At 55.4% G+C, this 69,058-nt stretch overlaps 3 protein-coding genes and 1 long non-coding RNA gene across 5 annotated transcripts in view; all 4 read right to left on the bottom strand.

The window, feature by feature from the left end:
- Window positions 1–9,106, bottom strand: part of SUMO3 (small ubiquitin like modifier 3) — a 10,722-nt gene extending 1,616 nt beyond the window's left edge. Inside the window, exons 1-3 of the mRNA XM_019715746.2 lie at window positions 8,948–9,106; window positions 3,407–3,535; window positions 1,118–1,189 (exon numbers count right to left, since the gene is read on the bottom strand). Coding sequence (XP_019571305.1) covers window positions 1,118–1,189; window positions 3,407–3,535; window positions 8,948–8,968 — 222 coding nt within the window. The 5' untranslated portion in view covers window positions 8,969–9,106. The remainder of the gene's footprint in view (window positions 1–1,117; window positions 1,190–3,406; window positions 3,536–8,947) is intronic.
- Window positions 6,631–7,776, bottom strand: LOC141569724 (uncharacterized). The gene is made up of 2 exons (XR_012493487.1): window positions 7,580–7,776; window positions 6,631–7,448 (listed from the first exon to the last, which is right to left on the bottom strand). It is a non-coding gene; the product is annotated as an uncharacterized LOC141569724 (long non-coding RNA).
- A 10,534-nt stretch (window positions 9,107–19,640) lies between the features above and the next one.
- On the bottom strand, window positions 19,641–39,607 carry PTTG1IP (PTTG1 interacting protein). Its single transcript, XM_074323988.1, has 6 exons — window positions 39,426–39,607; window positions 32,571–32,623; window positions 28,856–28,964; window positions 24,894–25,071; window positions 23,937–23,983; window positions 19,641–21,422 (listed from the first exon to the last, which is right to left on the bottom strand). The coding sequence occupies exons 1-6, from the start codon at window positions 39,544–39,546 to the stop codon at window positions 21,376–21,378; spliced, it is 555 nt and encodes a 184-aa protein (XP_074180089.1). The 5' UTR covers window positions 39,547–39,607; the 3' UTR covers window positions 19,641–21,375.
- Window positions 39,608–45,788: 6,181 nt separating this feature from the next.
- ITGB2 (integrin subunit beta 2) lies at window positions 45,789–68,823 on the bottom strand. 2 transcript variants are annotated; one of them, XM_019715734.2, is made up of 16 exons: window positions 68,685–68,823; window positions 59,741–59,801; window positions 59,414–59,502; window positions 56,225–56,405; window positions 55,812–55,982; window positions 54,922–55,163; window positions 53,812–53,967; window positions 52,836–52,931; window positions 52,369–52,458; window positions 51,320–51,460; window positions 49,529–49,716; window positions 49,213–49,457; window positions 48,846–49,065; window positions 48,225–48,454; window positions 46,468–46,634; window positions 45,789–46,274 (listed from the first exon to the last, which is right to left on the bottom strand). In XM_019715734.2, the coding sequence occupies exons 2-16, from the start codon at window positions 59,796–59,798 to the stop codon at window positions 46,212–46,214; spliced, it is 2,337 nt and encodes a 778-aa protein (XP_019571293.2). In that variant the 5' UTR covers window positions 59,799–59,801; window positions 68,685–68,823; the 3' UTR covers window positions 45,789–46,211. The 2 variants fall into 2 exon arrangements, with proteins under 2 accessions (XP_019571293.2, XP_019571294.2); XM_019715735.2 differs by having other exon boundaries at window positions 68,722–68,816.
- Window positions 68,824–69,058: the final 235 nt, after the last annotated feature.

Below are 69,058 nucleotides of genomic sequence, written 5' to 3'. Positions count from 1 at the left end.
AGCAAGGAAAACTAAGCCTCATTAAAAAATGAACAAATATCTCAAATTCTTCCTGAAAATTAGACAAAGATTTCAATAAGGAACATCCAGTGAGCGGGGAAACTTCACAACCAGGGAAGTGGGCGGTGCCTGCAGGTTCCAAAGCAAAGCCAATCAGGAAAGGACCCGTTGGCAGGGGCCGCTGCTGCCCCCACCCGGGCCCTCCCCTTCATGACCAGGCCCTACCTGGGGCAAAGGCTCCCCACCTTCGCCTTCTGACAGCACGGGCACAGACATCTACCTGATGACTGTCTATTCACGAAACTGAAGGAAGCTGCTACCAGTTTGTACAGAGACCAACCGGGCAGTAATGTTTCCTAGAAACGTTCTCAGAAATGCAGAGAAGTACTGTCCAGGCTGGTGGGTGCCCCCAGACACCACGTGGACGGGAGCCAGAGTGACAAGCGGGAGGAGAGCTTTCCAGCCCCCCCAGTGCAAGCTCCCCAGGAATCCTCACAGAGCCAAACTGTCTTAGCAGCAGCAGAGTCCCTCAAGGGGGTGGGAACACGTCGCCTGCACATAGCTACTCAGATTGATGGGGACTCTGAAGGACCAGACACTCCAACAGAGTCTGGCTCTGGACTACGATGCCGTCGGGCCGTCGGGCTGGCGAAGGACAAGAGCACAGCTTGAACCTCGGCCTCCACCTGCGACTGAAGCCTGAGACGCGCTGGACCAACACTTACAGTCGGGGTGGGAAGGGCAGGCGCTTACAAACACTAAGCGTGCCATGGATGAGGGTGTGCACACGTCTTTCCACCCACACCCCTTGTGCGTAAATGCTCAGGGCAGGAGGAGCAAGCCGAGGGGAGGGACAGAGTGAGTAATGCAAATTCCACGTGTAAGTACGTTGGCCCCGCCCACCCACCTGCCGCCTTGCCTGACAGGGAGGACATGTCTGACAAAGGGCATCGTTCTCATATGAAACACTGAGCTTCCAAATGAAAACTTAAACAATCTAGTAAGTAAGACCATTAAGAAAGTGTGAGGTAGACCACGTGAGGACCAGTCAGTAGCGCTCTAATTGCTCCCAAGTGGCAGGCGGCCAAATGCAGCCTCAGTCGCCCCACTTTCATACCTGGGCCGGGGTGTCTGCTTCATTAATTGGCTGCCCATCAAACCGAAATCTAATCTGTCTCATCGACAAGCCCTGAAAAGAAAAGGCAAATATCATTAAATATTTCCAGGTAAGGCATTAATTCAAAAAAGTCAAAAGTCCAGGTAAGGCATTAATTCAAAAAAGTCAGAACGCACACCAAACACCGAGTTCTGAATGTGCAGCTTGATGGTCCAGTTGACTATAAACCTCCCGTGGCCTGTAGTCAATTTCATTGATACCAACACCTGCAGGAACCACAGCTCCAGCGACTTCCAGCTGGGCACCCGCCCTCACTCAACCCTCTCACTTCCCTCCAGAAGCCAAACAGGATTTCTATACTGCTGGCACCGCCACTTCCAGACACAAACAGGTCAGGTGACAAGGAGGTGTGTGACAAGAAGAATACATGACACTGGGAAGCAGTTCTACTAGCTGTGGCCTTGAGAAAGGCCACTGAACTTTTCACACCAACACTGGAAGCCAGAAGAAAATGATGCAATAACTCCAAAAAAGTAAAATGAATTTCGACCCAGAAATTTACGTGCACCCAAATATTCAAGTGTGAAGGTTTATAAAAAGTCAGTCATTTCCAGACTGCAGTGTCTCAGAGATGCAGCATTTTATACAGTCATTCTGAGCAAGAGCCTGGAAGATACACTCCATCAAAACGGGGAAAAGATTCATCCAGAAAATGCACAGGAGTGAAAGAATTTCCAGTGACTCTACGGAGACTCTGCGATGACAGCCGTGGAGCTGGCCTCAAAAGCAACTTGTCCAGTGGCAGCTGGACGGCTCAGTTGGTTAGAGTGTGAGCTCAGAGAAGTAGGGTTGCTGGTTCAATTCCCACATGGGCCAGTGAGCTGCACCCTCCACAACGAGACTGAAGACAACAACGTGAGCTGAGCTGCTGCTGAGCTGCCAAGGGGTGGCCGGATGGCTCAGTTGGTTAGAGCGCCAGCTCTCAACGAGGTTGCCGGTTCAATTCCCGCATGGGATGGTGGGCTGCACCCTCTGTAACTAGACTGAAGGACAACAACTGGAGCTGATGGGTGCTGGGGAAACACACTGTTCCCCAATAAAGTCCTAGAAATACACATTGTTCCCATTCTCCAATAAAATCTTTAAAAAATAAAAAAAAAGGCAACCTGTGCAGGTAGGGCTAGACTGGACCGAAGGGTCTCCTGGAGGGATGGTGGGAGAAGCCAGGACACAAAGAAGTGGTGGTAACTACCCGCCTACATGGGAGACTGGGGCCATGCCATGCGTTAGTGATGGACGCACGACCAACACCAGACCAGGAAAAACAAGACTTGGGTGAAAGGCAGGTGTGAGCACAGCCCGCGGTACGACCAGTGGGCAGCAGTCCCAGTGTCACAACAGAACCAGTGGGTCCCAGAGCAATCTGCTGCCAAGGACAAGGGACGCAGCGTCGTGTGGCAACGCAGAGTCGTGTGGCAACGTCAGAGCTGAGCCCCGCCTTTTCACAGGTGAAAATAACCTCTGAAATCAGAAAACAGTAAGTACATTTACCAAGAAAAAGTGAAAGGAAGAGCCGAGGAGGGCAGGGCTTCTCTGGGTTATTTTCACAACAACCAAAGCCAAGGTCAGAGACTGACCAGGGCGTGGACTTCCACGGCTTCCAGAGGGAAGCCGCCTCCCACTCAAAGGGACGGGGCTCCTGGTGGAAGAGACTGAGCCCCACACCCCATCACACGAGAGCTCTGTGCAGGCAGAGCCACCCAGTGCAGGGCCAGAGGGGACTGTAGGGGCCCCAGAACCAGAGGTGAGTCCACAGGGGCATCTACGAGAACAAGAACAAAGTAGACCGTGGGACGAAGCACAAATGCGCTGGAGCCACGAGCTCACAATGACACTACTAACAAGTGACAACTCAAAATGTTCGGCCCACTCGTCACTGTGGGAGGACGCTAGTGAAAACTGGTGAACAAAGGGAAAGAATCAGGCATTTTCTGGAAACCAAACTGTGACGAGGGCTGTGTCCCACAGACGTGTTCAGGCTACAGTATGAAGGAGAAATGGAACCGTTCCGCAGCCCTGAGGAGGGAAGCCGTCATGCACTGACCCCATGGCAGGGACCACCGCCTCCCGAGGAGGACAGTGGACAGGCTGTTGTAGCAAGAGCTAATGGCACAACCTGGAGACACGGGGCAGAACACATCCCCCCGCTCCCCACGCACACGGGCCCTGCCGGGACCATGGCGCCCTGGACCCCGGGGACACCAGGAGTGGCACCAGCCGCACGCGCACCTGCCTCTCGCAGTACGCCTTCATCAGCTTGCTCAGCGGGGTGTGTCTCTTGATTTTGAACTGGACCACGGAGCCGTCCTGCCCGGCCACCTTCAGGTTGATGTGGTCGTTCTCCGTCTTCACGCCCTCCTGCAAAAGACGCAAAACGGGGTCTCAACACTGTGTCTCAAATAACCACAAGACTTTAGCTGGTTGCTGGGCTTTTTGTCAAGTCATTCAAAGCAACCCAATTCTTAAAATTCTCCAGCAATCCAGTCACTCGTGTGACTGTTTCATTATTACAAAGAATTTATTTCTAACTTCTATTGATATTTATCAGGCATCCACATGAAGGAATGCAAACTACAGAGTTTACAGTTAACTCAAAGAAAAAATTCTTCTTAATAAATCTAGGAAAAAGCTGAAAGCCCATGTCTGTCACAAGATGATGCCTGCGCAGCGAGGCCACCATGCTGTGTGGCAGACCTGCCCAGTCAGGTTTCACACACCGGCTCCCACCTTCCCTCTGCACACGCAACAGCCGTGGGAGGGAAGCCAGGTCTCGCCTGTGCAGGTTCCCGTTCCATCAGTCCCATCTGAGCTGAACGGGGACATGTTATCTTTACATGATCCCTGATACATGCACGCTCCTCAACAATCACACACGGGTTTCCTGTCTCCTGGAAACACACGTGTCCTGGGGCAGGGGCTTAGCCTCAGGCATTTCCTAGGAACTAGAGTGATGCACCAGCGTGTGACGCGCCTGCATGTGACGCGCCCACAAGGGTTTTGCAGCATAGCCGCCTCATCTATCTGGCTATTTCGGAATAAAGGAGTCCTTTATTTTTGAACAAAATGATGACGCTGACCCCGAGTCAATTTGTTAATAAAGTTCTGATGAAAATCAAAGTGTATTCTGCACTTTCTCCAGCTGACACACATGCTCATCTTTTCCCTGATGTGTCACTTGTCAGTGCAGCCCCGGAGGACCTGACCCCCCACATTGGGGGCGCAGGGCCAGGGCTACAAGAGGGGCCCTGCGGACCACACCTGCTCCCCTGCCCACCCTGCTGGGACAACTGGGTCCCTTGTTCCCCTCCCTGTGTGCCCAGCCATCCTAACAGAAGGGGACAGGGGGTGATGGGGTGGAGTGGGGGCAGGCAGCTGCATCCTGCATGCTGGCTCCAGGACTTCCCGAGTGGGGGCACAGCTCTGTCCAGGGAGCTCGGAGTCGCCCCAGAAGTGGTCCCAGGAGGCGAGACCCCAGCAAGGAGCCTAAAGGAAGACACCTGGGGTGGCACTTACTGGCCACACCACAGCCCACCCGGCACCTGGGCACAGGCACCACTTACGCCCTCCCTCTCCACAAGTGGGGAGCACTCAGTGACCCGAGGCGAAATGGGCTGGGGGGACCCTCTAGGAGCACCCACTTCATTCCCTAGAAACTAAGGACGCATTTGCTTTTTATTCCAATAAATGTTTTATTTTAGAATTTTACATTTACAGAAAAGTTGCACAACAGAGGTGGAGAGAGATCCTGTGTGCCCCTCACACGCTTTCCCTTATGTGAACATCTCACACAGGCGTGCGGGACATGTCACATCTAAGAAACCAACACTGCCCGTCACTAGCAATGAAACCTCAAGCTTTTCTGGTATCCGCCAGTTTTTTCATTGTCCTGTTTCCTTTTCATTTTCTGTTCCAGGATCCAATCCAGGGGACTACATTGCACATAGAGATAGGATTTCCTCCAGAAGTCTTTTCATCCTATAAAACTGAAACTCTGTTGCCATTAAACACTAACTCCCCTCCTCCAGCTCCTGGCACCAACATCCTACCTTTTCTCTCTCACTTTGACTATTCTAAGATCTCACATGAGGGGATTATACGGAATCCATCTTTCTTTGCCTGGCTTATTGAACGTAGCATCACGTGCTCCGGGTTCATCCATGTCGTAGCCGGTGTCAGAAGTTCCTTCCTTTCTAAGGCTGAATAATACACTCTGTTGTGTGTATAGACCGTAGTATGCTTATCCGTCGATAGTCACCTGGGTTGCTTCCACATTTTAGCTCTTGTGAAAAATGCTGCAATGAACATGGGGGTGCAAATATCTCAAGACCCTGCTTTCAATTATTTTGGATCTATACCCAGAAGTGGGGTTGCTGGGTTCGATGGTAAAGCCCTTTAATGTTTTGAGGACCTGCCATGCTGCTTTTCATAGCTGCTGCACCTTTTTATGTTCCCGCCAACAGTGCACAATGGCTCCCTTTTCCCTACGTCCTGGCCAACACTTGTTTTCTGTTTTTCTGATAGTGTTCATCCGGATGGGTGTGAGGTCTTGATTTGTATTTCCTCAGTGACTGGTGATGGTGAGCATCTTTTCATGTCCTTATTGGCCATTTGCATGTCTTCTTTTGGGAAATGTCTATTCAAGTCCTTTGCTCATTTTTGAATGGGGTTGTTTCTTAGTTGTTGGGTTTTAGGAGTTCTCTATATATTCCCGATATCTCCTTATCAGACATACGATTTGCAAGTATCTTCTCTCCTTCTCCAGGTTGCCTTTTTACTTTGTTGCTAGTGTCCTTTGATGCACAGATTTTTTTTAATTTTCACGAAGTCCAGTTTGTCTATTTTTTCTCGTATCACCTGTGCCTTTGGCGTCACTTCCAAGAAAGCATGGCCAAGTCCAATGTTGTAAAGCTTTTGTCCTGTTTTATCCTAAGAGTGTTACTGGTTTAGGGCTTACATTTAGGTCCTTAATTTTTGTACATGGTATTAAGAAAGATCCAACTTCATTCTTTTGCATGTGGACAGAGGATGCATTTGCTTTTATAATGAAAAAATACAGAAGTATTCAAACAAACAGGTGCAGGGAACAGAACACAAAACAAAGAGAAACATGGGGAAGAGGGCCCCCAGGGATGATGGCAGCACCAGCTCCCTCAAGGGGTGGGTGTAGCCAGGAAAGGTCCCAGGTACCTTTCCCCAAACCTCTAGTGACTTACTAATAAACAAGGAGTAAAGGAAAAAACCGTAACCCTAACAACAACAACCACAATTCACTGTGGTCTGTCCCTTGTCTCAGCCACCCAGGGGAGAGAATCTGCTTTCCCATCTGACCCCCAAGGGTTTCCTCCCGCCAGCATGATGGTCTAGGAGCACACCTCCTACCATCCTCGCCTGGCACAGAGCACAGTGCTCCCAGCATGCACCCAGGGCACCGCAAACCACTCAGTTGTCTTGGACACAGTTAAAACACGTTTATTCAACTTAAAGGACCATGGAAGTGGACCACATGGGAGGGCTACATTTAAATACACTGAAGAAATGAGGAACAGGCAGAAGCCACCCAGAAAACCATAGAGGCATTTATATTTGACAGAACAAATGATCTGGGCTGGGAGGAGTGATTAAAAAAAAGGCTTAGGGGCTGGCCCGGTGGCTCAGGTGGTTAGAGCTCCGTGCTCCTAACTCCGAAGGCTGCCGGTTCGATTCCCACATGGGCCAGTGGGCTCTCAACCACAAGGTTGCCAGTTCAATTCCTCGAGTCCCGCAAGGGATGGTGGGCTCTGCCCCCTGCAACTAAGATTGAGCACGGCACCTTGAGCTGAGCTGCCTCCCGGATGGCTCAGTTGGTTGGAGCCTGTCCTCTCAACCACATGGTTGCCGGTTCGACTCCCGGTGGGCTGTGCCCCCTGCAACTAGCAACGGCAACTGGACCTGGAGCTGAGCTGCGCCCTCCACAACTAAGACTGAAAGAACAACAACTTGAAGCTGAACAGAACCCCCCACAACTAAGATTGAAAGGACAACAATTTGACCATTGTTCCCCTTCCCCAATAAAATCTTTAAAAAAAAAAAAAAAAGGCTTAGAACCAAAATGTACTAAGTGAAGGCCGCTCCAACCACATCTGGAGAGAGGTTTGCCTGGAGTGTAACCCTTTCTCAAGCAGGGCAGAGGAGTGCAGGCTTCCACAGCCTCTGTGCTGTTGGGAACGTGCTGCGCTCCAGTCTGGGCTGCAGAAGGTGCAATCTCCAGTTCCAGGCTGGTATCAGAGAAAGCCTGTGTGCAAGGCATTCAACTCAACGGCAGATCTTCCTCTTAGTGAAAAAAAAACAGGCCCTAACAGTGCAGACGCAAAGCTTTGGACACATGTTTTGAATAATAGTAGTTAAACCCAAGTGCCCGCTTACCTTCGCAAGGACTGGGGCCAACGCCTGGGAGGCGCGCACACTAGAGGGCGCCATGGGGACCGGTGGGTGCACACCAGAGGACGCGACGGGGAGGGTGGGCGCACACCGGAGGACGCGACGGGGAGGGTGGGCGCACACCAGAGGACGCGACGGGGAGGGTGGGCGCACACCAGAGGACGCGACGGGGAGGGTGGGCGCACACCAGAGGACGCGACGGGGTGGGTGGGCGCACACCGGAGGACGCGACGGGGAGGGTGGGCGCACACCGGAGGACGCGACGGGGAGGGTGGGCGCACACCGGAGGACGCGACGGGGAGGGTGGGCGCACACCGGAGGACGCGACGGGGAGGGTGGGCGCACACCGGAGGACGCGACGGGGAGGGTGGGCGCACACCGGAGGACGCGACGGGGAGGGTGGGCGCACCGGAGGACGCAGCAGGAGGGGCTGTCCGGTTAAGATGGGCAAGGCGCGCAGACAGGCCAGGCCTCTCGGGGCCCCTCGGGAGTGGCCTGCAGTGAGGACTTAAGCGGGGGCCTCAGCAGACAGCGCCGGGCCGATCCGAGGACGTGGGTCCCTGAGCGAGGGTGTACCAGGGGAAGGCCTCCACGACGAAGGAGGTCCCCGGGGACGGGTGTTCCCGGGGAGGGATCCCCGCGGGGGACGGAGGAAAGAAAGCGTTTCTCCGTGAAGGGGGTGGCCGCGTCCGAGATTCCCGCTACTGGGACGTGAGCGGGAAGGGGGGGGGTTGCCGGTGGGACAGAGGGTATGTCGGTGGAGCGTACCCCGGCGGAGGACTCCACGGAAGAGGGGGTCCGGATGCGGCAAAGGGTCCAGCGGGGAAGGGGCAGTAGAGACTGGGAATCCGGGCGAGGAGGGTCCCGCTCTACCTCCCAGCACCGCATAGGTCCCGTTCCCGGTCCTAGGTCAGCTCTAGGCGGGGTTCCCCGCTGGGCAGGGCGGAGCCTGATCGGGGGAGGGGCCCGGGCAGTCCCGCAGCGCGTGGAAGGCGGAGCGGGGCTCGTAAGGGTGGAGCTGTCGGGCGGGGGCGGGGCGCGGGCAGTTTGGGCGGAGCCTGGACGGCGGGCGGGGCGCGGCCTGGGCCGAGAGGGCGGAGCCTGGACGGGGGCGGGGGAGGGGAGCCGAGCAGCGCGGCGGCAGCGGGGGGAGGGGTGGAGGAAAGGTGGGGGAGGGGTGGAGAAAGTGGGGGAGGGGCGGGAGTCCCAACGCTGGGAGGCCCAGCCAGTGCCGCCGTTCCTGGCCCGAGGCAGAGCCCGGCCGCGGAGGGCGCGCGGTGTGCGGCGGGGACGGAGGGTGGCACGCGGGCGGGGGTTGACCCCGGGTGCCGGCCAGCGCCCACCGGCTCTTACCTTGGGCTTCTCCTCGGACATGGCTGCGCACGGCGGCGAGGCGGCAACGGGGAATCAGACAGCGCCGGAGCCGGCGAGTCACGCTCTCGACCCGCCGCTCTCCCGCCGCAAATGCTCGCGGGGCCGCGCTTTGCCCCCCAAATCCCGGAGCGCTGGTTGGCCGGGGGAGATCACGTGGCAGACGCGCGTGCACGACGCGCGTGCCCGGGGCGTCGAGCGCGCGCCCGGCGGGGCCGAGGTTCTTGGCAGTTAGGAATGCGTCACGGGGCGGGGCCTCGCGCGATCCCAGCGGTCCCCACTCCCGGGAACGCTCAGGGCTCTGGGTTCGGGGCCGCGCTGGGACCTCCGGGGAGTTCAGGGCAGCGAGGGCGGGGGGCGAGAGGGGCGCACGGAGAGCCTAGGCCATCAGGCCGGCCAGGTGCCACGTCAGAGACAAGGCCTGGCGCGTTGCCTCGGCCCCTGGCTGCCACCTCAGTGCCGTGGTCCACAGACCTGGTCCCTCATCTGCTTAGGTAACTCAGCCAGCCAAGCCCAGGCCCTCCCACTCATTTCCTCCTTTCCGAAGGAAAAGGAAAATAAGACCAGTCTGGTGAGCCACCGCCAATGACCACAGGAGACCTGGGTGAGCCAGGGGTGCCTCGGAGGGGAGCCCCTCCCGGAAAAGGCTCGGACCCCTTCACCCAGGAGCCAAATGTCCGGTCATGAAGAACTGCTGGGTGAACCAAGAAGGCGGGCCGAGGCGACCCTCCGTAGGCTCCATCCACTCAGGACACTGCATTTGCTCATTTCGAAGCCCACGCAAATTCAAGTCTGATCTCCTTCACCCAGAGCTGCAGGTGGACAGAGGCATAAACAGGGATGTGCATGTCGTTCTCTGGCAACGCCTCACTCTGACCTTAGCCAGGTCTTCCTCTGCCGTTTCCTCTTCTCCTTTTGTCTAGTCCCCCTTTGGGGCTTCTGAACCTGGCAACTGGAAGCTGACCACCTGGGGGAGGCTGTAGGAGGGGTGTAGGAGGCCCTCTTGTGACCATTTTGCTAACGTTTCTGGAGTGCACACCTTGTGCCAAACGCTAGCCCTCTGCACCTAATCCTCACAGCAACCCATTTCACAGATGACGAAATTGAGGTGCTGAGAGGTCAATTTACACACCTGAAGTCCCACAGTTGGTAAGCAGTACAACTGGGATTTGAACACTTGCAGTTGGTCAGTGAGCGTGACCAGTGTGCTCTACCGCCTCTTGGGGCAAACCCAAGTTTAGACCCCACCAAGATGATCCACAGCGGGCACTCAGGCAGTCACTGGAAACATGGGGTGAACGGGGGCCATGGTCAAGATGTCCTTTCAGTACTTTGAGCACACATTCTTAGAAGGCTCTGCCTCCTGTCCTCCCCATCTGTAATCCTGATGCCCTCCGATGAAATGGACCAGGGATGGCTGACATTTATCTACTACTCAGGGTGTGCCAAGCCTGGTGCCAAGCTTACATCATCCCACCCAAGCTTCACAACACCATGAAGCAGGGACTCTCGTGATCCCTATTTTACCAATTAGGAAATGAAGGTTTAGGGGGAGGGTGGACTGCCCAGGATGACGCAGCTAAGAAATAGCAGGGTCTGGATTTGAACCTGTGACGGGACCATTTCCATCCTGCCTGAGTGAGGCCCAGGCCACTGGGTTCCACTCATTCCCTGTTAACATCACAAAGCCATAGATCCAAGTTTTCATGGACTCTAATTTCACAAACCTCTGATTCTTAAAAATCCACTTCTTGGCCAGAGGCACCATTTAGGAGAGGGGAACAGGGCATCCCAAGATGGAGCTGCCACATCACAGATTGGCAAAAGCTCTCCATGAAAGGTCTGGTCAGAGTCAACCCCCCATCTCAGCCAGGACCAAGAGTTTGGTCCCTTTCATCCTGGACCCATGGCCCACCTCTGCAGAGGCTCCCTAGGTAGAACAGCCCACTCAAGCTGTGCTTCCAGGAGAGGGGAGCCTTCCGGCACCAGCCCCTTCCAGTACAGAGATGCACAGTGGGGCTCAGACTGCCTCCTGCCCCCGCCCCCAGATCGTCGGCTGTGGTGTGTGACTTCAGGTAGGCAGTGTTCAGATCCATCATCGACTCTAAGACACCATCAGTGATAAAACATAACATTGGATGTGCCACATACATACTAAACTATGACAAGTTATGGATGGAAGACACATCCTGTTTTCAGACTTAAAATGTGTAACACAATATCTAAATAAGTTACAATTAGAAATTAAACTATGGTCCATTCATAACGAAAGGCTATGTCACTATTAAAAGAAATGTGTAAAGAAAAGAGTAGTTGGTAACAGGAAAAGATGCTCATATGATAAGTTTTTAAAAACAAATTATAAAATTATTGTGGTTTTGAACAACCAGAAAATCTGTATGAAATATTTTGAAAATCTCTTTGAAGACATCAGATAGCTACCAAAATAGAGAAGACTTTCTCTAAGGGGCAGAGATCCCAGCAAGAAAGTGATTTTTTTCCCTTTGAGGTCTTTGGTGATTACTATGATGTATCAGTCTGCTTGGGCCATCGTAACAACATACCATAAACTGAGTGGCTTAAAGAACAGACGTTTATTTTTTTCACAATTCTGGAGACTGGAAGTCCAAGACCAAGGTGCCAGCAGGGTTGGTTTCAGATGAGGCCTCTCTCCTTTACTTGTAGATGGTCACCGTCTCCCTGTGTTCTTACATGGCCTTTTCTCTGTGTGTGCATGGAGAGAGGGAGAGGGAGAGAGGCAGGAAGAGGGAGGGGAGGGAGAGAAACACACACACAGTGCAGGCCATAATATATGCAGTGGACAGGAAGTTGAGACACAGAGCAGAGCTTTTGAGTCTGTTAGGTGGGAGAGACAACAACTGGACATGGCCAACAGCATGACAAACGGGGTCGGGGGTACTCTGATCAATTACCTGGACCTTGAGCTGGAGCACTGAACTCTACAACAAAGTAGTAAGGCTAACATCCTCACAAAGACTCAACCGGCATCCAGACAGCTCACTCCCACGGTGGGCTAAGCTGGTCTCTCCTCCTCATTGCCAGCCTGAAGCAAAAAGAAATCTCTGGAGGAAAACATCATCTCAGGCCTCAAATTAACTAAAATAGCTTCATACACAATATACAGAATTGAATAAAAGTTTACAAGGAAAACCAGAAGACAAATGATCCAACACCAAGAAAAGTGTATGTGTGTGTGTGTGTGTGTGTGTGTGTGTGTGTATACATACATATATATATATATATATATATATATATATATATATATATATATATATATATATATATGGAGAGAGAGAGAGAGAGAGAGAGAGAGAGAGAGAGAGAGAATAAATCCACCGGAAAACAGGATATTGGCATTATCAGACACAGACTTTAAAGTAACTTTAAATAATATGTTCAAGGAAACATGAGATGAAATTTTTCAGCAGAGAAGTGGAATCTATTTAAAAAAAGAATCAAATATAAATTTGAAGACAAAAATGCAATTATTGAAATTACGAATTAGGTAGATGGGTTTAACAACAGATTAGACACAGTGGGAGAGATGATTATGAACTGGAAGATAAGTCAGAAGAAAATATTCAGACAGAAGCAGAGAGAGAAAAAAGTATGGAAAACATAGTAAAAGACATGTGAAATATAGTGGAAATGTGTAACATACTTGTAAAACGGAATTCCAGAAGGAGAAAAAAGAATAGTCCAGAAGCAATATTTGACAGATAAAAAAAGAGGATTTTTCAAAATTCACCAAAGATAACACCCCACAGATTAAAGAGAAACTGCCAACCCAAATGAGACATAAAAAGGGAACCACCCCTAACTATACGACAGTCAGCCTGCTGAAAACCAAAGAGAATATCATTGTTTTAAGGAAAAACAAAAAGACTCACATCGCACTTTGCAATGAAGACATTGAAGCCAGGTGACAATGGAATGACATCTACCAAATGCTGAGAGAGATGAACTACCTACATAGAGTTCTATATCAATTAAAATTTTGTATAAAAATAGAAGTAAAATAAAGATTTTTCAGTAAAAGCAAATCATCTAGAATTCATTGCCAGAAAGCATACACTAAAGGCAATACCAAAGGAATATCTTCCTGCAGAAAGAAATTGACCCCAGATGGAAGCATGGAAATATTAATACAATAGGGAACAAATAGAGAAGGAAACATGGAAATAAAACAAAAAGCGTACATACGTAGGTAAATCTAAATGCATAATGGCTCTGTAAAACAACAATGATGTCTTCTGGGCGTTCATCAACCCACCTACCCACCCGTCTATCTTCTATGCATCTATGACAGGGAATTGGCTGCCACAATCATGAGACTGTTAAGTCCCACGGAGTCCCACCTGTTGCTGGGGCTTCAAGTCTGCAGGGTGGGCAGACAGGAAGGGAGGGTCATGAGCTGCAGGGCCTCTCAAGCAGAGGCCGAGCCCCGCCTCCATGTTCGTTGACTCAGCCCTCTTCCACAGGGGGTCCTGCAGAAGCAGGGCCCTTTGTCATGGAGCTGATTGCTCACTCCTGGCCTGCTGCTGCATCCCAGTAAATAGGCAGAATGGCTGCTGCCTCCTTTCTGTGCTCCAGAATCTCCCAGGAACCTGTCTGGGGCCCATCCCAACTGGAAACACACAAGAAAGGGAATTCTGAGGTATTCCCCACCAGCCACTTTGACATGTTGGAAAGCTCACTCACCACCTCAAATGGCATATGCCAATCTATTTGTTCATTATCTGTCTCGTGCCCCAGGACAGCGCCAGCACCTGCTACAAGCTCAGCAAGCCTTTGTGAAATTGATGGGTGGGTGGGTGGGTGGACTGATGGATTGATGGATGGAAGGATGGATGATGGATGGATTGTGGATGGATGGATGGATGGTGGATGGATGATATGTGCATGGATGGATGGATGGATGGATTGTGGATGGATGGATGGTGGTACTGGGTGGGTGGATGGATGGATGGACGGATACATGAGTGGGGGGTAGTGGGTAGATGGGTGGATGCATAGATGGATGGATAGACAGACAGATACCCTACTGCTTCCGCTTCTGTGGTTAAACCCTGCTATATTAGGTGGCCAGAAGAACTGAACAATAGATTGAAGTTAGAGAACAGGTCCTATCAAAGGAGAGCTCTTCAGGTAGGTGGCCAGGGAAAATGCACACACCTGAACAGAGAGAGCGCGGGGACAGGAGCTACCAGGATGCCTAAGAAGGTTCTCCAGGGAGCAAGCATAGTAGAGAGGGAGCTGGTGGCTGAAAGGGGGAGATTCAAGTGGAGGAGACCAAGGGGCCTTCTAGAGTGCAGGATATGAGTGATGCCATCTTAAGGCTAACCTGCCATCTTGCTGTCTGGGTAAGGCTGGACCCTTGGCCCTTGACCCTTGACCCTCTCCCCTACCTTGGCTATGTACACACACAGCTCTGGGCTGGTCACAGGATTTCCCTCAGTTCTCTCCAGCAGGGGGCCCTCAATGTTGTCTTAACTTTCTCCCTGTTAAACTGACCAACCCACAAGCTGGACTTGTCTGGACCCCCTTTGTCCTCTTGGCTCCTTGGGCATTTGGGGGCTGCTTTGCTACACAGCCCTCTTCTGAAATGTAGGCTGTCGTGAGAAGTAGGGCCTATTTCTGTCTAAGTGCAGTGGGAGCTGTCGGGATGATGTGGGTCCACACGATGAAAAGTGCAGTTTAAAGGGGTTCCTCAGACCAGAGAGGAGGCGAGGCTGCTGGGCAGTAGGGCCAGCCGTGCTGGGTGTCTGGGGAGGGGCAGAGAGGGTGTGGCATGGACCTGGGGGGGCAGCACGGGGACACCGTGGGCCTGGGTGACAGGGTCCGGCTTGGACTGGCCGTGGTGAGAGGCCTGTGGGACACATGGGGTCGGGGGAAGTGCGGCTGATAAGGAGCATGGAGTTGGCCACCTGGGGCCTGAGGAGACTGTCCGGGGAGGTGTGGAGACTGGCATTGCCAGTCCCCCCGCCCCCAGATGTGGGCTGCGGGCTCTGATCCTGGAACCCAGCAGCATGTGCTTTCTGAGCACAGCCCTGAGCTCCTCTGAAACAGCCTCTCCTAATCATGGTATCTGGGTCCCTGGAATTCAGTCACCCGTCCCAGCCCTGTGGCTGAGCACGCAGGCGTCTCTGCACTGGCCCCACCTCTCCAGGCCAGTGTCCACTTGGGGGGGGGGGGGGCGCCCTGGCAACCCTCTTGGGAAATGGGCCCGGGTGTCTGGTGCAAGTCATCTAACCTCATGCTCCCGCCCTACCGGTGGTTTCGGCTCCTAAAAAACCTTTCCTAAGGCTTCCCAGCCAGCTCAGGACAGCGCTGCCTCCTGCCAGGGCGGGCCCGCCTCTCAGGTATTCGGTGTCAATCATCCAACCCCCTCTGGGTGGCAGCTGGTGCCCTTGCAGCCTGCTCTCCCATCAGTCACCCAGTTAGCAATCCTCTGCAGCGAGGGGTTAACTACCTTTCTGCCTGGTTAACTACCTTTATGCCTGGTTAACTACCTTTATGCCTGGTTAACTACCTTTCTGCCTGGTTAACTACCTTTCTGCCTGGTTAACTACCTTTATGCCTGGTTAACTACCTTTCTGCCTGGTTAACTATTCTTCATGTGGGTTAACCTCCCTTTACATTGACAAGAGGTAACTCTTCCTTATGCTGAGCTGATGACTCTGAAGACCGTGCCGTTCCTTGGCTGGGGCCCTGCTGGCACCTGAGTGGAAATAGGGGCAGCCTCCTGCCCACTGCCCTCTGAACATGAGTCCCCGAGACCCTTTGAGTAACTAGAGATGGCCCTCATGATTTTTGAAAGATGCTGAAAAAGCAAAAATGGCAATGCTCTTATTTGATTAGGACACAAAGTCAGAAACCCTAAGGCACAAAGAAAATGCCACATCTTCACCCTCAGCCTGAGATACTTGACTTAATTTGGCCAAATGTGATCACTTAGAAAGTGGACGAGGAACACACGCAAAACAGAGGAACGTGCGGTTAAATCCCGAGAAGGGCTTATCAGCGTCCAGACCGGCCAGCCAGCGGCAGGGAGCCGTGGACAGGGACAGGGCTCACTGCAATCCCTCAGCGAGCGTCCCAACCTCACTCCGTCACCACGAAAGCCCCATTGCAACTCCCACTATCGAAGAAAATTCACTTTATTTTGTCATCTCAGTGACCCTGTCCCTAAGCGTAAAGAACTAGAATTTGAACAGAAACTACCCAGGCATGTTATGGTGATGGTATTTGGTGATTCATCTGTTGGCAATTGTTTAGTATTCAGGCTTGAGAACAATTCAACGTCTGCCCATGACTGCGAGTTGAATGGCACTGCTTAGGTCTGGGGAGTAAGCCATCAAGTCAGGGTCCGCTGAGCTGGCGAGAATCTCCTGGCGCTTCTCGGCGAGGTCGGGGTACGCTGTGCAGGGAGGGCCCTGCACTAGGGCTCCCGTATCCAGCTTTATGGAGATGTAGCGTGCTGTTAGATGGAATCCCCTCAAGTGGGCGCAGTTCCCCAACTCCTGGATGTGCCCCAGACGTGGCCCTCCTGGGGCAGGCAGCGGCCCAGCCGTGAGTGCTCTCCCAGGCCTCATGCAGCGACCAGCTCCTGCCGCTGGAACCTAGTGGAAGTGACAGTGTCACTTCCCCACTGGAGGCACAGGACTCCAAAAACCCAGGGGATGCCCAGCCACAAGACCACAGGGAGGAAAGCTGCCAGCGACCAGGAACATCCCCGAGCTGTCACCAGAGTGCTGTGGTCCATCCAGTGAAGCAGCCGAGGGGGACAAGTCCACGCAGCGTTCCACCCACATCTGCCCTCCTACCCGTGCGAATCCTCTGACTGAGACGCCACCGGGGGGGACTATGTCCCCAGCAGAAGGCATGGGACTAGGGACAAGGGGTGGCAACAGGCTACCCACTCACCCCCACCAGCAACTCACTCAGGGCATCAGTGCCTCCTGTGCCCCATCCGGCCTGACCGGATGCCTCTATAGGGGGCACAGTACGGCCTGTTCCCCAGAAGTGGCTGCTCCTGGGCCCCTTGGCTTCTCAAAGTAGACACGTGGCCAGAGAAAGCTCTGAAGTGGCAGCGCCAGCCAGGTGGCACATGGGTTTCTGCTAAATATCAGGTCATGTCTGGCACTCCTGGGACTCATGGGGCATATGTCATGCCTCCTGGTCGGGAGAACAGAGAACGGCCACCGAATCAGCCACTGCCTGACCAGGGCGCAGTCCCCAGGGCCTGTGAGCTGCACAGCAGGGAGCAGCGGGACCAGCAGGGGTGCTGTGGAAAGGAGAGGGGGCCTAGACAGGGTAGGGCAGGGGGTGGGGAACCTGGGGACCACCCACGGGGTAGGTCCAGGGTTTGTCCCACCTCCTCCTGTCATTTCTCAGGACCTGTACCAGCCACTACCTCGCAGGAGCACAGACAGGATGGAGCCCACGCTCCTGACACGGCTCCCTGGACACTCTGTGATTGCTCTTCAGCCGCGGTGGTCCTACGCTGTCAATGATGTCCCCATGCCAGCATCCGCCTGCCGTCCCCACCCACACCAAACACACCGCGCACATGCAGGGGCCACACTTCCCCTCTGGGTGCTTGAGAACCGTGGTCTCAGGACGACTGACTCCCAGATGAGGTTTCGGCGAAACTACACAGGGACAACTCACCTCCATCCATCTTGCAAAGTGTCACAGATCCCTCCAACTAAGGCGTCCTCCCTCTGGGGGACAATTTGGCAGATTCTACCAATATTTTAAATAAGAGCCAAGGACACTTTGATCCAGAATTCTACTTCCAGGAACTGACCCCACGGGTCACGCACGTATCACACCACAGCAGCATGAGCACACTCGGGTTGGACACTACAGCGCTTCCCAATTGGGACGGTGGGTCAGGCGCAGCGAGGCCACTCGCAGACGGCGGCCACGTGTGTGCATGCGGGAACGTGGACGGAACCCTGTGACGTGGACGAGCTCTGGAAGGACGCTGAGAGCATTACTGGGGACACGGCCACTGTCAGCCCATCTGATTTTTTGCTTTAACCCAGCACAAAGTGAGTTTTCCCGAAGAGCAGACATTGTAGCAAAGTATGTCATTCACCGACCCACCCCTCAAAGCAGGGGTGTCACCATCCAACTTCCTAAATGAGTCCAAGGCTCACATAAGTTTCTGTGCGACTGGACACTCTCTCAGGACATGCCAGGTCCAAGGCCCCCCGTGACCGTGTCCAGGGGTGGAGACACGACCTCCGCCCCCTCCATGCTGGATGCAGGCCTGTAACCTTCAGACATTCGAGAATGAAGAAGCAGTCGACCCGCCGTCGTCCTTTCCCTGGAAGTGGGTGGGGTTGTGCGGGTGGACAAACAGTTCCCATGGGGACCATGGCACCAGCAGACTGGCGAGTGTCTACAGACACTAACAGCGCAAAGCAAGTCCCGGAGACCCAACGACTGATGTAATAACGGCTCTGCAGCAACTCAGAGGGGTGGGCCGCTCTCCACGAGCCCCCAGGAGGGAGGATGGAGGGTGGGAAGGAGGGTGTCAACAGTTACGTGTTTCAAACAGGGGAGCCAGCAAAGCTCAAAAGCAGACTTTCCTTTTTTAAAAAAAAAAAAAAAGACTTTTTTATTGGGGAAGGGGAACAGGACTTTATTGGGGAACAGTGTGTACTTCCAGGCCTTTTTTCCAAGTCAAGTTATTGTCCTTTCAGTCTTAGTTGTGGAGGGCGCAGCTCAGCTCCAGGTCCAGTTGCTGTTTTCTAGTTGTAGGGGGCGCAGCCCACCATCCCTTGCGGGAGTCGAACCGGCAACCTTGTGGTTGAGAGGACACGCTCCAACCAACCGAGCCATCCGGGAGCTCAGCGGCAGCTCAGCTCAAGGTGCCGTGTTCAATTTTAGTTGCAGGGGGTGCTGCCACCATCCCTTGTGAGACTCGAGGAGTTGAACTGGCAACCTTGTGGTTGACAGCCCACTGGCCCATGTGGGAATCGAACCGGCAGCCTTCACAGTTAGGAGCATGGAGCTCCGACCGCCTGAGCCACCGGGCCGGCCCCCAGAAATGCTTTCTGCTGGGTTCTTGGAACCTGGTTCCAGCTAAGCAGTTGGGGCGGGGCTGCCTGGGCAGGGAGGGCAGGGGGCAGCCTCGGGACCTGGGTACCAAGCTGAGACACCACACACATTGTGAAACGGGCCGGAAGTCTGTGTTCACCTGGAGCACCTCCCTGCTCTCCAAGTACCAATGGTCCCTCACAATGGTTCCACTTACAAGTTTTCGACTTCACATGGTGCAAAAGTGGTATGAACTCTGCAGAAATCGTAGCTCGAATTTTGAATTCTGGTGCATTCCCAGGCTGGGGTATGCGGTACGATCCTGTCTCGTGCCGCTCCGCAGCAGGTAAACTGCAGCCCCACGCCAGCCCTGCAATCGTGAGGGTGACAACGGGTCCTCGATAGTGTCTTAGGCTAATGTAAGTGTCCTTAGCACGGCTACGGTGGGCGAGGCTGAGCTATGAGGCTGGCAGGTTCGACATAGGAACTACACTTTTGACTTCTGATGGGTTTATCTGGATGTAACCCCATCGGCAGTGGGGGAGCATCTGTAATCTTATCAACACCACTGAGAGATGAAACACAAGGAACACAAAGTATATTCAGCAAAAGCATGTATTAAACCATTTAATGGAAAGTGGTTAAAAATTAAGGCACTCCAAACTTCTGGTTTCCTTGAGGCTGCAGGTGTGGGCTGCTATCAGTACTTGTCACGTGGACCAGGCTGGCCTCCCCACGGGCTGGTGGGCTCTGCACTCACGACACGGTTACACACTCTACTGAACCCACCCCAGCTCCGCTCTCAGCGCAGCAGCCCACTCTGAGCGATTCACATACTGTAACCACTGCACCAACACCAAGTTCATTAGAATCTATTGTTACAAAGTTTCTTCTATGAATAAACAGCAGAAAGTGAAAATTCGCAGGCTGCTATAAAACTTAGGAATGTTTCACAATACTTTAAATTGCTGTCAAATGCCCAAGAAGTCAGAGAAATAAGACTAAAGACTTTTTAAAGGTTAGTTTCTTAGTGTGTGTGGAAATGTTACGTCACAGCACAGACCTCTGCAGTTACAGGCTCCTCACGCTGTTTGCTGGTATCTCGAGCGCATGGACTTGCATGTGACTTTATCTGATGCGTGGAGAGCAGGAGTGTGAACACGGACACACGGCTTCTGCTATGTGACCGCTGACCTGCTTTCCCGAAGCTCAATGTTTACCAAATTCAGAGTAATCGGGCATGGGCACTACTCCAGACTGACTCAGGCTGCGCCCAGTTACTTCCTCGTCTGCGGCCGCCCTGCCGTGTGCTAGTCTAGCTACTGAAGCCACGCCTCTTGATGGGAAAGAAATGGAGCCACTATACGTGGTGCCACAGGGCCCCTGGAGGCCACCAATGATGACCTTCAGAGAAGCCACCTCTGAAGGACAGTCTGATGACACACAGGTCAAAGGGCGCGGCTCAGAGCAGGGCCATCTTACAAGCAGGACAGTCAGCAATGGCACCGTGTGGAACCCCCACCTGGTGCACAGAACCCCCCAGAGGGGCTGCCCAGAGCACGGGGCCAGGGCACCGCCTGCTGGAAGGGAGACGCTCCGAGACCCAGGAAAGCGCCTCAGAGGACAGGTGACTGCACACAGACTGACAGGGTCACGGGGGCACAGGAGGGCCCAGCCGCCTTGGGGGGGTTGTTTCAGAACTGCATTTACAATTCAGGCTCCCACTGGAAAACAGTCTTCATGTTCTAGTAAAGATACAAATTTAAGTCACCCAATAAATGGTCTGACTTTGACAGTAAAGTTTTTTGATGAAATCTTTTAGGTGGGGGGAATAAAATCCAATCATTAGTTTGAAAAAGGGTTTCAGGTAAGTTTCCTCATCTATGCTCTCCACAGCAGCTGAGCCAGTAACTAAGGCCGCTGACACTGCCCTGGACGCACAAGGCCGCCTGACCTGACACCTGGAAATGCCCACCTGTGGGTTCTGGGGAATGAGGAGAGGCTGGCGTCACCGTGGGAAGTGGAGGGTGGGGACAGCAGTAGACCCTCGGGATGGAGGAGCACAGAGGAGGATGCAGGACGCGTGGCTGGGGGCTGGGCTGTGTGGCGACAGCTCCTCACAGACCAGTGGAATGTGCAGTTTCCTCCGGAAAGTCACAGTAAAAACAAAAAGCCAACCTCCGCAGGCTTAACATCTCAAGTGAGGAGACACAGAGAAAGAGAATGGGACAGAGGCTCACAGGACAAGGCAGGCCTGCCCCCGGGGCGGCCCCCATCAGCTCAAGTCAGGGTCAGGAGCAGGCGGCCTTGGGCTGCTTGCAAGACAGGAGTGCGCTTTAGTTGTTCTCAAATCGGGCATATGGGTTTTCTTCTTTAAACAGACCTGAAAACAAAATGGACTTGGTTACAAATGCACAATTCCGACAGGAAACAAAATCTAAGAAAGCAATACAACTGAGTTTTACACGAAGATTCACTGAGGCCATGAGAAAAACGAGTATTCTAAGCAGATTCAAATACTCCGCTACACCATTTCTGAAAGTCAAACCATAGGTAATTTTAAAATTGAAATAAAATTTACCAAAAACAATAATTTTAAGAAAAACAGATCCTAAGAAGTAAAGACTTAATTGTTGATTCTCTCAAAAATAAATTAAGACATTTAAAGCCGGTATCTCTTCCCACAGTGGTTGGCTAATATTACACAGAAAAGAAAACAAAACAAAACCACCTTACTTTAAATGTCCTTATTTACAAACGTTGATTAACTTTTAGAATTAAGTCTAAGAAGAACTAAGGCCACCATCAATTTAACTGTCTAGTATTAGGACAGAACCACAGTAAAATGTGTATTTAACCGTAAACATAAGTATCCAGAGACTAGGCGAGTGCTCTTCATGGGGACACACACTCCCCGCCCCCCGAACCTGTGGTACCCACCACTGCAGCCTACCCGCCTGCTGCAGGGTTCCAGTGTTCAGGGTGGGGGTGGGGAGAAGACAAGAAGGGGGAGAGGAGGTGGGGGATGCAGCAGGGTGCCCGTCGGTCAGGAGGCGGGCGCCTCAGACTTGGGAGACTCGGTAAGAGCCAGCACAGTCCGTGCCCAAGAAGCAGCAGTCAACGTCGGGCTGAGAAGAGGCAACAGCTCCCAGCTCTACTTCCCGTTCAGAGGGGAAAAGAGGTGAGCTGTTCTGTGATGAGGAAAGCAGACCCCTTGTAAAGCCAAGAAAAGGCTTTCACACGGGTGGTGTGCAGACTGGACCACGGCACTCACAGGACACGCCACTCATCCCTGGTAACCCTGGGGCTTCCTCTCAACGTCCAGGCCATGCAATGGGCTTTACTGGCACACAGTTAATTTCATCAGTGTAATGAAAGGCCAATTAACCATGGAAATGGTAGGGACATCGGTACCTGTTACAGCAAGTGTGCCGTCTACTGAGAGCCCTGGCTTCAGGCCCTGGCACACAAGCAGGGGCACAGCCGCGTCCGAGTGCCTGGCACTGGAAAGCACTTTGCTGTGTGCGCAAGCACACACTCACCTTGTCTTTTATTTGCATTCATGTTAATCAGATGCCAGAAAGCTCCTGTGGAGGCTTCTCCCTTTCGTGGAAGACCAAGCTGCCCCAGCCAAGGGGACGCATACTGACGCTCGGTGGGCGTGGCAAGCACCCATGCCTGGGGAGGCTAGGGGACAGGGGACTGCACCCCTGGGGAGGCCACCACCACCGACGCCAGAGCAGGCCCCACACCGGTGTTTGTGCTGCAGCTGGGAAGAGCATGGAGGCCGGGGGCCAAGACAGGAGCGGCAGCTGTGACTCACAGGACCCCAAAGGCAGCGGCAGGGGGATGGGGCAGCAGCCTCAGGCCCCAGACCCAACACGTGGGGCCGCCTGAGGCCTGGTGGGGAGCACAGCCCACAGAGGCCCTTCAGAGGCCTGTACAGACGGGAGAAGGCCGGCCGCCGGCGGGCCGTACACAGCCCAGAGCAGCGGCCACCGCAGTCAGGGAACTGAGCCTTCAGGATTTACTGTTTAGTGGGGAGGGTCCTACAATACCACTAAAGCACGGGATTTCTGTGTACACACATGGAAGACGTCAAGTGCACGTCGCAAAAGATTCTGACGTGCTCTTGGTCGAGTCCAGGATTTAGCACAGCAGCCTGGTCCACTTAGCAGGGGGCAAGGGTCGAGGAGGCATGGCACAGCGCAGCTCAGTGCCAGGGGCCCCAGGCCTGCCGTTAGGCAGGGCCTCGCTCGGACGGGCCAAAGGAATACACTCGTCATTCCCCACAACGCTGAGCAATCACTGAGCAGGAGCAGAAACGCTAATGTCATCCCTGAGTTTGGAAACCAGTACAGAAGCAACTAACCACAGGAGCAGACTTGGTGCGGCTGAAACACTCAAACACAGACCCTCCCTACCCTCTGAACAAAATCAAAACAAAACTAGGACGGAACACCCAGCAAACAGGAAAAATGACAGCACGGCCTGTGTTGCCTGGCTCCTTAAAAGGAGCGCAGCTGCAACCCCGAAGTCGGGGTGACAGTGCCGCAGCCCTGGGCAGAGACCAGAGACTTGCCCTGCACTTCCGCGGGCGCAGCCCACTGCAGGCAGACAGGGTGACAACAGGAAAGGGCCCACAGTGGACCGCTGCGACGCCCTGTATTCCCTGAGCAAACAAGTGTCCCCGGAGGGGTCTGGCTGAGGAAACTTGTTTCGAGGCTTCGTCTCTAAGGCCTCCGGGGGATCAGCTCACAGCAGCACCTCTGGGAATAAGCTGCTCCCAGAAGCGACATCCTTCGGTCCCGATGAGCCCACAGCCCAACCTCCAGGGCACCAACAATGACCTGGCATCAGCTCCTCACCAACCAAAACGGAGTCAAACAGCTCTTACCATATTTTTTCCTGATTTCATCATGTCTCGACTTCATCTCTGCTCTCCTGAAAAACCAAGGAATCTCGTTTAGCACCAAAATACAGTGTAATTTTCCAAGCACCACCCTTCATTTCGTCAGCAGAGAAGCTGTAGGTTGGTTCTGGTTCCCGGGAATGAGGCGGGGTGCGGACGAGCTCAGCCACCGGACCACACTGCACTGGGACAGGCCGGGTGACGGTTTTCTCAGGCGCCCCAACATCGTGTCCTTCAGTTCTTTATTTGAATGACAGCAATTCAAACGGCCGATGCTGAGAGTTTTTAGAAGTTCTTTTCTCACATGAAGAAAATGTACTGATCCATAAAAGTCTTGTGTGAGGTTCTCGAGATGGTTTGGGGCATGGAAATGCTCGCTTTGATTTAGGGGAACATAGCTTTAGGGCGACGGCGTGGAGACGCACCCCGCCTCAGGAAACACCAGCTGCTGTCCTGACAAGTTATCACCTCCCTGAGCCACAAGCCTGCCCTCGTCAGGGCAGGACAGTGTCCTACGGCCACATCCACACCCGCCTAAGTGCCCCATAACCAGCGAACTGCTATTTATCAGCTTTCATGGCACAAGAGAGCAATTTGGCCACAGGCAGACAAGTGACCCGATCACATGCTCTCCCCCTCTGAGCCCCCATTTGCTCATCATAAATGAGGGCCGAACAAACTGCCAGAGTAGCGTTGAGAAGCCACAGCCACGACCCTGCCAGCACCTCCGGCCACAACCCTGGCTGCACTGACTAGAGGAAACAAACCAGGAGGCGGCAGGCCTGCGAAAGCAAGGTGGTGGCCCCGGCCATGTCCCCACACCCAGCTCCCCACTCTGCACCACAGCCTAGAAGAACCCACGACTTACAACGCTGCTTGCCACTGCCCCCAGATCCCAGTGCCCTGGAGGGAGGCCCCGGTGGGACGCGCCCGTGGCCTCACCTCTCTTCCTGCCGCACCCTCCTCTCTTCCTGCTCCCTCATGGCCTTCTCCTCGCTTCTGTCCGGCTTACGGTTCCTCTTCTTCCTTCTGCAGCAGCAGCAGCAGCAGCAGGTGACAATCGCCAGGAGGAGGATGCCCCCGATCACCGACATGGCGATAATGAGCGCCTCGAAATTCACTGCGGACGCCAAGGGTCAGAGCCAGAGTCAGGGCTGCTTGGGGGGGGGGCCACCAGGGAGCACCTCTCCCCCCCATGGTGTGCCATCTCAGAGCCACCAAGGGTCGGAGCAGAGTCAGGGCTGCTTGGAGGGGGGGCCGCCGGGGAGCAACACCCTCACCTCCCCCAATGGTGTGCCATCTCACATCCAAGGGCCCGGGGAGCAGCTCACACACAGCCAGCACTCCGACAGTGTCAGTTAACCACGGGGGGCAAGGTCACGGGGAGCTAGCTCTTCCCACCACCAGATATTGAAAAGATGTTTTGAGCCCCAGAAAAGTGACAAACACCAGGAAGAGTAGCCTAAAACATTTTAAGTCTTCATTTTGTGGAACTCATGGAAACGAAAGTTAAGCCTGAGGTGGCTTATTCGGTGATCTGAGTCAAAGCCGAGAGTGTTCCATTCACTTCCCACAGGAACAAACCGCTGAGGCGAGCTGAGACGGACCGTGGAGGGCGGTGTGGACACGGCGCCCGGTTGGCGTCAAAGGAGAGTATGACCTCCTGTCTGGACCCAACTCCGGAGACAAGTACCAGCTTAAGACCGGTTTTACAATTCTTTTCACTTTCTCTTAAGGATTTATAAATTAAAACCAGTCAGTATCTGCCTGTTCAATTCGTAGGTGTTTGTCAATCATCCGTTAGAACAGCCACTGAACAGGCTTCAAGAGCTGCTCAGGGTGACAGCAGTGTCGCCAAGCTCTGCGAACCCCACGGCAGTTCCCTTCCTTTCCGAAGGTGAGGTTAATCCCTCCAGCACTGATCCTCTCTCATCTCACTGGTCTTGCCTGAGGCAAGGGTGGGGCCCGGAGGGCAGCGCCCACCCTCGGGCAGCGAGCAGACCCCAGTGCCTGTGGGTCCCTCCAGCCCCCCTGTGCCTGTGTGGACCCCAGACACAGCTCCGGGTGGCCGCTTGTGTAACAGCACCCACACATCCACATCGTTTATTAGTTGTTTTTAGAACCAAGAAGAGGCATGACACGGTCCTGGAGGCTAGAAGTCTGAGATGAAGACAGCAGGGAGCTGGTTTCGTCCCAGGTGTCCCTCCTTGGCTTGTAGACCGCCATCCTTGCCCTGTGTCTTCACTTACCTCCTAGTCTTCTAAGGATACCATCATATTAGATTAAGGCCCATCCTAACAACCTAATTTTACCTTTAAATTCCCAAACACAGTCACATTCTGAGGTACTGGGGGTTAATTTTTGGAGGCCACAACTCAGCCCAAAAAAGATGGTAATGCAACTGCAAAGCAAACACTTATAAGGGAATTTGATGAAGTATTTTAAAACATCCACTTATTTAATTAATAAATGTTTAGCAAACATTTGCTAAATATGAACTTGGAGCAGAAAACTACACTACACTCTAGGAAATAATACTGAAAAACATATAAAATAAAGATCAGAATTCACGGGGTGGCCGGTTGGCTCAGTTGGTTGGAGCACGTTGCTCATAACACCAATGTCTCCAGTTCGATTCCCACATGGCCAGTGAGCTGCACCTTCCACAACTAGACTGAAAACGACAACTTGACTTGGAGCTGATGGGTCCTGGAAAAACACACGGTTCCCCAGTAAAAATAAATAAATAAATAAAATAAAGATCAGAATTCTTAAAAAGAAAGGAAGAAAGAAAAGAGAGAAAGAAAACAGAGGAGTGACAGCAATCAAATGCCTTGAGGTTGACTCATGTGAACTGCAAGAAATCGTACTAATGGGTGTAGTTACAAAGGAGACCGTCACTAGCAGACGGTGGAACTTCTGACTAGAGAAATCTAGAAAAGTCAACTTTAAAAACCAATGAGGTCAGTAAGATAGCTGGCTCTGGAATCTTCCTCCCCTCAAACAGCTTTCCTGATTAGCTGCTAAAATCAGTTACAAATAAGAACAGAAATCCCATCCTAGCAGGAAAGAGAACCATGGGCTGCTTTCCCCGTGAACCCCACACAGCGACTCTGGTGCTGAAGGAAGGAGGGATGCCCGATGGCGGCAGTGACACTTGCTTCTGGACAAAGGCTCAAAACGGCCAAGACCTCATTTCTCTCTCTCCAAACACCACACACAGTTCAGGGAATCACCACTGACCCCACGACCGTTTTGCCCACACGGGACAAAATGCCTCTGAACTGGAGGATGAGAAGCACGTGTGCAGCCAGGCCTACGCTTAGTGTCAAGTGCGCCCTGACATCTGCTGAAGCAGCAGGCCCTCCAACGGCACGACCACCAGTCCCCTCCCCACCTGCTCCCACGGGCAGGGCCCTGGCCAAACCACCGTCCTCACCGTGGGGAGCAGGCAGCTCCTGCTTGTCTCCGGGGGGCAGGCCTCCGCTCTTGCCAGCCTGTGGAATTGCTCCAGCGATCACATCTTCTCTCGGGACCGGGGCACTGCACCCTCTCCTTACGACCAAGCCTCCTCCGACAGCCCCTGGCCCATTCCCGTGTCCCCCTCCCCGAGACTGTGACTATACATGATAAAGAAACTGCTGTGGATCTCCTCTGTCCGATGTCCCCACAGTTCTAGGGCGGTACTTTCATTTCACAAGAGAATTCTCAAAAACGCCCACCACCTGGAACACCAGCCTCAGACACCAGGGAGACGCCCCCCCCACCCCCTCAATGGGCTATGAGGAGGGTGACCGCATACCAGCAGGGACATGCGACAACTGGGACGCCCACATGGCCTGTAGTGGTCGCACACCTCCCAAGGCTGGACGTCAGTGGGTGCTTGAGGCAGCGATCCCGTGTGTGCACGTGTGCGGTGCAGTCTGCAGGGGGCGGGGGACCTACCACGTGTGCACCCTGTTAGAAGTCCCACTTCACCTTAAACAGCTCTGCTCAGTATGCCCGGGCCCTGCCAGGAGTGTCTCTGGGGCAGGGAGAGGCTCCACAGGAAGACAGCCGTCACGTGGGGGCAGACGGCAGGAAGCCCAGGACGGCCCTTCTGTACGAGGGCAGCAGAGACCACGGCCGGCTGCACAGGCATGACAAGTGCATATGCGTGTACCTCTGCACACCCATGGACGCCCACACTGCTGGCACCCCACAGCCATACACACGAGTGGGTCCCGGGGCCTCGACACTGGAGTGAGCATGACGGATTCTAAGATGGAAATCAATTAGACAGATAAGGAGTAAGCTGCAGGCAGATGCAAGAGGCACACACACAGCTGAAGCATCAAAGAGCCCCAAGAGAACAATGGCTCCTTTACTAGCTTAAGAAGGCGACTTCTGCATGACCCCAAACCGGAAGCCACAGAAGAAAGGACTGATAAATCCGACTATGTAAAAACGGGATCCACATAGCAACACACCGCAAACAAGTGTAAAAGGCCAACTAGGAACTAGTTTGGATCTCACAAAGGGCCACCTTCCCAAGGAAAGAACACCCGTGACACCAACCGCATGCAGACAGAGGGACATGAGAAAAGGTAGGCATGCGCTCACGCTGAGCGGGGACCCCCTGCAGACAGCGCGAGGAGTCGCCAGGGAGGTGTGGAGGCGTCCCCGAGGCAGCCCTCCACTCACCCTCCCCGACTGCCGGGACCGGAGAGACCCAGTGCACAGCCATGGAGACGGCCTGCCTGGGCCCCAGACCATGGTGGCTTTCCCACACCCCCGGCTTCCCGCTGGGAGCATCACACAACTACTGGGGAGAGTACCTCGTGGCAGCTGAGGTTAACTGAGCACAACCAAAATTCTCAAGACGGCACTGATTCTGCAAGAAGCCAGTGAAAATGCAGACTTACCCCAGCATACGCCCCAGCGTGCAGAGCTCAGCTTACACAGAGAAGCAGGAGGCAAGATTTTTGTCACTGGGTAATCGAGGCACGCGTTATCCGTGTTGCACCAAAGACACTGAAAGAGACGGACATTGGATGAGCGCTAGAACTCCAAGGAAAACACTCAGAACCAGACTGCTCAGGTCCCAAACCCACACCACCTGTTCCGCCAGCCACCCACCCACTCACCCTCAGGGACGGTAATGGCCTTGGCCCCAACCCCCACACAGCACTCAACACCCTCCCGTCCACCAAGACCCATGTTACTCAAACCTCTTCTCTTAGGCACCCTGCACACCCACGTGGCCTCCATGCTGACCCTGAGATGCCAGCCGGCTCCCTGGCCAGGGTCTTTGCACGGCCTGCTTCAGAGCCTGAAACGTTCCTCCCCAGACACAGGTGGCTCCCTAACCCTCTCCAGGAGGCCTACCCTGAGCAAGAGAAACTGCCCTCTCACCCCGTTCCCTTCTGAAACACCTCCTCCCGACACACTCAGGTGTCCATTGGCCTGCCTGCAGGAAGGCAGGTGTCTGCGTGTGACACGGGAGGAGCCCACTAAGCACCTGGTGGTGGCCTTCTGCGGCTGAGGTCATCACCACATAAAGAGCCCACCTTTGACCTCTACACGTGCACGGATGAGCAGCCTCACCTCCGGCCATCCTAAAGACGATGCAAGCGAGCTCAAAGGGGCTGGACCTCAGAGCTGGGACCTCACAGGTGCTCAAGCCCCCGTGTCAGGGAGGCAGCTCGGGGAAGGACGGCTTCCACCGCAGCGAGGGCGAGCCCGGAGCTGGCACTCAGCCTGCAGAAACCTGCTCACGCAGGTCAGCACTGGGCTTGGTAGTTTACGCCTTGAAGGGAACAGTTTTCCTTGCAGTTTTTTGTTTGTTTTGTTTTGTTTTAAGATTTTATTGGGGAAGGGAACAGGACTTTATTGGGGAACAGTGTGTACTTCCAGGCCTTTTTTCCAAGTCAAGTTGCTGTCCTTTCAATCTTAGTTGTGGAGGGTTCTGTTCAGCTTCAAGTTGTTGTCCTTTCAGTCTTAGTTGTGGAGGGCGCAGCTCAGCTCCAGGTCCAGTTGCCATTGCTAATTGCAGGGGCACAGCCCACCATCCCTTGTGGGATTCGAAACCAGCAACCTTGTGGTTGAGAGGATGCGCTCCGACCGAGCCATCCAGGAGCTCAGCGGCAGGTCAGCTCAAGGTGCAGTGTTCAATCTTAGTTGCAGGGGGCGCTGCCCACCATCCCTTGCGGGACTCGAGGAATTGAACTGGCAACCTTGTTGTGGTTAAGAGCCCACTGGCCCACGTGGGAATCTGCAGCCTTCGGAGTTAGGAGCATGGAGCTCTAACCGCCTGAGCCACCGGGCTGGCCCCTCCTTGCAGTTTTTAATGGGACGGAAAGTCACGGTGGTTTTCTGTCCCAGGTTAGGGTGAATGTCTATTACAAAGAATATTACAACGGAGCCTGGGCTTCCCCAGGCCTATTTACGTAACATCCACATTAGTGTGCTGTGTTTACAATGGTTCAGAGAGTACTTAACCTACAGCAATAAAACCCTTTCAGGGGCGGACAGGTGGCTCAGTTGGTTAAAGCGTGAGCTGTGGGCAACAGGGTTGCTGGTTCGATTCCCACATGGGCCAGTGAGCTGCGCCCTCCACAACTAGAATGAAGACAATGAGCTACCACTGAGCTGCCAGAGGGGCGGCCGGATGGCTCACTTGGTTGGAGAGCGAGCTCTTAACAACAGGGTTGCCAGTTCAACTCCTGCAAGGGGTGGTGGGAAGCGCTCCCTGGAACTAAGATTGAACAAGGCAACTGGACTTGGAGCTGAGCTGAGCTGCGCCCTCCACAACTAAGGACAACTTGACTTGGAGCTGATGGATCCTGGGAAAAACACACTGTTCCCCAATAAAGTCCTGGAAATATACTCTGTTCCCCAATAAAGTCCTGTTCCCCTTCCACAATAAAAGCTTTAAAAAAAAAAACCTTTCAGTCTGGATGTTGGAGACTGTTGTGCATTTTAGTGGTTTTGTCCTGGCTTAACAATTGTTGGCCAATCCTCCATTTTCAAACAGCTCAAGTTTTAAATGCCTACTGTCCTGTTTTTCTACAACAGCTTTACCCACAGCCATGGAGTTCTCCCCTGAGCTGGTGTTGCGGGTGTTTTGTCAGCCTAATGAAGTCACATGCACATGCTCAGCAATTCAAGTAACACCAACAGGACACAACACACAGCGTGTCCCTAGCGTACTCAAGCTCCTGTCAGGCCTCCCAGGCACTGCACACCCTTCCAAAAACTTCTGTATGTCCCCGGATTTGCAGGCGCGGGCCGACTCATTTTCATCCACATGCACATGGATGAAATTCTGACCGGACCTGCCAGGGTTCAGAGTGGGGGTCAGACCTTCAGGGGAAGTACTCACCCCACCGTGATCTGGACACATCCCTCATGTACACCCCCCTGCCCCCACGAGGCGACACTTAAACAGGACAATGTCAAAGGTGCTCTGGGAACTGCAAAGTCACGTGGACCGCAGGCCACTTTCTTTGCTGAAATGACTTCCAACAGGAAAATACACACTGAAAAGAAGCACCATTGAGAAAATGCTGCTGTGAAGACCAGAGCCACGTGGGGACCTGGGCCACGTGGGGACCAGAGCCACGTGGGGACCTGGACCACCTGAGCCAGGTCAGTGTTGTCAACAGCAATACGTGAAACGCGCTCCTTTGCAGCTTCATCGGCAGAAGTATGACCCACAAGGTGTGTCTGGGACCCACAACACTGCCACATGGGTATGGGTGCTTTTTGAAAATCTGGCAGCATCTTATGGCAGAAGCTGTCTGATAACATCTTTCGTGACGTGTCTCGTGTCGTGAAACCCCACTGCTGTGTAGTTCTAACACATGCAGAAGGCCCGACAGAAGCGGGGGCCTCCCCTAGGACCCCAGGCGGAGGCCCTGCAGTGGTGTTTTTCTCCCAGCCACCCCCAGCCCAGGCCAGTTTCCCTCGGGTTGTCGGGGCAGCACTGTGCTGAAATGGGCGACACTCACAGCCGCAGGGCTGCTGCATAGGGGCTGTTGGGGAAGCCGGGGGCGGATGCATAGGGGTTGCCAAGAGGGGTGGCAGCAGGACCCTAACAAACAGCACTGTCCCCACAAGTCCTCTGACGAGCCCAATACGGTAGTAAGTTCTCCAGCGTCACTCTCTACTTCTCCCTGATGGCCAGCTGTAAAAACCCACAATAGATCCTAGGACACGCCGCACTTCTTAGAGAGCTGAACCCTCATCCCTGGGTACTTCCACTGTGTGCAAGACGGGGTGCCAATAGGGCCTCTGCAGGCCTCTAAGGTCTAATGGCAGCAGCATGAGGCCCTGGCACAGGTCACCAGTCAGCGATTAGCGGTGCTCCCGCTCCCCTGCACCCCACCTGCACCTTGGGGGGCCCTGCGCACACTTTTATAGCCCTACACCTGTCTCAGGAATTAATATGCATGCCAACGGTGCTCAGGTGGTATCTACAGCCTCTGTGGACAGCTCGATATGCCTCAGAAAGGCTAAAACAACACCCAGTCCCACCATGAAAACACCCCCAGAAGCGGAGCCATGACACACCAGCGACCCATGGGTCACAAAACTGGGTCTGCTTCCAGGTCACGTGCTGGCCCTTGTGCTACTTACAGAGACATTTTTCAGACACTCTTCACAGGTTCTGTTTGTGTTCTGAGAACAAGCTGTGGAGAAAAGAAGAAACAAGTCACTGAAAGTCATGTGTGAGAATTAGCCAGGAGGGTGGGTGGGGGGGGTCCTCTCTGGGCTCCACGGAGGACACGGGAACAGCACACGCGGTCCTGCCAGCGGGAGTCTTCCGGGAAAGGTGGCTCAGCAAACCCTTGGAGGAGGCAAGCCACGGGGCGGGACCGCAGCCCACCAGCTGGCTGAGGCTACCGGCTCAGCAGCGGACACTGTCTTTGGAACCAATGTCCACAGCAATGCGAGGCCCACATGAATAAAGCCAGGCTCTGGAGCCCTGGCAGCCCCCCCGCCCCCCGCAGACAGGCACATGCTCCCGGCACACACGGGAGAAGCGAGCTCCAATCCTGCAGAGCCTGGGGCCTCCAGGAGGCGGTCAAACCCACACCGCCTGTCGCCCTGAGAAGCTAACCAGAAGTCAGAACGTGGGGCCAAATAAAGCACTTCCAGTGCTGCAAGGCAGCTACAATCACCCTGTAAGACACACACACACACTGCAAAGGGCTCTGTGCACAAACTCGGGGGGCCCCGGGAATTGCAAGTTAAAACCCTAATGAGATACACTCCACATTCACCAGAATGGCTAACATCGCAAAGACTGACAGCGCTCAGTGCCATGCAGGCTGCCGAGTGGCGCAAGCTCTGGGACAGTGCGGTGGCCGGGCCCAATGGCTCCGCGCTGAGCAAAGGCCTGGCACGCAGCAACTGCGCTCTTAGGTCCCGTACCCAGAGAAATTGGAACGTACGTCCCCAGGAAGACTTGTCCAGGAGTGTTCACAGCAACTTTATTTATAATGCCCAAAGCTGCCAACAGCCCAGGTTGTCCATGTACAGACGGATGGACAAACTGGTACGGCACACAATGGGACACTTCAGCCATCAGAAGTAGTGCTCTTCATACGTAAGACATGGGCCACTCTGTAAACAGTGTCAACGGAGCCGCCCGAAAACGGAGCGGGGCTGCCGTCCCCGAGGAGCTGCCTGGCCCATCTCACTCCTCAAACCTTGGAAAGTTAAAACAGCACAAAACAGCCCTTGCACTGGGACTGAGCAATGTGTCCCCAAGAGCTGTTTGCAAAGGTAACAGGAAAACCGCCATTACGACTCCGGGACTGGACGTTAAAGACGCTCATAGAACCTGTGTCATTGTGCTGTCACCTGCACTCAGAGCAGCCTTCCTTCTAGGGATGGAACCGCCCCCTGCCCTTGTGGTCAGCACCCCGGCCTGTCTCCTCCGGCGGCCACGGCTCTGCCTGAACCACGCTGCGCGAACAGCTCTTCTTATGGATCCCAGCAAAGGCTCCCCAAGGCCTCGCACTTGGAAGGCCTTGGACTTTCAGGGGAGTGGGTCTCGTCACTCACCCAGTGGCCCACTCAGGATTCCTGCACGTCACCGCATCTACAACTTTTCTCCGGAAAAGACAAAGGTGGACCTGTAGTTAGCGACACATGCAGGGAAGTGCTGGGGACAGAGCATGGTGTCTGGACATTCAAAGTGCACTCACGGAAGGGTCGGTCTGGTGGACTCCTGGATGGATGAGCTACAACCAAACGCAAAGGCCAAAACAAGAGTGTCGGACACACGAGTGTTCACTCCATTATCCAACTTCGTTGTGTGTTTGAGTATTTGCATAATAAAATGCAGGGAAAAGAGCTTTAGCTTCAAGTTACAACTTTTAGTCACTGTGTTTGCTAACTGGGGCTCACTCTGAAGCGGCTGAGTCTTCTATTCAGAGTCTGTTTCTTCTAAATCGTATTCCTCCAAATAAAAATCCCATTTTACCTGAGACGGAATGAGAAAGGCCACCGTGCCGTGTGTTATTCTGTCATTGTATTATTATTGAGTACTACTCGTCAGCATCTTCAATGGTGTGCTCTTAGGTTTACGGCTGGAGCTTATTTTACACTATTTTAAGTGCTCAGAACAGCAGATTTTATTCAGCCCCAAGAGGTAAAGAAAAGTAACAAGCACTGAAATGCCTCGGTTTCCGAAAGCACTGCTGAGAGGCAGGGTGACAGTGGCACTCTGGTAAACACAGCACCACTGCCATTGCAGAGGTCCTGATGCCCTGGCATGTGGGAGAACGGACAGGCAACTGGGCAGGGGCGAAGCCCCCATGGTGTTGGGGGAAGTCTGTCTGCCATGGGCCCAGAAAGGGTAGCACCCGGTAGCGCGGGCACGTGTGGGCCGGGCCTTGATTTCTAGACACTGCTCCCCACTAAACGGAACCAGGGCTCCTAGGACAAACAGCAGATTCCAGAACTGGGGCAGAGAAAGGACAAGACCAGTCCTGGGCAGCTTGCTGTGCCGGAAAGTGGCACAAACTGATGGGGAAATAGTAACAGGGCCCATAAGCCAGCTTGGAGGGGGGACCTCCCTGTCAAGCTAGGACGTTTCAAACACCAAAGTGAATGACAGTAATAGACCCTGCCTCTTGAATTGTCCGCGATTTCATACTGACATGAAAGACAGAGAAGGCAACCAGCAAAGGTAGAAGTTTCACTTTGCAACCATCACAGTAAACAGGGGCATCAAGACCACTGTGCCCAGTTTAATTGTCACTTATGACAAGAAAATGGCACTGAAAAGTGATCAAATAGCTCCAGGGTAACCTGTGACAACATGACAAAGTGACAGCAGGTGCCTCCCGGGGTGAGGACAGTTACCAAGCAGTTGACAGAATCAGAGGAAGCCAGACGAGACCAAACTGAGGACCCTTCCACAAAGCGACTCTCTGGAAACACAGGCAGCTGAGGAGTACTCAGAGGAACAGAGATTAAGAGACACTGTCACCAAGGCCCTGCGGGAGCCTGCACGGGGACGGGACGGGTCACAGGCCACTACTGGGCTGACTGGTCAACTGTGCACAGGACTGCATGTTACACCAAGTAGGCACGTCTCACACTTCCCTGGAGCTGTCCATATCCGGGTCGTCAGGCGCCTGTTACATGAAGAAGCCATCGTTCTCAGGAGAGAACCCTAAGAATTGAGGGGTGAAGGACCACATCACGACTTACTCTCAAACGGTCTGGTCACACCAGTAACAAGCAGATAGGGCAAAGCAAACGTGGCCAAGCCTGGGACCCGAGGGCGAAGCGGGAGGTCACCATCTGGCTGTTCCTTCACCTTCTCGGCAGCAGGGCCCGGGGAAACCTGCCCGACTGCCCAGCACCCACTCTCAGGTCCCTCGGAAAACTCCTCATTGGTCCTAATGGGCCACAACAAGCAGGGGAGATGAGGTACAGGGACTTTTTCATAGGGACTTTTGTTTTTAAAGTCTTCTTGATAACTGGTCTTCCTTCTGTGAACCAAAAGAACTAAGCTCCAAAGTGCACACCATTAACCTCGTCCACCCCCAGGGCTGCTGACTGTGGGCCGGTGTGAGTCAACGAAGAGGCATGGGAGTGAGGGCCTGGGCACTGCCCAGCCGTCCTCCTGTGCCCCGCACACACGCACGCACACGCACGTGGCCCTAACAGGGCAGGTTTCCAGCACAGGCAGAAACAAGCTCAGAGCTGGGAAGGGCACTCTGCTCGCCCCAGAAAACACCCCATCATCTCGCACAGCAGGAAAGCACAAGACGCTCACCATGTGCTGCTTCAGAGACGGGATGGAGGGTGGGCTTCCTTCCCTCATCTCATCACAGGGTACAGAAAACCCTGTGCGCACAGCCAAAGGACAAAACTGCCCTGTGTCTTATGGCTGATGCTGAATGGAAATGTCCTAACTTCTGAGTTCGATGACGGAAGGTCTTCAACTAAGATCCTACTTATCAAGGATTAGAGAACTTTAAGTCTCATTCACTTTGGAAGTTAAAAGACGGGAGAGAGCGAGAGAGAGAGAGAGAGCGAGAGAGAGAGAAAGGAGGTTCTTCTGTAGGATACACTAACCCATGACCCACTTTTGAGTGCTTTCCTAAAGTTACAGGTGAGTCAGTTGATTAGGTACAAAAGGACACACACCAGCATGTGGAAAGAGATATGTTTTGTAAACAAGGAAATGAATAAGAATATTGTTCCTGGTGCATGTGTCATACAACAGGCTGAGGGCTGCAGGGGGCCGAGCCCCTCAGTGGCAGGTCAAGTCCCTATTTGGACACTGTGCCCACTGCACACCACACAGGCCGAGCACCCTGCCCACACTGCCCATTTCCCGAGAGACAAGGGCGGAACATTCACTCACACTGAGAAGCCCCAGTCACCTTCTAGCTCAGAGCGACTGGAGAGTATGTTAAAACCATGCACCAAGGGCACACACGGTGACACCTGTACCACATGGGAGGAGGACCTCCAAACCCAGCCCCCACTGTCAGGAGCAGTCGGGCGGCCCCCACGAAGCTCCTTTGGACCCTCCCACAGGACACCGGGCTGAGGTCCTTTGAGGGGTCGTCTTCCCCAGATGTGAAAATGAGACCCCGGCCGAGTCTGACGCCGTGCACAGTATAAGTGGGGTCCAAAAGCCCACGCAGGCTTCCTCAGCGTGATGAACACTGCTCTCAAGCTTCTCAATGCCTCGTGGGCTCGCAACCAAAGCACACGAGGACACATTAGGAATTGTTGGTTTTGCATTGGCGTGATGTCTTCTTAGAATTCACACACCTGTGCGGGTTAATTTCATGTGTCACCTTGGCTGGGCCATGGGACGCCTGATAGCTGGTAAAACATTACACTGGGTGTGTCTGTGAGGGTGTTTCCAGAAGAGACTGGTATGTGGATGGGTAGATTGAGTAAAGCAGACCAGCCTTCCCGATGCCATGGCATCATCCAGTGCATTGAGGGGCCCAACAGAACAAACAAGCAGAGGGGGGCAGAGTTGCTCTCCCTGCTTGAGCTGCGACTTTCATCTTCTGCCCTGGGACAGCAGCACTCCTGATTCCCAGGCGCTTGCACTGGGCTGGGACTTATGGCATCGGCTCCCTGGTCTACACCACCGGCTGTCCTGGGTCTCCAGCTGGCAGACGGCAGAGTCTGGGACCCGTCCGCCTCCACAGTCCCGTGAGCCAATCCCTCACAACTCTCTCTCTAGCCCGACTGGATGTGCAGCTCTGGAGAACCCTGACTAAATTCCTTACAAGGAGGACAGTGTCTTAGAGTGTAGTCACATTCTTGTGCTATGACAAGCAGGGGAACCTCCCGCGAAGCACACTCTGTGGGAGGGGGGCCCTCAGTGCTGTAACAGTGCCCTCTCCAAGCAAAGGACAACGCAGACCCCAAGGGCACCTGGGCAGTGAGCACCACCTCAGCCTGACAGCATTCCTCCCATTTAAGGTGATGATGACGAGAAAATCACCACCCACCCAGGACGTGGGGTGCATCCAGGAGACAAAAAGAGGCATCGCTACGAGCTAAAGCCAACGAGAGCGGCTTCTGAGGGGCCTGACAGTCAGAGGACGCCACGTGGCTAGAGAAGCTGTTTTCCCCCTGAAACACTGAAATGGCAGCTCTGGTTTGCTTTCCAACCCACGGAAGGACATGCCCACACACTGCACATGGGGTCTCTGGGGCGTCAGAGTCCAGGGCGGCAGGAAAGCAGAGTGGTCAAACACACACCTCAGCCATGGCCGGATTCTTGTGTGCGCATAAATGCTTTTGGCAGATAGCCAGCCACTCTGCTTGGTAAAAAGGACTCATTCCCCATTTCTGCTCAGAACTCAACGGAGACCAGAAGTTCCCTTTACAGGACAAATGGACTGCTTTGTTAACGAACGTCACCAACACACACAACTAACTAAGCACATCTGGAAGTGGATTAGAAACTCAGAGTCCTGCGCTGGAATAAGCATTCAGTGAGGTCACAAAGAGGAAAGCAACTTTCTGTGCCAAGCAGAAGTTGGCAAACATGCTGGTCCCTCCCGCTGGGCCTCGGTCCATTCTGCTTGTAAAGGTTGTGAAGCTGAGATTAAGCGGCCGCCCCGGGGCTGTTTCCCACTAGTGATCACACGGGAACTGAGAGCTCCACGAACAGCAGAAACATCTCTAAGACAGATCCAACCACTCCAGGCCCCAGCTGACACGCTTCCCCACTTTCCTCCAGGCCCGAGGCTGTGTCTCCGCCTCATCCGCCCCCCAAGAAGCCAGCCTGCAGCAGGAGAACCCGCTTTCTGCAACTCTGCTCCCCTCAAGTCACGCGATTTCCTCCACTCGCGGGCCCTCCCCGCCCCCCACCACCGCCACCCTAACGCTCGTGTCTCGGTCAGTCCCTCCAGGAACGCAGCTCCTTAAAGGCAGGTAAGAACTGTCACCAGTGTGGTCCCGCATCCGGCACACAGGACACTGGGTTTTTCAACAACAGGCGGAAGAGCCCAGTGAGAACGGCCCCTTCGAGCTCCGAGTGCAGCAACGGAAATCAGCCTCCGGGCGGCAGACGCCACGGCTTTCCTGCCTCAGCCCAAGGCGCCGACAGCTCCCGAGGCGCCCTCCTCGCGTGGCGTCGTGCCCGCGACACCAGCCCGGCCTCCCAGCCGCGAGGGGCCGGCACCGGGACAGCGGCAGCGGCCAGCGGCCAGCGGCGCGACTCGAGCAGCGTTCAGCTCTACCTCCCGTCCCGAAGCTAAAGCCGAGGGCGGCTTCCCGGGGGCCGGGGGCCGGAGAGGCTAAGGGAGGGCGGCGCGCGGAGCCAGGCCGCCCTGCAGGCCCGGCCGCCGGGGCGGAGCCTAAACAGAGGCGCCCCCGCCGCGGCTGGACCTGCGGGACCGGACGCCCCGGCGCCCCGCCGTCCGCGGCCCGGGCGGGTGGGCGGCGACCCCACGCAGCTGTGGCCCCAGACCCCCGCCCCGTCCTCACCCGTCCCGAGCGACTTCTGCCCCGCGGCGGCCGACAGCAGCAGCGGCAGCAGCAGCAGCGCGGCGCCGCCGAGGGGCCGTCCCCAGCGCACCGTTGGCGCGCGAGCCCCGCCGGACCCCATGGCGGCCGGGCAGTCGGTGGAGCTCCAGCCAGGTAGCCCCTGCCCGGAAACGCTGCGCGCCGGAAGTGGGCGGCACGGGCCGCGGCGCGCCCCGCCCCGCCCCTCGCGCTCCCCCGCCCCGCCCCTCGCGCTCCCCCGCCCCTCGCGCTCCCCCGCCTCCCGGCGCGGCCCGGCGCGGCTCAGTGCGCCTGCGCAGCTGAAAGGCGGTGCCGGGCCGGGGCTGCGGCGGGTGAGTGCGCAGGTGTGGCTGCCAGAACCGGGCTGTGATGGAGTCGCCGCCTTTTAATACTCCTGCGCGGCTGTCAGTGGCGTTTGGACCCTGAAATGGTGGTCCTGAAAGGTGGTCCCGGGGACTGACTGCGTCGCGCCCCCTAGGGTGGTCCCCGCGGGTCATGGGCAAACGCACTTGGACTGACGCCGGCCTGGAAGACACCCGCCCCAGGGTCCCCTGGCGTCCCGCCGGCCTTCATCACCGACTCCCCAGGTCCTTCTCCGCGGGCCCTGAGCATCCTGACCCCTGGCCGTTCACCCACACGCGCACCACCCCTCGCCCATCCCCAGGAAGGAAACGCGCGCGGTGTCAAATCATTGACTGCAAGCAACCTGGCTGGGTGGCCTGATCCTCGCTTCCTATCTGGGCAGGTCCTGGCGGGTCGTCTCGCCCCAGGTATCTACCTTCCTCAATAAAAAGTTTATCTTGCCTTAAGCAGCCCTGTCATTATTCTTGTGTGTGTGGCTTCATACACCCTTGAAATCCCAGAGCAATCCTTTTCTGAGACCCCTCAGAGGCAAACACCCTCAAGGGAGCACATGATCTGTCACCTACCCTGTAATCCAATCAGAGGTTTCCCCCACCTTGCTTTCTCCCACCTTCCTGTAAACTCCACATTCCCTCAATCCCAAAGGTATAAAAAGAAACGTGAAACTGTCGTTCACCAGACCATCTAGGTCTTGCTCCCTGGAAAGTTAAGTTGTCAGTTGGCTTAACTAACCTCTAAAAATTCTCTACAGGTTTGGAGATTGTTACGTCGACACCTGGAGACCCTTTACCCCACCGAGGGGACCCAGGGGAAGGAGAGCAATTTGGGGAAACATGCCTGTCCCACATCGATGGGGGCATCTGCAGGGGTTTGGGACCTGAGTCAGGAGTGGGGACTGTGGCCGTGCAGACCACGTGTGAGGATGGGCTCACCTGCAAGGGGGTATTAAAGGGGTGGGTCAAGACTGTTTGTGTCGAGCCAGCAGCATTTACCGGGGGAGGCAAGGATGACCTGCAGCCCAACGTTGCCTGAAAGCGATTCCATCGTGTTTAGCTGCGTGCGTTTGAACAGGTTCGGTAGATACAATAAAGCCTGATTCTTTTCCGAGGCATGAGAGGACGTGGCACCACTAATGTGGGAAAGGGTTGGTCTTTGGCTAGTCTGTTTCAAATACGCTTGTTTATGAAGAGGCCAGTCATCGGAGTGGGGAATGAGCGACGCTAGGTGACTGCTAGGGTGATGGGGACCAAGGTGGCAGCCTGGGCAGGCTGTGTCACACTGCAGAGGGAGAGGCCTGAGGCAAAGGATAGGACGACTGACTGAGGTAGGTCAGACGGGGAGACACACTGAGGTCTCGGAGAGAACAGGCAGGAAAGGATATTTGTTAGGCGCGGCAGGAGGAACCAGTTGCAGGAGACCAAGATTGGTCTATTAGAATGTATTTGGTGTGTTTGAGCTGTGGGAGGTCAGGCTAGAGCAGAGGGAAAGATCAAAGAGGCGGATGGAGTTTCATAGGAGGGGGATAAACAAGGCTGTTCCTCCTTCAATACTTCAGGGGGTTTTCATTGACAGGCTCCAGGACATGACCCACACCCTGGCCCCAGGTCGCTGTCCTGACCGCTGATCACAGGCCCCTAGGAGATAAAGCAAGACAGGATCAACAAGACAAGATGGCCTTTAAGATAAGGTTTCTGCTCCTGGCCTACATATGGCTTAACAAATTCCCCTCTGGGTTTGGTAACTATTCTTAGGAAAAGGGGCAGTGGTCAGTCTTCTGTAACTGCAAAGGGGTGGGTTACTTCCCAAACGAACCCTCAAGAAAAAGGGTTCCCTCTTGTCCTGGAGGGAAGAGTTCAGAGCTTGGATTAGAGAGCAATTAGTCAACTAAAATGCGAGAGGGGTTAATTTTAAAAAATGGTCTTCCCAGTCCCCAAGTCCAGGGGGAGGGGAGACAGCAGGAAAGGGTGAGGGAAAGGATAGGGGGCAAATGGAGGTCAACCCTAGACCCTCTTAATCGCCCGGAGGACAAGGGAAAACGACAGGGCATCCCCCTGTCGTTTTCCTCAGGTCCGGTGGAAGGGAAGTGTGCGGACCGGGCAGGCGTCCCTGCCGACAGCTGACCCAGGGGCCTGGCAGCAGGACACGGTCAGGCCTAGCGCTAGGTCTTGTAGCAGACGGCAAATCTGACTGAGTCAGAGGGTGAAAGTGGGAAGACTTAGGGTAGCAAGACGGGCTGAGGAAAGTTGGAGCGTGGGGGGGGGGGCAGCACGGAGGTGAGAAAGGGCAACAGGTAGGGAGGGCCGACGTGGATCATAGGGGTTGTTTCCCGGCAGAGGTGAGAGCCAAGGGCCCTCCCCAATGGCTCCCTGACTGATCCCAGGCTCTGGATTGCCGAGGAGGGCTCCTGGCACGCCTCGTTGTCAGCAACAAGGCCAGAGCCCCTTTGGTGGCCCCTGCAGTGCATAACGGGAGTAAGGGGAAGAAGAAGAACCTTAAAAAGGTCTTCCTCTAGAGAACGTACAAGGGATGGGGCAGCCATGGGGTGAGAAAGTATCCCATCGACCCCCACAATCGATACGAGGGAGAGAGTTTGCCCGAAAATTTGGGGCGTGCTGAGTAAGTGTCCCCTGTGTCTAGAAGGAAAGAAATGGCCTTACCGGCTACTAGGAGAGTTACCTGTGGTTCCGTCATGCATATGGCAGAGGTGGAGGCCTGTGACGAGACTGGGCCCCTTCATCCTTCATTGGTGCCGAGGATCCGCAGGAGGGAAAGGTTAGTTCCATCTGCTGGTGCCGTGGCAGGCGTGGTGTTTGGCTGGGACCTGGAAGTGGATGTTCCTGAGCCTTGAGGGGCTGGAAGGCAACCCGACTTCCAGTGGCCGCCACAGCTGCATAGGGTGCATTAGGGCAGGAGCGGCTCCTGTGTCCTGGGAGGCCACATTTAAAGCAGGCACCTGGATGCTTAGGCTGCGCAGAGGATTGGGGTCCGGGTTCTTTCCTTTGGGGCCAGCCCGGCCTAATGGCCTGGGAAACTGCTGCGGCTGCCATCTGTAAGCCTGGGTATGGGCCTGTCTGCTCTCCTGGTCTTGATTGTTGAAGACCTTAAAGGCCAGTTCTAAAAGATCTTGTGAGGGTGTGAGGACCCTTCTCTAGTTTCTGAAGCTTCCTGTGAATATCAGGGGCCGAGTGGGAGAAGAAATGCATCTGGCATCCGGAGAGTCAGGATTAATGTTAGTGTAGGTTCATAGGGCCTCTGAAAGGCGGGAGAGAAAACACCTGGGTTCTCCTGGCGGTCCTGGTACATTTCCCTAACTTTTTCATAATTGACAGCTTTCTGAATGGCTGCCTTCACGCCCTGAAGGAAACAATTAACCGTATGGTCTCTCTTTAGGCAGTTGGGATTGGGCTGGGGGTGAGTCTGGTAATTCCAGTTAGGATCCTGGGTAGGATCGGCTGTCTCACCAGGGATATAGGTGCTATTATTTTGGCGATGCTTGGAGTCTGCTATTTCCCTTGCTTTTCGAACGATACGATCCTTTTCATCAGACTTAGTACATGTGGAGAGAATAATACAGATGTCCCACCAAGTAAGGTCATAGCTAAGGCTGAGGTATTCGAACTCTTTAGTAAAGCGGGAGGGACCAGAAGAAAAGAAGCCTAGCTTAGATTCAATGTGACTCAGGTCTGTCATCGAGAAAGGCACATGGACCCCAACAGGGCCTTCACCGCCGGCCACTTCCCTGAGAGGGATCTGGGTGGCTGGGGGTGCATAAGGTTGCCCGGATCAGGTTGAGGAGGGGAAGAAAGGTCGGGAGCAGGCGGGGCAGCAGTGGAGGAAGTATCGGGTGGTGACACACAGGCAGTGGGTTGATAAGATGGGGGCTTTGAACTAGCGGAGGTCGGGGAGGAGAGGAAAAACCAGGGGGGTCCAGAGCAGAGGGAGAAGCAGAGGTTGAAGCTAAACCTAAGAGCCGTGATTCACCCTTAGGTGGGAAATGGGACGAGTCCCATCGCAGCTCAAAGAAAGCCAGGAGGTAGGGGCCTCGCTCCATTTGTCCTGCCGTTGGAGATGGTTGTCTAAACCTCAGAGAATATCAAGGTCAAGAGTTCCGGTAGGCGGCCAACGTTCGCCATTATCAAGCTTACATTGTGGCCAGGCCACAGTTGAAAAGGAAATAAGGTGTTTAGCCTCTAAAACAGGGTAAAGTCCTCTCTTAATGCGTCCAAAAGGATCCCCCAAGGGAGTGAGTCCCTGGGGGAAGAGGAGGAGCCAGAGCCCAGAGTAATGAAGGAAGGGAATGGGGGCAAAAGGAGGTAAAGTCTAGACCCTCTTAATCACCCGGAGGACAAGGGAAGATGGCAGGCGTCCCGCTGTCGGTGTCCTCAGGTCCGGCACAGGGCAAATCTGACCAAGTCAGAGGGTGAAAGAGGGAAGACTTACCTAAGTCGTCTGCCGAAGGGTAGATGAAGGCAGCTCCCCGTAAGGGCCACCAAATTGTTAGGCACACTGGAGGAATGAGTCGCGGGAGACCAAGGTTGGTCTGTTAGAATTTATTTGGAGTGTCTGTCTGAGCAGTGAGAGGTCAGGCGAGAGCAGAGGGAGAAGACCATAACCTCCCCTGAGCAAAGAGGGGTGTGGAATTTTATAGGAAGGTGTAAACGAGGCTGTTCCCCCTTCAATGACAATGGGTTTCAGGGCATGACCCAGCCCTCCAGCTCCACACCCTGGCCCCAGGTCCCTGTCCAGACTGCCCAGGCCTGCTCTTCACAGGCCCCTAGAAGATAAAGCGAGACAGGATCAAGACAAGATGGCTTTTAAGATACACTTTCTGCTCCTGGCCTAAATATGGCTTAGCAATGTTGATGTCAGAGCAGCTCTGAGCTGGGCAGGTAGGAGCCCTCCCACCCCCACCCCAAGACACACATATAGCGGTCACCCCTCGTGACCCCAAGGAGGAGGGCCGGCAGCAGGACGGTCAGCAGTGGGAGCTCCTAGGAGCTGAAGTTCATGGGCGAGGGACTGAGTTTGGTTTCCACATGTCATGTGCCTCCCTCCCCAGCACGTGTCATTTGTTACTTTATACTGGCTGCGTGGTCACACGCTTGTGGGTGAGGACAGGGAATGTATCGTGTTTGCCCACTTTTTCTTCCTGTTGACTGGCACATAGCTGTGCCCCATTCGTACTTTTTGAACGAATGGAAGTGTTTGAATCAAGAGTTATGCTGGGATTGTAATAGAGAACTATATGTTTCCAGGGGGATAGTTAGGGCGAGCGTCACCTGAAATGTTCACGTACGGGAATGGAGATCCACAATACACACCACTATCCACACCTGTCACCTCTCATATCTGTGCAACATGGAGATGAGACAGCGGGCACTGCGTGGGTGCAGAGGAAGTCAGGGTCTTGGACCCTGTCCCTTTCCCCAGGGACCCCAGGACTCCCACCCTCACGGCTCTCACCGGCCACACCCACACGGAGCCTGCTGACGCGATGCAGATTGTCCAGCGCTCACATGCCTGGTTCTCACACACGGATAATGCCATGTATGGTGATTACAGTAATTACACAAGACTCAGCTGGTTCACTCGGCTGAGTGGCCCTGGGTCAGCCATGACTTCCAGGTCCTCCCGTGAGGGGTCCGTGAGAAGTCACTCACTTTAAAGTCTCGGCCTGCCTCCCACTGCCCCATCCCCCAAGAGCAGGTATAGACACTGGAGAGGAGGTGAGGGACGCCCATTTCAAGGCTTGCTCTCAGTGATGAGGTTCCACAGGGGCTCCGCCTTGGTGGGGCTCCCCACGTCTTCTGAAAGCCGCCTAGATGTGGAGCAGGAACTAGGACCCAGAGGGGTCTTGTATGCACGACCAACAGGTGAGGAAGGAGACAAGAAAGTAAAGTGAGGAGCAGTGCCCACAAGCCACCGGGACCCTCCAAGTGTGACAAGAGCAGGGAGCGGGAGGGAGGACGTAGTACACAGAGCTCAGCTTCCAAGGAAGTTTATTACTTTTTCTACACATGATTGGAGACCAGTATAACCAATGGATGTGATTTTATACCCTGAAAAGTACAAATATAAATACGTTCTTAACACCTTTAATCAAACGGCCATCCTCATTTTTACATAGGAAAACATGTATCTAACCTCATCAGACTCGAACAATCCCTTTTTCAAGTCTATCAAAGGTCGTACATGTAAAAAGGGAGGCTGCTTCTCCTGACAAGTGCAAAGAATCACCTGGACATTTTGAGGGTAGAAGAAACTGCATTTTCTGTGAATGGCTGAAATTGGCAGGCGTTGAAAGCCAAGTCCGCGCGCAGGGTAGCGTTGGCCTGACGGAGGAGATGTGGTTTGGGGGTGCTTCCATCTGGCTGGTTCAGACAGCTCTGTCCTCATGAAGCACCCCTAACTCTCAGCAAACTTAGGGTTCATGACTGTCGTGGTAGCGCTCTTGAAAAGGGGATTATCCTGGTGAGAAAAGCCAATGGGACTTGTGAGAGCAGGGAGGGAGGAGGCAGGAGCCCACAGTTCTAACCAGGTTGACAGGGCTTGCGCACAGCAGGGGACACTCTGGGGGAGGGGGCAGGTGGGCCGCTGTGGAGGTCACACAGGGGTGGGTCCGAGGGACCAGCAGCCTGGCTCCCCGGGGACGGCCACTCACATTGTTCCACTGAGACTTGAGCTTCTCCTTCTCGAAGCGCTTGTACTCCCTGAGGTCGCTGATGTGGGTCAAGGCTTTCCAGATGACCAGCAGGAAGACCCCGATCAGCACAACTCCCGCCACGGTGCCTCCCACGATGGCAGCAACGTTGGGGCCCACTGGACACTCTGAGGTGAGGAAGCCACAACACTGAGCGTCAGGCCCTCCACGACTGCCAGGCCCCACGTGTGCCCCCAGCTCAGGTCACTGCACGGTGCTCAGGTTGAAGCTTCCCCACTGCCAGGCTCACAGACACAGGTGTGAGCCAACCGGCTGGCCCGGCCCCCAGCCAGGGAGGGGGCAGGGCTGGGAATAAGGCCAGGTCCTGCAGTTCCAAGTGAAATTGTGAGGACTCTTGTTTGCAGGGAAAAAGCGGCCCAGATTGCCAGCTAACAGGGCAGAGAGTGGACGGAGCATGGCTGTGGACAGGCTGTGCTCTCCAGGCCACTGGGAGGGCTCCCATTGTGGGGAGAGGAGCTGGGAGCAGGTCTCAGTCCTGCAAGTCCTGGTGGACGGCTGGCCCACGCATGGTGTGGTCACCAGGTGCCGGGCCTCCCAGCCCTGTGCTGTGTCCCAAGCTTCTCTGAGAGTTTGTGGGCTCCCTGCACACCTTGTCTAAAGCTGTTAGTCATTCCATGGGGGTCTATTTACCCTAAGTCCCTGTGTCTCACACGCTGTGTCGTCACTCAATGTACCTCCTCAAAACGTCCCTACTTGCCCCCCCCCCCACCTGCTGGGGCCTGTGGATCCTGCACCTGTCCCCTGTTCCTCCCAATCCCTTCCCTGTGTTCCATCCAAGGGCAGTGCCTACTCTGGTCCTTGCTGTGCCCAAGACCCAGCCCAGCCCACCCGATCCACCTCTGCATTTCCGTGCCTGGACCTCGAGCAGCTCCTTCGCAGGTATGCGCCCACCCGGCCCCTCCTGGGTCTTTGTCCAGGTTTTGAAAACACACTTCAGGTGTGTCGCTCGCTTTCCTGAAATCCTGCTAAGGGTGTCATGCTATGTTTGGAAAGAGACCCGAATTCTCCCCAGGACTCAGCGCCCCGTGCCTCCAATTGCACACCCTAATCCCATGTCTGGTCATTCTCTTCCTCTGGTCTGAACTGCAACGTGTCCTCCTCCCAGAGACCTTCTGTCCTCTGACCTCCGGGAGCAACTCCTGCCATCAGCTTTGCACCCTATGTCCCCAACTGCAGCGTCCACCCCGCCCCCATCTCAGTGCTGGTGTTCTGACGTGTTGGTAGAGGGCATCCCACCCCCTTGGCACATAAACCCCGTGAAGACAGGGTTGGCGTGTCCATGTCTGTACACTGCTGGGCCCAGGGTGTTCCCGGAGCCCAGCAAACCGACAGGGAGCAGCGCTGGGAAAAGGCAGTGCCTGGGCTCCCCGGGCCCCCTCCTCAGGGCTGAGCTCGAGCACACGCAGTGTCCACAGCCACACAGCTGCCCCTGGCCAAGCTCTGACACGCGGGACTCCAGGCCTCAGTCCGCATTCCCCAGTGATCACCTGGGCCATGTGTTCCCACTAGTGGGGTCGCGTCCCCTCGAGCCAGAGCACAAGCCATCCACTGCCTGTCACCCGTCTGAGGTGAGGCCAGGACTGTAGGAGAGGGCCCTGGTCCTGGGTGCCCGCCTCCCGCAGGGAAAGGCCCAGCCTACACAGCAGCCTCACCATCACCGGAGCCCTGGCTGCCATGTCATGCCCGTGGGGCCTCACCTCGGGCCTCATCCACGTGGATGTCGTATCCGTCCCTCCCATCCTGCTGCCACAAGGTGTAGGTCACCCAGCAGCCGTCCGAGTCACGCTCCTTACACTTCCGGGTCTGCTTGGGGGTGCTGAACCGACCTGCCTTGTGGGGCTCACTCAGCAGCTTCAGGTTCTGGCACTCCACACTGCAGTTCTTCCCGAAGGGGCCCTTGTCGAATTTCAGGCACTCGGCACAAGAGCTGTGGAGGAGCCACAGCGTGAGCGCGTGTGCAAGAGGGAGTGAAATGGTGCAAGAGAGCGTGTGAGAAGGTGTGAGACAGGATGTGTGAGGGTGGGAGGGTGTGCTGGTGTCTGGGCACCTGGGGGGGCTGATCCTGGGACTCTGGGGCTGAGCCCTGCTGCCTGTGTGGCCAGGGTAGGAGGGGGTGCTCCTGGGCATGAGGTGGGCAGGGACTGTGGGACATAGAAGCTTGACAAATGGGGCCCAAGACAGCCAATGACCTCCTGAGCTGGAGGACGGCAGCCCACAGGAAGCCCTGTGCCCTCTCGGGGCCTTGGGCAGGCAGAGGGTTTGCACTGGGGGCTCATGAGAGTGCCAGGATGGGTCCTGCCAGGGCAGCACTCACTCACATGTACTGGCCACAGAGCAATGGGCAGCCTTGGCACTCCTCGCAAAAGGGTGGCTGGTAGCCTGCGTCGCACTCACACACGTTGCAGCGGCACTGGCCACGGCCACTGCACACGGATCCCCGCGAGTTCCGGCAGCCTTTCGTGGACTGCTCGCACTGGCAGGCAGAGCCCTCGAAGCCCGGTTTGCAGAGGCACTTGCCACAGAAGCATTCCCCCCGATCTGGAAGACAGCAAGGCCACTGCAGAGTCACCCCCACCAGCCCCCAGACCCTCTGACCTGGGCCTCTGCTCACCAGGGCCCAGGCCAGACCTGCTGCTGCAGGCCCATCTGTCCTCACGGCCTCTCTGCCCGCCAGCTGGTGCTCACCGTCGCCCCCGCAGACTTTCCCATCATAGCGCTCGCAGTTGACATTGTCGCATTGGCAGAACTGCCCAAAGATCTTCTTATTGGGCACGTCACTTGTGTGGCACAGACACTGTCCACAGATGCAGTCCCCCAGCCCCGAGCAGATGATGGAGTTGTTGTCTTTACGACAGCTTCCTTCCAGTTCCTGGCTGCTGCGGCCCTGCGTCTGGCACTCACAATTCTTCCCAATGTAGCCAGCGTCGCACCTGGGCCGGAGGGACACAGGTCAGGGCATGGCGTGGGGTGACTGCAGGGGGGCGGGGAGCAGCCACCTCACCTGCAGATGCCACACTCCATGGAGCCTTTGTTGCTGCAGACGCTGCGGTCCTGGCTCACATCCTGGCACCGGCATTCACACTGCGGAAGGACACGCACAGTCACTGTGTCCGTGAAGCCCAGCGCCCGGATGACAAATGACTGCTCCTGGATGCACTCCGTGGCTGTGACCTTCACCTGGAAGGTGATCTGGGAAGGGAATGGCAGGGCTCAGCCAAGGCCAGGAAACCAAGGTTAACACCCCAGCTCCCAGGCATGGAGGGCGCAAGCCTCTCAGGGGTTGATGGAGGGAGTGGATGGAGGTGGGGGGAGGGGAAGAACACAGAACACTCCGAGTTTCTCCGGAACTTGGGACTTGAGATGAGGAAGTCAGAATGAGACATGGAACATGGTGGCAGCAGGCCCATGGTGCTTCCCACACCTGCCATCTCTGGCCTGGTCTTCGAATACTGCCCATCATACAGGCATTAAAAAAGGATCTTAAGAGCTGGCCCGGTGGCTCAGGTGGTTGGAGCTCTGTGCTTCTAAGGCTGAAGGCTGCCGATTCGATTCCCACATGGGCCAGTGGGCTCTCAACCACAAGGTTGCTGGTTCGATTCCTCGAATCCCGCAAGGAATGGTGGTAGGCTACGCCCCCTGCAACTAACAACAGCAACTGGGCCTGGAGCTGAACTGCGCCCTCCACAACTAACATTGAAAGGACAACAACTTGACTTGGAAAAAGTCCTGGAAGTACACACTGTTCCCCAATAAAGTCCTGTTCCCCTTCCCCAATAAAATCTTTAAAGAAAAAAAAGATCTTAAAGTGACTTTCTAAAGGACGTATATTTTGTCCCTAAATCCGGCATGCTAAGGTGCCCGAATCCCACAGGAGGCCCTAGGTTCTGGATGCAGAGTCGTGTTCTGACCCTGAATAAAGGGTCAAGATCACGCCCAAGAGGACCCAGTGGGACAGAGGCCCCACCAGCCACACACACACCTGACGGGGATGCCCCCACTAAGCCCCAAGGAGGGCTGGGCCAGCTTGTCAAGAGCAAGGCTCACGCCAAGTCAATTCAAATTAATTTCCACCTGGTACATTAACACAGGGCAGAAACATCAGGAAGAATGTATGTATAAGAAGCAGTTGGCCAACCACAAGGTTGAATAAGTTCCCTCGTGGATCACCCAGCATGAGGGGGAGATAGTTGTCTATAAGTTCACAGACAACATTCAGTAACGTGTTTGAAGGAATTTCGATGTCATATTTAAAAATGTAATCAAAGCAAGTATCTTACTGAATGTTAGTTCACAGCCTGAGAAAGGGAAAACGTAATTGCTATGGTCACGATACATTTAAAATATTAGGAAAACAACTCAGTGTTTATTTCTAAGCATCTGCTGGCCCATGCTTTAATGTCTCTCAAAAAGCAAAAAAAAAGAAAAAAAAAATCAGGAAAACCGCAACCCAGACGTGTAGGGTGTGGAAGGAACGCCCTTGTTCTCCGGGACTCGCTGTTCCAGCGTCTGCTTCCAGGGGGCGCTGTCATCCTGCAGTCGTTCTGTCCACACTGGGGGAGTCTTCTGGGGTGGTAGGTAGGATGCCCTGTGCAGGCCTGTGGAGGGCACCACCTGCTTCTGCCCTTAATACGTAAGACGTAAACCTACTCAAGTAGTGTTTGGCCTCAGAGAGGATTTTAAAGGAAGGGAACTGGACCATGGGTGGACCTTGGCTCCTGCCCTGTTGCCAGGGTGCACTTGCTTCTCCCTGTCACTGGGAAAGAACCTTCCAGACTGTTGGGATGGAGCTCACCGGGACGTTGATCTGGACGCCATCGCAGTCCCCTCTGGGCTGGTTCACCTGCGATTCTCCATTACTGCAGAAGGAGTCATAGGTGACTTTCAGGGTGGCGGGGAGGGTGCTGTGTTCCAGGAAGACTCTGGAGGAGAGTTTCTGTGGACAAAGAGCGGCTGCTGGTCAGGGAGGTCTTTCCTGCTGCCCCCAGGCCTCAACTGGTGATGGCTTCTACACACCTCCCGTTTCTCAATCCCTCCCTCTGCCCACACGCACACAGAGAGCCGGGTAGGTGCCTGGTCCTGTGCCCTGTGCAGGGGGCCGTGGGGCTACCCATGCCACAGCCTTGCCCTGAAGACAGGCCAATGAGGGGATGACATAGAGGCAGACCACAACCTCATGGCAACAGGGGCTTCACCATCCCACTTGCCACTGAATCCCCAATAACTGGCACAGGGAGGAGCTGGAAAACTGAGTGAGAAAGAGACAGAGAGAGATAGTCAGAGAGATGAAGAAAGAAGGGAGAGACAGAGAAAAGGAAAGAGAGAGAGATCGTCTGAGAGACAAATAACAGAGATAAAGAGAAAAAGAAAGACAGAGACAGAGAGCGATGGACACAGAGAGAGGGGCACAGATTGCGGAATGAGCCAATGATGGCAGCACCACCCATGCAAAGATGGGAACACCCACAGGCAATGTCTGGGGTGCACGTGGCCTGTTTGGGGGTTTAGGGCTCCAAGAAGGAACAAGAAGCCATCAGAACCTTCTCAACAGGGCTCTAACTTAATTCAGTGGCATCAGCATTTATGGGGTGCTCCCAGCGAGCTGTGAAGCCACCAGGAAGAGGACCTGGCACTTTTGTTTCAGAGAAGGGAGTAGTGTGGGAGGGTCTGGAGTGGCACCTACCATGCCACCAACAAGAGAGGACACAGCTGCCCTTTGGGCAGCCCTGAAGGCCTGAGGATGGCCCACAGGAGGCAGGGGCTCTCTTCTCCAGACCACCCTTCTGTTGACCAGCAGGGTCAGCACTGGGCGCCCGGGCCCCACCCACGCAGTGTGGGACTCACGTTGTAGGCGTTCTTAATGAGCTGCACCACGTTGCTGGAGTCTTCTGATAGCTCCCCGACGGCCGACTTGGGGATGATGTCGGTGAGCTTCTGTCAGGGTAGAAGACGGAGCATCACTGCGGGAACCCTGGGGCCGCGGAAACCTCAGCAACCTCCAGTTCACCACCCCCCAGAGGGCTCCATCTCGCTGGTGCAATGGTACAACACACCCGATTTCCTCCAGGATTTCAGACTGGGGATCGATCCTCTTTCATCCACATACATGTCACATGGCAGAAAGAGGCCTCGGGCTCCCCAACAGCAGGGTTCATGCCCCCAATTCCATGACCCGGTGTTGCCTTCAGCCCACACACCCGCCCGGCAAAAGGAAGCAGAGTCAGCCTGTGGTGACACTGGGCTTTGTCATCACCCAGCTGAAATGGCTGCGCCCCACCCTGTCTGTCACCACAGGCCACGGGTGCACGCACCTCGTACGTTCCCACCATTCTCTTGGTAACAGCAAAGATGGGCTGAATGTTGTTTTCGGCCAGTTTGTGTGCCAGCTGGCCCACCGATGGGTAGTCCTGGACAGGAGATGCCTGGTCAGTCACCCCGAGGCCGGGCCTGGCCGTCAAGGCCACCTGTCCCCACCACCCAGCAGAAACCACTGCCCAGGGCCCAGAGGCTGAGCCCTTCCACGTGCAGGACATGGGCCCTGCAGAACAATGTTGACAAATACATAAAATAGTAGGATTGTGAGAGAAATCAGTTAGATGGAGGCATGGTTTGGGGGACATTAAAATTGTGATGTGCTTTTGATCTAGGCACTGAAGAAACCTAGTGGCGAGTCATCACTCCCAGACACTTGAAGTAGAGCCAAGAGTAAGCAAGATTTTGAGGTGCCCACATTGCGGGGTGCTGGGGATTCCTCTGGCTCGATTGGGGCAGAATCTCAGACACCACCCTCAGTATGGGCACCTATTTTCGTAATTGAAGGACATTCTCAATTTCAGGCAGAGGTTCCCCCAAACCTCAGGTTTTACATTGATCCCCTCCAAGTCATGCACCCCTGAAATCTACCCACCAGCACCCTCCCCAGGAGTCTGTGGGCTTGGGGTAGAGGTCCCTGAGTTGTACCGTCTCTAAAGTCCTTGGCAGTGCCCAGAGTTTACAATTTCAGGGTACAGAACATCATTTCACAGTAGGCCAGGCAAACTCCTGTGAGGGCGTTCAGGTCCACGCTGCACCCCCAAGGCAGGGAATGTCTGAGTTCTCTGTGCCATTAACACTCCTCCACTCAGAGGGAGGGCCCCTTCCCGGCCTTCTGCACTCCCAGCTGTGCTCTGTCAGAGGGCCTGGAGCGACCCTGGCCTCCGGTCCCCCTGGGCAGAGCCACAGATACCTTCCTTCCCAGTCCCTTGTCTGTGCCCCTCCCTCCAAGGACTCCGGGGACGAGGCACTCACGAACTCATTGCTTCTTTTATACATGTTGTCCTCCAGGTGACAGTGGCCGTCATTGGGGGTCAGGATGGCGCCCAGTTTCCCGTCGCCCGCGATGTGGAAGCCGTCGTCCGTGGCAAATACCAGCAGCCGCGTGACGTTACGCCAGCCAATTTCCTTCTGAGAAGGAGATGGCGGGCTTACCTGCCTCAGTCTCCCCATGGGGCCATCACAGAGGAAAGGAGGTGAGGTGTCGTGCCTGCCCCCCTCTCCTGGGTTTTCCAGGGTGGAGGACCCACAGACAAGACCCAGGCCAGGACCAGCTTCTCGACTTAGGGTCTCCATGTCTGGTCCAGATTCCAGCGCCGAGGGGAGTGGGGGTGGGGGATTGGACGACAACTTCCCAATGCCCAAGTAAATGTGTGGGACACTGAGTGGAAGTGAAGTATGTGTTTATACTAAAAAACATTCGTCCTCTCAGGCCCAATCAGTGCAGACCTGGGACGAAGTCCTAAGGAACTGTTGGCAAAGAAGGAAAGAAAATACTCATAGAAATGTCTACCATGATGTAAATGCAACACGAAAGAGGAAGGAACCTTAAGGCTCTGAAATGGGGGATAGGAGAGACAGGCACATTTGCAACACGGATGTTGTCACAGTGAGTGTCTCTGTGATGCAAGGACAACAGGCCAACGACCCCAGAGCAGCTGGAAGCCGGGGTGCGGAGGCCGGGACCGCGTGGTTTCAAACACGGGTCGTTGGTGCCGTGGTACCATTTCCATAATACATGCAGTGGGTGGACTGAAAGGGCAGGGTGGCTGGGTGAGGGGCATGCAAGCTGGACAAGGCCACCTAGGCCACGCGACCTGGCAGAGCCTGGCGAGGACGCCTGTGTCCCGAGGGGCCCAGAGTTCGGGGATGGTTCTGCCCCAGGAACCGCCAGGACCCGGCCACTCAGTGGTCTCTCTTTGCAAGATCCTTTGCTCGCATTTAGGTTTCCGATGATCTGCCTGACTTCCCCATCAGATGACAGCACATCTGTGGGTGACTGGCAGGGCCCGGGGCTGGTTAGGTCCCTACGAGGCCCCTGGGTGCTGGTGGGTTCAGGCTGGGAGAGCCGAGGCGGGGCCTTACCGAGCACGCAGCGACCTGCATCATGGCGTCCAGCCCGCCCTCGGGCGCGTCCAGGTTCCCAGAAATCAGCTGCTTCCCCACCTCTGTCTGGAACTGGTTGGAGTTGTCGGTGAGACTCAGCACGTGCCTGAAGGCGAACGGGGCCTGGCACGCCTTCTCCTTGTTGGGGCACGGGTTCCTCAGCTTCTCGGGGTGTGTGTTGACGAAGGGGAGCACCGTCTTGTCCACAAAGGACCCGAAGCCTGAGCGGCAGCGTGGGGTGAGTGGGGTGAGTGTGGAGAGGGCACCGGTGGCGGGAGGGCGGAGCCCCAGGCCTGGGGCCACGGGGTGCAGCCCCAGGGTCCCTCCCCCTCCCCCATACAGCGCAGGGGAGAAAGTAAGAGGCTGTGGGCGTGGGGGTGTGCAGCTGTGTGTCCAAGCACGTGCACGTGTGTGATGGTGTACGCGTATGAGAGAGCGGCTTGGAAGGAGGTAGAGATGAGGGTGGGGTGTGCCCTGCTGCCTTACACACTCCTGAGCCTGACACACTTTGTCAACAAGACCCTGCTGTGTAGCACGGAGGCCCCTCAGCCCGGTGTTCAGAGCCTGCGTGTTCGCTGGGATTGTCTCTTTAATCATGTGATTTGGTGGTCTTTAATTTTGTAATAACTGGCACTGTAGGACTGTTGTCTTTTGAACATATCAAGGAACAAACAAAAAGAGAAGGCCAGAGAGGAGAGGGAGCGTGCACAGTGTCAGGAGGGCTAGAACCCGCGCGTGTCCTCAGCAAGAATGCCCCAGGACCCTGTGTGCGGGGCCCCCAAGGCTCTGCCCCTCAGGACGTGGGGCAGGGAGGTGTGGGCAGCAGGGCCGGGCGGGATTTGGGGCAGGACTGAGTGGGTCGGCCTCACCGATGCGGCCGGACTCGGTGATCTCGTTGAGGGCCCGGAGCAGGTCGCCCCCCAGCTTCTTGACGTTGATGAGGTCGTCGAGCATGGAGTAGGACAGGTCCATCAGGTAGTACAGGTCGATGGGGTAGCCCTTGGCACGCCTGAAGGTCACGTTGAACACAGCTGCCTGACCTGCCGCAGACATGGGAGGGAGTGAGGGGCAAGTCGGTTTGGTCAACACTGGTTTAAACAGTTACTCAGGCCGTTGGCTACAGGACTTCTCAGAGCACTTTACTCTGCCAGAGTTATCGGCCTTCTGAGAGGGGGAGAATGGTGTTCTCCAGATGATTTTTCTCCCTTTTGCAAAGAACAGAGAACATGGGATTAAGAGATTCAGTCCCCAACTGCAGACCCCCAGCTGGGGCCAAGCTTACCTGGTCTCAGGGAGAGCGTCACTGTCTGTGGGGACAGCTGCTTCTGACTCCCCTTTTGGTTGTCCTGGCTCCTAACAACGCTCCTGGGGTCTATGATTTCATCAGCCTCACATTTCATAGAGAGTAGCTGCTCCCGTGTGTCACAGCGAATGGAGTCAGGCTGCCCTGGCCCGGTGAAGTTCTAGGGGTGGGTGGGAGGCAGCTGTCAGGAGGGGGCAGGAGGAAATACAGGGCTGAACCCCCTCATTTGCTCCGGGATGCAGATGTCCCTGTGGTGCGGGGACAGGGTGGGGCCTAGACAACTCCTGGGAGACAGCCCGCCCTCAGATGGCCTCTCCATGAGGCTTCCAGACCACAGCAGAGCTGGGGGCGGGCAGTTCTCCCGCGGCCTCCAGCAGCAGAGAGCACTTGAGAACCAACATGTCAAGCCCAGGCTGACCGTTGGGCAAACCCTCCATAGCCCAGAGCCAGGAGCAGCCTCACTGAGCGTCCGGCCAGTGGTCCTACCCTCTCCATCAGTAGAGCCTTTGTGGGAGGGAGTGGTTCTCTCCTAAGGGCACACGGGTGTCCCCTCCCAGCCTGCGTGGCAGCATGGAGGTACCTCAGGGTACCCGGAACACAGGCCAGGGCTCTGGGCCAAACCTCTCACAGTCCAGAGGGAACGGGGCCCGAGGGGAGCAGGGGGTCCTGGGACCGGGGTGCTTTCCTCATGACCATTTTGCCCCCATAAAGGCTCCCTGGGTTCTAACATGGCAGGAAAGAGAAGGGACCACAGTGGGTGGGTCCTGGCGCTGGGCCAGAGCAGGCTGCACCCAGGGCAGGGCATGCTAACACGAATAGCTGCTGAAAGCATATTCATATCTGTGCTTTCTTTCTCAATGGAGACTCAGGGGAGTCACCAGACAGCCAAAGGCTGGCTAGGTGCAGGGGCTCAGGGACATGGTGCAGGGGCAGGGGAGGGGCTGTGCTTCCTGAACTGCCACTGCACTGTCTCTCTATTGGAACCCCGTGAATGCCTTAGACACTTGAGAAATAAAATGAATAGGAATGGAGAAGGAAAAACCCCAAGATGTAATCACACGAACAGTTGGCCCTACAGCATTTCAAATGACTGTGCTAAGCTTACAACGGGGGTGGGGGCTCCACCCTGAGAGCTGAGAGGGACGTGTCCAGCCCACCCAGTGACCACCCCCTCAGAAGGAGGAACACCGACCACACCAACTTCTCCCTTGGGTTGCCCGGGGCAGCGGTGTGGGCTGGCCACTCTGAGAGGCCTGTCCTCTGTGCGTCATAGGATTGAGACAGTGAAATGATTGTGGCTTCTCATCAAAGGGAACAGGAAGCCTCAGAGAATGGCCTGATTCTGCGGCTGGGCCACAGTGGGGACAAGTATGCAGCATCTAATACTGCAGAGTAAGAAAGGGCTTGCAAAGGAGGCTGGGGACACCAAGGTCACAGAGCCAGCCTAGAGGAGAGCCCTGTGGTCCTCTTTGGAACAATTTGAGCATGAAAACGACAAAATGGCAGTGATAAGTTATAAGCTACCGAATACAATAAAAATCTATGGGTTTTTATGTACTGGGTTTCCCCGAAAATAAGCCCCAGTTAAGATCGTCAGCCAGACGGACACATTTAGTACGTTATGACAATGTTTCAGAAGAAGATGACATGACTGTACTTGAATAAATGTAGATTGTTGTACATGAAAAAATAAGACAACCTCTGAAAATACTCCCTAATGCGTCTTTTGGAGCAAAAATTAATATAAGACCCGGTCTTATTTTCGCAGAAACACGGTATAAGAGATAGAAAGAGAGGAAGAGAGGTAGAGAGGGAGGATGGGAGAAAGAGAGAGAAAGAGAGGTTAGGGGAAGGAAAACTCTCCTGACATCAGAGGCCATAAGAAAGAGTCAATGAGGGGCCAGCCCGGTGGCTCAGGTGGTTGGAGCTCCGTGCTCCTAACACCGAGGTTGCCGGTTCGATTCCCACATGGGCCAGTGAGCTGCACCCTTCACAACCAGACTGAAGACTATGAGCTGCCACTGAGCTGCCAGTGGGGCAGAGGGATGGCTCAGTTGGTTAGAGCGCAAGCTCTCAACAACAAGGTTGCCGGTTCAATTCCCACATAGGATGGTGGGCTGAGCCCCTGCAACTAAAGATTGAAAACAGCAACTGGACTTGGAGCTGAGCTGCACCCTCCACAACCAGACTGAAGGACAATAACTTGGAGCTGATGGGCCCTGGAGAAACACACTGTTCCCCAATATTCCCCAATAAAATGTATTTAAAAAAAAAATTGGGGCCGGCCCGGTGGCTCAGGTAGTTGGAGCGCTGTGCTCCTAACGCCAAGGTCGCAGGTTCGATTCCCACATGGGCCAGTGAGCTGCACCCTCTACAGCTAAGATTGTGAACAACAGCTCTCCCTGGAGCTGGGCTGTGGTGAGCAGCCGGAGCGGCTGTGTGCTGCCAGGGCTGCCATGAGCTGCTGTGAGCGGGTCGGTGGGGGGGAGCGCAAGGCTCATAACACCAGAATGGGCCAGGGAGCTGTGTCCTACACAGTTAGACTGAGAAACAACTGGCTTGAACCGGAGGGGGGGGGTTGGGGGAGGCAGAAGAAGAGGGGGCAAAAACGTTTAAAAAAACTGTGTGTGTTCAGAACCTCAGGGCCCCCCAGGAGAAGGGGGATGTGGCCAAGAACTTGGGGTCCTCAGGGAGGGTGCCTCTCCTGGAGGAGGGTGCCCTGGGACAGGAGCTGTGACTCAGGGACACGGAGTTACCCTGTGCCCTGGTTGTGCTGGGCCTCTGCTTTCCTTCCCAGGGGTCTCACCCTAAAACATAAGACAAGAGGGACTGAGGGTCCCCGTAGGGAACTTCTGCACTTCCTGTCCGTACTCTGAGGGCTGCACCACCTGTCAACTCCCCGGGACATGTCCCTGCCTCCTGCATCAGGGGCCCAGGGCACAGCACTACAGCGCTGGCCGGACCTAGCACAGTGTCACTCAGTCAGACTCCAGGCTGCCCTGGGACAGGGCCTGTCTGTCTGTCCTCAGTGTGGCTGGGCTGCTCCCACCACACTGTGAAAGGAGCCTGGTGATGGTCCTGGGTGCCCGCAGTTTCAGAGGCAGAGAAAAGCGGTCCATCCCAGGAGGTGGGAGGGCGGGCCTGGCCGGACAGGCGTGAGGCTCTTACCAGCTGCTGGCACCAGGCACAGCCAGGCCCCGATTGGATGCAGTCCTGGCAGGTGTTGACCTTGTACTTGGTACACTCCTGGGAGAGGACTGGGGATGAGAGAGACGGGCTCAGTGAGCGGGACTCCCACACGGAGAGCCAGCCAGCACACGGGGCTGCAATGAGGGGTGGGGTGGCTGGATGACGAAGCCTGCACGGAGGGGGTGGCTGCACAGGGAAGGTCAGCAGGAGGACCCAAGGACGACGGGACAAACCCAGGGGCATGTGTCTGCCAGGTGCCAGGGAGGGGCTGATCCTTCCCAGACTGGAATGTTCTGCAGAACTCACCAGACCCGAGGGAGAGCAGACCCGCCAGGGTGAGCAGCAGCGAGTGCTGACGCAGCATGTCCTGTGGAGGGAGAGGTCTCGGTGACAACTCAGGACCCCAGACTCTGTGGCGAAGTGCCAGAGGGGCCCCTCCACGCCAGCCTGGAGCAGCACTGGGAGGCCTGTGCCTGCTGCTGGGGTGTAAGCTCGTGAGGCCAGTAGAGGTCAGTCTCCCTGAGTGCCCTGCAAGGGGGCTGCATGCCGGCAGGAAAGGGGCCCAAGTGGGGCAGCTGGGCTGCCATACACCTGAGCCCACCGGCCCTCCTGTGACACACACGCACAAACACACACATACAATCACACCATGTGCATGCCATCATATACACGTGCACACGCATGCTGGCTTCCTGGGGGGGCGGGGGCCAAGGCTGAGAACTCTATAGCTGGCTGTGGCTTTGATGTGACACAAAGGAAACTCTTAGGCAGGAGGCAGCGGGCAGGAAACAAAGATCAACACAGTTTATCCTAAATGTGATGTGAATGCCAGCCACTCTCCCCAGGGCGGGCCTCTGAGGCTCCTGGGGTGCCGTGTCCCCCAAAATACTGTCCCACGCCAGTGGGCCAGCAGGGGGACCGTGGAGCCCTAATTGGGGTCGGTCTACCTAGGCTGGCAGAGGGCCCAACGTGGGGTCCTCCTGGGGCCTGCCCGTGCTGAGGACCAGGTGGTCCCTGCCATGGCCTGTGGGGTTCTGGGTATGCATGTTCCCTGAAAGGGGCTCTGGGTGTGCCCCGCTGGTGGGTCCTGCCCTCCCCTCTGCTCTCCTGCCCAGCCCCAAGTTCCTATCTCTTTGGAGGTGACCCTGCTCCCTGTTCCCCACAATATTATACTCAGGTCCCAGAAATATCAAAACCTCCCATTTGGGTCAAAAGCAGAACTCCTGCCTGCTCTGGCTTCTGGGTCATAGTAGCGACCAGCCAGGGAGGCAATTTCAGTTCACTCCAGGCCCCCCATTTGTGAAAGCCCCCATGTCGCCCCATTGTGGGCCACACGGTTCAGGCCAAGGCTGGCTGGCCTCGGCTCTCCCTCTGGCTCCCCCTAAGTTTGACAGCTGGACTTGTGCCCCAAGTGTGCCTACTGAACCCTCAGCTGACCTGCACTGCTCCAGGGCGCAAGGCCCAGTCGGCCTCAGGCTAGCACCCCACTTCTGGGGCTGAGGCTGCTCCAAGTAGAGGGCAGGGAGCCCCGTCCCCACATGTCCCAACCGCGCCGATGGTCCAGCAGGGGGAGCAGGCCTGCCTCAGGGCTCACTCTGTGTGGGTTTCCTCTGCGTGATGGGGGTTACAGGCCTGCACCCTGCTCTAGGAGGACTGGCTTGGATGGTAGTTGTATGTACAGGGGTCTTAGCACCTGGCACCTGCAGGCCCTGGACTCAGCAAGGACAGCTGGTGTGAGAGCGAGTGGGCAAGCGGGAGACCCAGGGCTGAGCCAAGGAGAGAGGGCAGGGCGCGGTCCGAGCTCAGCCACCTAAACCCAGGCCTGGGGAGCTCCTGCACAGGCAGTCCTCTGATGTCCCGATGCCCCTTTCCCCTGCCATCTGATGCCTGGGCGTCCACCGCCCCAGCCAGGCTCCAATCTCCCCAGATATAGGATGAGCCCCTCACCAAGACTCAAGGTACAAAACCCCAAGTCAGGCAGCTTGAGAAACCCCAGACCCAGCGGCCTGTGAGGACCTCACTCCTCCCCACCAGGAGAGAGATGGGTCAACGGAAGGCAACTCAGGAAGTGGCGTCACCAAGTGCCCTGCACCAGCCAGCTTCCTGAGGCCCTGCACCAGGCTCCATCCTATCCACAGCCAGTCACCCAGTGAACGCAGCTAAGGAGGGCCCCATCTCACAAGGGACAAAGCGCTAAGTCAGGTTCTGAGATGCGGAAAAGAGCAGTGAAGAAAAACAGAGACTATTCCTTCCAAATCACACACCCTCACATGAAAAAATATCCATATTTGGTAAAAGATAAGAAAAAGAGGAAACATTAGAAAACAAACACAACTTGAGCAAGAAGCAGAGGGAAGCAGAGCATCTCAGTCAGGACAAGAAGCTGGTGTCAGATCGGGTTTCTTGCCAGAGACGCAGCTTTGGCCAAAGTGCAAAGTCTCCGACGAGGCCACTCGAGTCCCTGGCCTCACTGAGCGTCAGCACTTCACATGGAAGCCTGCCCTTGACTGCCGTCGTGGGGTCAGAGAATAAACCCACCTTACTTACAAGAGGTGCCAAACCAAGTAACAGAGAGCAGCAAGCATAGTGGCAGCCTGTGGGAAAGTGAAAAGAAAGAGAACGCAGGGGTCCCTCCTCACCCCGGGACTGGACGATTCATGCTGTCTCATGGAGGAAAAAAGCCAATGTCTACAATGGGTCTAAAAGAGACCTTAGCCTTTTTAAACCAAAATGTGACAGGATCTTTTTTATCTTTTCTATATCAACACCAAAGAGAACTGGACAGAACGCGGCTCCAGGGGGGCTCCCACCACCTCAGATTTCGGGGGTCCAGACTGAGCCAGGGGACACACAGGGCAAGGGGCCCGAGAGGACACAGCCTACAGTTCGCTGACCCTCCAGCACCACGAGACATTGTCCAGGCTCCTGCAGACACAGTCGCAGCTGTTAATTCACTGTCAGTGAAGACCGAGAGTGGAAATTTGAAGGGCCACAGTTTCTGACCAAATGGAATAAAAGCAGACCTCCCACCACACACATTAATCAAAAATTTTAAAACACTGCTGAATATCTCTTAAGTTAAAAAGGAAATCAAACTTACATTTACATACTTTAGAAAAGGTGATGCAAACATCCTGTGTGCAGTGCGATGGCATTTAAGGGGACATGAGGCCGATCCTTAAATGCTTCAGTTGTGGGTGAAAAGGGAAGTTGGCACATGCCCAGGCACGGAGGATCCAGGAATGAGAGAAAGAGCAGCAAAGCTTTGGTAGCAGAGGCAGGAAACACACAGGGAAGGGCAGAAGGTGGTAAACGAAAAAACAAACAAAAAAGCAAACATTGATAATTGCATCGAAACCTGTTTCCTGGAAGAGAAAATGTGTGACAATCGCCACGGAGCTTTGAAAGGAAGAGTCAAGCGGGGAGGCGCGTGTTACTTTCAGGGCTGTGAACGTGCTAAGGAGCTTCGGGTCCACCACACAGCCAGGGGCCCAGTGAGGGAAGAGAGTGGGTTGGACAGCGGCCTGAGCAGAAACGCGCCGTCCTGGGAAGGGTGCTCTCCCAGCAACCACGCACCTTGGTGCCTGGTGACTATCAGGGGCACACCAGCATGGCACCCTTCCCACCACGACCAGGTACATTCAGTTTTAGGAAACAAAACGATAAAAGAAATAGACGAATGTATATCTCAGAGTAAGGAAACCTGAGGGAAAAAAGGTAAAGAAGATAGATGACTCTGAAAGAACAAATTGGTACATAAAAAATTGAATTGATGAAAATATTTAATTACTACTATCTAATGTCAAAGGCGAGTGAGTGGTAATCCTCATCTCCAAGGAGATCTGAGACATGGATTAACAAAAGGCAAGCGGCCCCGAGTAAAGGCTGTGGCTGGAACAGACAATTCACAAAGGAGGACACACAACCGGCTAACAAACTGGCCAAAGTCTCCCTGGCACGTGTTCAGGCGTAACAACAAAGTGACTGCATTTCTCGTCTAGCTATCGAACGGAAAATGTTGTGAACACTTCTGGTGCCCACCCCAGGGAAGCCGCACAGCAACGAGATGTGCAAACAGCTTGGTTTCCACGGTAAAAAAGTGACTATGAGAGACCAGGAAAAAGGTAAATGTGCCGAGCCATCCAGGTTTCTGTCTTGGTGGTGCCACTGTACGTTTTGCTCATTTTCTTCATTGTTTCTGTTTGCATTTTCCAATCGTTCTACAATAAACATATGGAATGGTTTTTTGTTTTTTTGTTTTTGTTTTTTTTAAGTTCATCCACCTAAAAAAATCTGAATTTCATGGTGGTTGATGAATTGCCCTGAAGTTTGCTCTCCAGATTCCAAACGCTGTCAGTTTTCTGTCCCTTCTGCCAGCATTTGTGAGGCCGGTTACTCCATGGTGGTGGGAAGAGCTGACACAGCTGCCAGCTGGCAGGGACCTCCCTGCTGGGACGCCTGTTCATAGGTGGCTCACGCACTCTCTCTCTCACTCATCCATACACTGAGCAGGTGTCTGCCCATCTCTTCTCTGGGCACTGGGATTCTGACCTCTGCCGAGACCTTGCAGCACCCTTCCCCCCACACTCCCATTGAATTTCCCTCACGCGCGAAAGCCCACATGGCCACATCCTTATTATTTAAAATTAATTGGGGGGAAGCGCTGTTCCCAGGAGCTGACTGTGAGTGCCCCCAGCTCCTGGAGCACTGGCAGAGAACGTGGCCCCAGCTGGGGTGCACTCAATGGCCCGCTGCTCCGGCATGTCCCTCCCAGGCAGGGGCCTAGCTTGGTGAGGGCTCGCTGTCCCTGCGGCTGGCTGCAGCCCCTGCCTTGGGTCCTCAGCCACCAGGAAGCCCCCAGACCATTTCTAGCTGTAGCCCAGGCTGCAGCACCCTCAGGTGACCCTCTCCCCAGAAGCTTCCAGTACAGCTCAACCATACCACGTGGGCACACAGGTCTCTGCATCTCAGACTGGCCGGATCTGAACATCCAAGAGGCCCGACCCCCATCCCAACCCCACGGCTCCTGCCAAAGGGGAAGAGGCTGGGACTCACTCTGTGATACCTCCTGGGTGGGGGTCATTAGCTTTGGGAGGCCCTACATGGAGGAATGGGGGTCACGGCAGACATGGCCAGTCTTCACAGGGAGCTTCCACCAGTGGGTCCTGGTCCCTGCCTGGACAGCCATTCAGGACTGTGGGTCCCACAGTAACACGACTGGGCATTGCCCACAGCACCCGCCCTGCTGGCCTGGCTACACACTACACTCATGGCCTCAATTCACTCACATCCACGGGGGGCTGGGGGGTGAGGGGGGCAGTGTGCCTGCTCCCCACTCCACAGGATGGCTTGGAGAGGGTCAGTCCCTTCCCCAAGCCACATGGCCAGGACAGATGCCGGGACTGGAGCCCACATCAGCCTGATCCCAGGGATGACACTCTCAAACCCACACCCAGCAGCTGAGTGACTGTGCACAGGCCATGTCAACCCTCTGAGCCTCAGCTGCCTGTCTCGTTACAGAGCAGCAAGGATGCGATCATGGCGAACTCCATGTACCAACTTGGCTGGGCCACAGGACCCATGTATTTGCCCACACTCTGGTGTAGATGCTGCTGAGAAAGTGTTTCTCACATGAGAGTAACACTGAACCACTGAACTCGGACTGAAGCAGACTGCCCTGCACAGTGTGGGAGGGCCTCACCCGGTCAGTTGAAGGCCTGCAGCGTCTGAGGTCCCTGGAGGAGGGAATGCTGCTTCCACAGGCTTTCCAGTTCCAGCTGCAGCTCAGACACATCCCTGGGTCTCAGGCCTGCCCTGCAGAGTTTGGGTTTGCCGGGTCCCACAATCACATGAGCCAATTCTGCAAACTAACTCTGTCCCTGTACACACTCATGCACGCACACACTCACACTCATGCACACATACACTCTCGCCCACACATGAGCACACACACACAGTCACACTCACACATGCATGCCCCATACACACACGTGCACACACACACACTCACATTCACACACACACTTGCATACATGCATGCAAGCACATGCACAAACACACACTCACAACACACATATTGGTTCTGTTTTCTGGAGAACCCTGACTTCGCAGAACCCAGGGTCGGGGAAACTTGCTGGGGGTGTGTTTCACAACCTCAGAGAGAGCGGAGGTGAGTGGGCCATGGTGGCTTCCTGCTGTGCAGGTTCTAGAGGCTGCGAGGGCACAGCTGCATCCCTTCCTCACCCCATCACAGCTGTGGGGGGTGGCAGCACACCTCCCACAGAGCCCAGATGACCCCGGAAGCTGGGCTCTGCCTGCTCCCTGACTACCTGGGGCCCTGCTACTTGACTGCTGGGAGGGTGAGTGGCCTGGACACCCTCAGCTTCAGAGGTGGGAGCCCAGGGCCAAAGCACAAAGGCCTGCCCAGGTCACAGGCTGGGCAGCTCCGGGCATCGACTGTGACTGCCAAGACTCGCGTGGCCTGTGACACCACATCACCAAGACATCCACACCGATGGTGGAAGCAGCTGGAAATCACCAGCCCAGTCAAGGGCTCCCACTCTGCCTGTAGTATCCCCTGACTGAGAGAAAAGGGGCTGGAGAGCTCTTTCCTGCCCCCAGGAGCACTGAGCAGCACCCCTCTCACTTCAGGCCCCCACCTCCCAGTGCAGTGGCTGTAGCCAAATGCAGACTCCAGATAGCCCACTTGGTAGGAAGCCCACACGTAGAGAGGAGGTGCCCGAGTTGTCTGGGACAAGTGGGGTCTGAAGATCACAGGGCCGTCTGCGGCTCGGGCACCTGCCCCACCCACTGTCTGCCTGTCTTCTGAGGCTCGGGCACCTGCCCCACCCACTGTCCGCCTGTCTTCCGCAGAGCGTGCTTGGCACATGCCCTCGATTGGGGCCCCACCCCTGGTCACAGGCAGGGTGTGAGGTTTGATGATGACAAACTGAACAGTATTGTTCCAGTTCTAGTTTGTGTAGAGGAAAACAGTGACGACAGCTAGCACCCTGACCTGCCCTGCCTGGTGGGTGTCACCCGGACGTCACCACCAAGAGACTGAGAGCCTCAGAACTGGGGGTTTTCAGCATGGGCAGGCCCCTTACCCACTGGGTGAACATAAGTGGTATTAACCCCTTGCAGGCAGTGTTCTCATCTGTGAAATGTAGCGAGCCACCCCATGACGTCACCCCAGGCAGCACTGGGGACACTCACAAAGTGACAGGTGTGCACAAAGGTAAGCCCCCCAGACGTGTTCCACAGAGCTGGTGGGGCCTCAGCCACGTGAGGTCGCCAAGGGCTCACTGCTGCCCTGCCCAAGGGCAAGCACCAACCCCAAGCCCTCAGAACTCAGCCTGGGACTGAGCTGCCCCTGCAGGAACCCTCTGGACACAGGTCCCCTTTGCCCACATGTCCCTACACCTCCATCGCCCGGCAGCGAGTTTTGAATTCTACGTTTGGCTATAGAGTCAGTTGGAGGAGGTGAACTATGGGCTGACCGCGCGCAGCCCTCCCACTTCACAGACGGGTGACCAAGCGCCCGCTCATGTCACACTCTTCCAGGGTGGGACAGGATGCAGACCTGCCCCTCCCAACCCCTGGACAGCGCGTGCCTCCTCAGCAGAACCGCTGCAAACCACTGGACAGTCTCTTCCTCACGACGAAATCTCCAGGTAATAAACGTGTCTTGGTGCAGGCCTGCTGTGCACAGGCAAGCTGACCACTGCTGGGCAGGGCACCCACTCGGGTTTCAGCACAGACACTTGAGGCTACTGGAGCGGCATCTGGCTGCCCAGCCGGCTCCTCAGGAAATGCCTTGATTTTCTCCCTGTGGGGAGCACTCGGGTGACCCTGACTCCCCTCTGCCAATGCTTGTCTCATCTATTTGCTCACTGGCACATGCTGAGTTGCAGTGAGTCCCCACATGGCCTGGGCGCGGCCAGCCCTCAGTCACCCCTCCCCCCCTACCCCCAAGGTCAGGCATCCACAGAGTAAGGCCCTGTGGCCTGCTCCTGATGGGCTCAGCCTCTGCCATGCTAGGACCTCCTACTGGACTCCCTGAGGCTGCAGGGCAGCCCTGGCACAGGCCCCAGACAAGCAGTGGCCAAGTGCAGCCCTTGTGGGGTGAGGACCCCTGCATCACGGAGCTGCTGGGTCACAGATGGACTCCCGAAGCGTCTCAGCAGCTCTCCTCTGCGATTCCCCAGCACCTGGCCACCTCACTGCACACAGACCCTACGCCCTTGGCCAGGGGAGGACTCACGGTCCCCTGCCCCTCCCATCACGCTGTCCCCCCTCCTCCAGCCTGTGGTTCCAGGTCTCTCAAAGGAGGGGAGCGCTGGGCATGGCCTCCCACCAGCAAGCAGGTGCAGGGAGACCAGCAGGGGCCAGCAGTGGGGACCCCACACGACAAACATACACACTCACCGGTCAGGGTGAGAGGACAGGGCTTGGGTGCCAGGGGCAGGTGGGCTGGAGGAGGGCACAGCAGTGTGCGGTCGGGGCTCAATGAAACCGGGCTCCAAATGCCCCCACCCCGACCCCAGGAGACGGTGGGACAGGCCTCCAGTAGCCAGGGTGTGGGAGGTTTAGGTCACACACCCAATGCCTGTCCGCCTAAAACTCAACTGTCACCAGTGCTTTCACGTCTTCAGGCCTGAGCTTGTGAACCGCTGAGAAACCAAGAGAAGCAGTGGACACACCACAGAGAGACCACGCTACGTACACGTTCACAATACACATACGCACTCTCAGACACATGGGCACAGACTGGGGCAGACCAGCCCAGGCAGCGGTGCAGGCGTGAACAGAGGATGGGGCTGATTCAGGCAGAAAGAGGAAGAAGCTGGCGAGGCCCCACTGCCCTCTTCCCCAGCCCGGCTTGCCCAGCTCTGCACCCGCCAGCCAGGGGGCTTGCCTGCCCCCCAGTCTCCTCCTGCCTCTGCCGGGCTTCCCAGCCCCCATGTCAGGGGCTCAGCAAGTGTCTGTGGCTGTTGGGAGACATCGACCTGGAAGCTGAGGCCTGGTTTCTTACAGACACCTCCACGAGTCCGCACAGCTCTGCCCCTCGCTGATCTTAGTAAAGGGGCCTGGAGTGGACGATCCCAGGGCAGGTGACATGGACCAGGGCCCACAGGGCCCCTCCAGGGCTGGGCCACCTAGAACTGCAGCCACACCCAGGGAAAAGCCACCGGCTGAACTGGCCCCTCTTACTGAGACCAGCCTAGACACAGGGGCTCGGTTCACTCACCCCGCTTGATGGCCTGGTGACCGTGGCAGGGACTTACGGCTGGGCTGGCAGGGGCTTCTGCCCTCTCTTTCCCAGGCTGGTTCTGCGGCACGTCTGGGATGACACTGGCCAGCAGAGACCTTGACGGCGAAGGCTTCCTGTTCAGTTGCAATTGGGCACAATTGGGAGGAAGCTGTTACGTTTGGGAGATTGCACCACGTGTGGCCCATGAACCCTCCCTCCCCCTCATGGGCTCCCAAGGGGGGAGGTCAGAGGAACACCTGTAGAAGCCAGATGGGAGATAACTTTCATTGTGCACATTACAGCCAGAAGCAGAGGGATGTGAAAGGAGGGATAACTACAGGGAGGGGGGGGTCCAAGGCAGCACCAGAGCA

The sequence above is a fragment of the Rhinolophus sinicus genome, linkage group LG01 (genome assembly GCF_036562045.2).
Source record: "Rhinolophus sinicus isolate RSC01 linkage group LG01, ASM3656204v1, whole genome shotgun sequence".
Taxonomy (NCBI): Eukaryota; Metazoa; Chordata; class Mammalia; order Chiroptera; family Rhinolophidae; genus Rhinolophus; species Rhinolophus sinicus.
This window is presented reverse-complemented; position numbering and strand designations above follow the sequence as displayed.

What these genes read in the sequence shown, in the direction of transcription:
- PTTG1IP (XM_074323988.1), bottom strand. Translation starts at nt 39,546, where the DNA reads ATGGGGTCCGGCGGGGCTCGCGCGCCAACGGTGCGCTGGGGACGGCCC. An exon ending in GCAGAAGTCGCTCGGGACGG is followed by an intron (nt 32,624 to 39,425) that starts GTGAGGACGGGG and finishes TTTTCTCCACAG; the next exon opens with CTTGTTCTCAGAACACAAAC. An exon ending in AGTGTCTGAAAAATGTCTCT is followed by an intron (nt 28,965 to 32,570) that starts GTAAGTAGCACA and finishes CGTCTCTTTCAG; the next exon opens with TGTCTTTGGTGCAACACGGA.
- ITGB2 (XM_019715734.2), bottom strand. Translation starts at nt 59,798, where the DNA reads ATGCTGCGTCAGCACTCGCTGCTGCTCACCCTGGCGGGTCTGCTCTCC. An exon ending in ATAAAAGAAGCAATGAGTTC is followed by an intron (nt 52,932 to 53,811) that starts GTGAGTGCCTCG and finishes TCTCCTGTCCAG; the next exon opens with GACTACCCATCGGTGGGCCA. An exon ending in CCACGTGGATGAGGCCCGAG is followed by an intron (nt 46,635 to 48,224) that starts GTGAGGCCCCAC and finishes TCCTCACCTCAG; the next exon opens with AGTGTCCAGTGGGCCCCAAC.